At 39.4% G+C, this 71,272-nt stretch overlaps 7 protein-coding genes and 1 pseudogene across 7 annotated transcripts; 4 read left to right on the forward strand and 4 right to left on the reverse strand.

Annotated features, from left to right (window-relative positions):
* The first annotated feature begins 5,438 nt into the window (after window positions 1–5,438).
* LOC121800688 lies at window positions 5,439–7,856 on the forward strand. The gene is made up of 3 exons (XM_042200205.1): window positions 5,439–5,820; window positions 6,197–7,324; window positions 7,540–7,856. Exons 1-2 carry the CDS (start codon window positions 5,439–5,441, stop codon window positions 6,961–6,963), a joined length of 1,149 nt encoding a protein of 382 aa, XP_042056139.1. The 3' UTR covers window positions 6,964–7,324; window positions 7,540–7,856.
* Window positions 7,857–11,668: 3,812 nt separating this feature from the next.
* On the forward strand, window positions 11,669–12,687 carry LOC121800229 (germin-like protein subfamily 1 member 11). Its single transcript, XM_042199809.1, has 2 exons — window positions 11,669–11,976; window positions 12,053–12,687. The coding sequence occupies exons 1-2, from the start codon at window positions 11,859–11,861 to the stop codon at window positions 12,574–12,576; spliced, it is 642 nt and encodes a 213-aa protein (XP_042055743.1). The 5' UTR covers window positions 11,669–11,858; the 3' UTR covers window positions 12,577–12,687.
* Window positions 12,688–13,268: 581 nt separating this feature from the next.
* LOC121800689 (putative germin-like protein 2-1) lies at window positions 13,269–13,769 on the reverse strand. The gene is made up of 2 exons (XM_042200206.1): window positions 13,643–13,769; window positions 13,269–13,555 (listed from the first exon to the last, which is right to left on the reverse strand). The coding sequence occupies exons 1-2, from the start codon at window positions 13,767–13,769 to the stop codon at window positions 13,269–13,271; spliced, it is 414 nt and encodes a 137-aa protein (XP_042056140.1).
* Window positions 13,770–19,894: 6,125 nt separating this feature from the next.
* LOC121800271 lies at window positions 19,895–20,690 on the forward strand (annotated as a pseudogene).
* Window positions 20,691–34,040: 13,350 nt separating this feature from the next.
* LOC121801210 (probable protein phosphatase 2C 43) lies at window positions 34,041–36,903 on the forward strand. The gene is made up of 5 exons (XM_042200662.1): window positions 34,041–34,361; window positions 34,863–35,197; window positions 35,657–36,021; window positions 36,124–36,360; window positions 36,451–36,903. The coding sequence occupies exons 2-5, from the start codon at window positions 34,894–34,896 to the stop codon at window positions 36,688–36,690; spliced, it is 1,146 nt and encodes a 381-aa protein (XP_042056596.1). The 5' UTR covers window positions 34,041–34,361; window positions 34,863–34,893; the 3' UTR covers window positions 36,691–36,903.
* A 365-nt stretch (window positions 36,904–37,268) lies between these two features.
* On the reverse strand, window positions 37,269–40,030 carry LOC121798702 (actin-7-like). The gene is made up of 5 exons (XM_042197833.1): window positions 39,879–40,030; window positions 39,089–39,161; window positions 38,594–38,987; window positions 37,728–38,341; window positions 37,269–37,615 (listed from the first exon to the last, which is right to left on the reverse strand). Exons 2-5 carry the CDS (start codon window positions 39,146–39,148, stop codon window positions 37,550–37,552), a joined length of 1,134 nt encoding a protein of 377 aa, XP_042053767.1. The 5' UTR covers window positions 39,149–39,161; window positions 39,879–40,030; the 3' UTR covers window positions 37,269–37,549.
* Window positions 40,031–54,147: 14,117 nt separating this feature from the next.
* On the reverse strand, window positions 54,148–57,758 carry LOC121800690 (protein FAR1-RELATED SEQUENCE 5-like). The gene is made up of 5 exons (XM_042200208.1): window positions 57,749–57,758; window positions 56,309–56,533; window positions 55,897–56,197; window positions 55,164–55,602; window positions 54,148–55,017 (listed from the first exon to the last, which is right to left on the reverse strand). The coding sequence occupies exons 1-5, from the start codon at window positions 57,756–57,758 to the stop codon at window positions 54,148–54,150; spliced, it is 1,845 nt and encodes a 614-aa protein (XP_042056142.1).
* A 1,725-nt stretch (window positions 57,759–59,483) lies between these two features.
* LOC121798703 (delta(12)-fatty-acid desaturase FAD2-like) lies at window positions 59,484–63,422 on the reverse strand. Its single transcript, XM_042197835.1, has 2 exons — window positions 63,273–63,422; window positions 59,484–60,884 (listed from the first exon to the last, which is right to left on the reverse strand). The coding sequence occupies exon 2, from the start codon at window positions 60,871–60,873 to the stop codon at window positions 59,722–59,724; it is 1,152 nt and encodes a 383-aa protein (XP_042053769.1). The 5' UTR covers window positions 60,874–60,884; window positions 63,273–63,422; the 3' UTR covers window positions 59,484–59,721.
* Between the last annotated feature and the right edge of the window lie 7,850 nt (window positions 63,423–71,272).

Consider the following 71,272-nt stretch of genomic DNA (forward strand, 5'->3'; position numbering starts at 1 on the left):
CGCGACCCGAATTGCGACGGTTCCGGTTCGAGGAAATCGCCACGGTTCCGGTTCGAAACCGGAACCGGTGGGCATCTCTAGTCCCCACCGTGGTTGATCGGCAAAATAGTCTTCAATGGTGAGCTGCTGCGTGGTCGCGTCGGACAGACGTCCGATGTCGAATAGGCTTGCGGATCTGCTCCGCCGCCTCCTCGCGCTGCAGTTAGAGTAAGCATTCCACCATGGCCTCTTCAACGGCTGCATCTAAGGCTGCCGAGATCTCCGAGTGCGAACTACCCGACTCCGAGGAGCTAGAAATAGTGGTGTCATCGTCGTGGTTCATTTTGGTATGTGAGATAGGTAGAAATGTGAGAGAGGAATGAAACGAGAGAGACGAGATGTTCGTATGAACAAGTAAATGAGAAACGAGGTTTAAATAGAAAAAAAAAATAAAAAACGCGTGGCATCGTCCGCCGATCCCGCAATGGGGCGCCCGATGGCGTGGACGATAGGCTATCGTCCGCGCCCATCGTCCGCCGAGCCCACAATGACGCGGACAATGGCGCGGACGATAGGCCATCGTCCGCGCTTCAACCGCGGACGATGCATCGGGCGTGGGCGTAGGGCGCGGACGATGGCGGGCACCCACAATGGGGCGGACGATGGCGCCCGCGGACGATGGCACACATCGGGCGTCCCATTGTGGATGCCCTAATTGAGTCCACACCTAGTTGTGAATTTTTTTTATAATTCCAACTCAATAAATGCATACTCAATTTATCATTTCAAAAATATGAAGTTTCTTTAACATGAATTAAAGATATTTATTAAAATTCTCATGTTCGGTCCTCCGTGGCGCAGTTTTTAAATTTAAATTTATGTACCCATAAAAAAATATATTTTATTATTATAGTCTCATTCTTGTTCACATAGCTAATAGTTATAATAGTACCTTTGTTCTTTCGTTGAGAAATCTAGAGACACATCAACCTCTATGGAATATAATCTTTCTCCAACTTCATCTGGAGTAATATTTTAAGTGTGGTTTCAGTCGCACATACATTTACCAATTTATTCTGAATTGGTGCAGATATTATTTGAATATTTTTTTAGCGTATTCAATACAACTTGACCGATTTCATCATTGCTAAAACCATACCAATTTAGCATCTCCAGAAAGTTGCCTTAGATTGTGGAAGTTGAGGACCCAACATGTGTTTTAAAAGTGAAACATTAATTCAAAAGGAAACAAATAACTTGAATTGTTGCGGTCAAACATATTTGATAATCTTATCTTGTCACACTATCCCTACTAACAACATAAATTACACTGTCCTATTGACTTATAAGTACTCCATTCGTTCAATAAAAATATTTATATTTAAAGTAATATAGTAAATAGTAGGACCCACATTATTATTATAATAAGTTGTAATGGACGTTTATTAGTAGTGGTATAATTTGTAAATAAATTAATGTTTATGAGTAATGAGTTAGGGACAACTTTTCTTAAATGGAAATGCTCATATTTTTATGTAACGGACGAAAATGAAAAGTGCGCATGTTTTTATGAGACGGAGTGAGTATATTTTGCATATTCAAATCTAGCTTTATGGTGTGAACTACACCGTTTGTCCACGAAATAATGTTCACATTTGTTTGTCATTTCAGATTGTCCATGTCTCATTTACTTTTTTTCATTTTGGATAAGTGGGTTTCACATTCCATTAAATCATTACACTCACATTGCAGAATAATATTAATATTCCTCCGTCCCAAGAAAGTTGAATCACTTCTTTTTTATATGTGTTTTTAGAAAAATAATATACATTATACTAACTTTTTCCATTCAATTTCATTTACATTTCTTATAATATGCACGGGCAAAGTGGTAGTGGTACTATAAATTATAGACGGAGGGAAACAGTCAGTTCAGTATATGAACTCTAAATCTTGTACTATCTATTTCCCATTACATAAACCACCAATAAACATCTTTCGATATTAAATAACCATTTTTGAAAAGAAACATTAAAAGCTATATATAACATCTTTTGATATTATATAGTCCTACATACTCAACTACTCAAGTCAACTATAGTCATCAAACCAAACATTAAAATCATTTTCTTTTTTAATTTTCATTTGTTTCTAGAAAATCGAATCACCTAAGAGCATCCACAGTGGGACGGATGTCCCGACGAACTTCCCAAAAACACCTCCTGCCACGTCATAAGGACATCCCACTGCACAAATCCCGACGAACTTCCCACAATAATAAAAATTCACAAATTCACCAAATTAAACAATTTACGGAATTAAAATTTCGACACAAATACGGAGAAAATGTAACAACTTTATTTAAAACAAAAAACATACATAATTATTAAAAAAAATACATAGTTAAAAAAAACAACCTACAACTTCGACAAATGCGGCCCCCGTCTCACTCCTCGTCGTCCCCGCCGCCAGTCCCGTCGTAATTCTTGGGCAGGGGTGGCATCCCCAAATCGCACCGCATACTGTCGATGACATCTTTCAGCATAATCTTGTATAAGGGATCAGTCGCTGAAAGCCACTTTTCCATGGTGATTAAAAGTAAATCATGCTGCAGTATGCGGGCGAGTGCGGGGAGCTCAGGATCAAGCTGCGGAAGGAGCTGCCGATTGGACCTCGGGTCCGGACCCGCTGTAGCTTCCCCTAGCCATCAGCATCGCAGACTTTTGCCAAATCGAGCGACGGCGGCGGGATTGAGGGGTCGAGAACTCTGCCTCGGCTTTAGAGAGTTCATGGGAATTGGCACTGCTGCTGTACTCCCCGAAGGGGTTGATCTTCGTCCGCTTCGGCCAGCCAGCTTCAACACCCGAACTAAACTTGGCGGAAGTCTGCACCACAAGATAGACCTCCCAATATTTGAAATCCTCGAAACCCAATTCACTATCGGGGTAGTGCTGGTGAGACAGAAGCTTCACATCATCGGCGGAAACATGCCGCTGGTTGCCGTGCGCAGGTTGTTTTGGTAGATGCCGGTAAATCGGCTGAGCTGTCTCCTCAGCCGCTCCCACTGTTTCGGGCATTGCTCTCCACCGTGAGGCTTCCCACCTAGCGGTTTGAATTGGAGGTAGCTTAGGCTAATGCGCCACCACATTATGTCGATATGCTAGTTAGCCCCGACGTAGGGATCCTCGACTACACTGATCCAGGCCTTCGTCAGGGCGACACACTCCTCTATGCTCCAGATGGTCCTCTTTCTCCTGCCGGCTTCCTCCTCCTCCTCCTCCCCCTCCCCCTCGGCCCCCTCCCCACCCTCGTTCCCCGCACGCACAGACGAGGTAGTGGCCTTGCCCTTCCCTCTCCCTTGCCTCCACGTCCTCCCTGCCGCCGATGGCATCTCAGTGGAAGAATCCCTGACCAGAGATAGCCCCAACTCCTAAAAAGAGAAAGTCTCGATGCCGGTGAACTGAGTCTCCAGAGGAGTACTCTGGGGGGGAATCACCCGACAATAGATCCATGTAGGGGCGATAGACATTGTCCCCAGGTGATTGGGGGACCCCCTGCATGCTCCCCCCGCAGAGGCAGGCATGCCCTGCATCATCTCGGGCATTTGGGGCATCATCCCGGGCATCGCGACACTCATCTCGGGCATTTGGGGCATCATCCCACACCAAAGGGGTACATATTGTAGTACCCGGGCATCATCCCAGCCATATGGGGTTGGGGCATCATCGGCGCCATTCTGGGCATCACCCCGGATATCGTTGCACTTCCGCCGGCATTTTCCCCGACTATAACTGGAAAAGTCGACGTTTGTGACTAGCTCGTGGCGGGGGAATCACTATCGAAGTGCTCCATTTATCTTCAAAAGAAATGAAAGTAGAGAGAGAGAAACTCGTTAAAACAAGTGGTGTGAATGAAATGAAGTTCAACGAGCCGTATATATAGAGTTTAAAAAAAATAAAAAATCGGGACGTCTGCCGGGACGTCCGTCATGTCACCGCAATGGCGGACGTCAAGATGGACGTCCCCGGAATGCCGTGGAACTCCGGTGTCCGCATCGCACGTCCTCGTCCGCGTCCGCCTCCCTGCTGCCTAATGGCGGACGTCCACCGGGACGGCCGCCGTTGTGGATGCTCTAATCACCTTGGACTGAGAACCACCTTTAGTTACATATTCCCTAGAAGTATGATCTTGAATATGAATATTCAGTGAAGAATTCTTTAACATGGGTTATATACAGTTAACTGCATTCTAATCAAATTCATTTTAACTCAAAATACAAATTATCAAGCCAAATTTAATTGATTGAATCCTAAATCAAGTTTTTTCCTTCTATAGTTCAATGATTATACTTTTGGTTTGCGTAATATTTTGTTTTATTGTTGTGGACGAGGGTTATAAATACTCTCATTATTCCTCCAACTCCACCAATAAATTCGACCTTAGAATCTTTTATATATTTAGCCTATCTATTATATTGCGGTAAGCTACTACTCTATTAAATTTAATAAACTAGAATTGAAATGAAAACCAACTAATTAAAGAGATAAAAGAAATAACAGAGAGAAGGTATCCTTTTCTGTGTGGCATCAGCAAAAGAAACGTATCCATTAACCTTACAAATAAATAAAAATGACTATGAACTAACATTATAGCAAATCAGTAGCATAAATAACATCAAAACTACCTTATACCGATTCACCATTACGAAAATACCGTAAGATAGAATGAATTTACATGATCAGACTAAAACTAGACATTCACATTTCACAAATACAATAAAAATTCAGCATCCTGAAAATAGGAATATAAGTACATCAGTAACATAAGTAATCAATTAATCGGGTTATAAACCCATTGAAATAGCATAAATTCAAATACTCAATTTGAGAGAGGGATGGTGATTGGTGAACATGTTAAGGTCACGACTTTGGCCGCTAGAGTTCGACTTGACGACCACTGCTGATCACGACTTTGTCTACTCGTTTTGCTATGCTTTTCTGAATAAATTTGAGAACCTTTTTTCCCAAATAAACATCAATTTGGATGCTCGACGCAATATGTTGGTTCATTCATACGTCATTATTTTATTTATTGCAAAATTGAAAACATTATAATATAATAAATTTCATTCAATTATAAGCACTGATGATGTTATTTCAAACATCCAATCATGCCCATTATTAAGCACTAAGATAAAGCGAACTTAGTGGTTGAAATTACCATCATACATACTATCAATTAGTGCTTAATTGAAGAAAAATTAATTGTAGTATTAATATTTTCTTAGCGTCTTGAAACTAGGATATTCATTCGATATATCATCCCTTACAAGTATTAATTATTTTTATTTAGGCATTTCCCTTAAAATACACTTTTTTTTAGAAAATGGTCTTGCAATCCACTGACACTATTTACACTATTTTCTCTCTGTTAGAAGTAAGATCTTGATCAAGCCATCGATGCATGAGAAGGAGATTAGCTTGATCAAGTCATCGATCAAGCCATCAATGCATGAGAAGAAGATTTGCTTGATCAACCAAGAAGGAGATGGCTTGATCAAGCCATCGATTAAGTGTGTTGAACGAGATGGTTTGATCACGCCATCGATCAAACGTGTTGATCGTGGTCGTAATGGCGGCCAACTTGATCAAGCCATGAATCATGGTCCTAATGGCCAAGTTGATCAAGCTGTGGACCAAGGTGTCAAGCCACTGGACCTCACTGTACGTTGCTTCGATGCGAATGCGACAAAGAAGATTGAAGCACGTGCTGTGCAAGGAGAGCCACGAGCTGAAGCCAAGGACAAGCCAAGCAAGACAGCTAAGATAGAGGACCACACTTGTAATTGGAGAGACGTGTTGATACGTGGATTAAAGAAGAATGAATCGTTGCAGAGTTAGTTTTGATTAACGTTGTTAAAGTATGATTTGCCTTGTACTATGGAGATTAAGGAGAGTTTCTAGATCATTCCAATATGCAGTATATGTAATAGGATCTGGCTGTAAGTTAATCAATCAATGAAACCATAGCAGAGGCTCTTCACCATCTATTTTGAGTTATGTCCATTTACATTTTTCTTAGCATGGTTTTGTTTAGTTCTTTACATGGTATCAGTGCATGATCTTCTTGATCTTGTCACTATACCCCCTTTCTCTACGTTTTTGTTTTCTTTCCACAAATGGCAAGCTCCAGCTCTACATCTGGAGGCATTGCTCAGGGTCAAAACAATCCGTCTCTCTATGCACAGCAGCTGCCCCCATATCAGTGGAGCTGACTGATGCAAACTTCTTAATGTGGCAACAACAAGTTGATGTCACTGCCTATGGATATGGGCTTGAAGGATTTATGAATAGAGAAAAGAAATCTCCACCCCAGACAATTGTTATTGTAGAGGGAGAAGGGGGATCTGTCATTAATGATGAGTTTATTTCATGGCAGAGGCAAGATAGGAGAGTTGCAGCATGGCTGCTCTCTTCACTCTCAGAAGGAGCTCTGGGCTTGGTGGTTGGCCTGAGGTCTGCAAGGGATATCTGTAGTGCCCTTGAGACCAATTTTGCAAGCAGATCTACAGCTAAAATAATGCAATATCGGCAGCAAATGCAGAATCTCAAGAAGGACTCTCTGACCATGAGTGAGTACATTGGAAAGATGAGAAACTGCTTTGATCTTCTTGGATCAGTAGGCTGCAGAGTATCTGAAGATGAGCAAGTGATGCACATTCTTGGAGGCCTGGGACAAGAATATGATCCGGCTGTGTGTGCAATCAGCTCAAGGTCAGACTCATGGAGTTTAGGTGATGATGCTGCTTTTCTACTCACTTTTGAGTCAAGGATGGAGACTATGAGATCTCATTCCTCCAGCACAGAGGGGTCACAACCTCTTCTGAATCTGATGCAACCATCAAATCAAAAGAAAGATTTCACTCCATACAACACCAGGTTTGATTCTGGAAGTGGCAGATGTGGAGCAAGAAATCAGAGATGAGGAAGAGGTAGAAGAGGCTATAGCAGGGGAAACAACAAGGTGGTGTGTCAACTTTGTGACAAACCTGGGCATACTGTAGCAAAATGCTGGCACAGATTTGAGCAAAATTATGCCCCTCTACAGCCGCAGCAACCTTAGTTCAGAGGGAATGCTCAAAATCAGCAACATGGCTTCTTTCGTCCATCAACACACCTGGTGCATTCTGTTGCAGCTAGGCCTCCTCCATATCTGAGCACTGGAGCACCACCTGAGTTTGGCTATGATTCAAATGCTTCAACTAGTTGGTACCCAGATTCTGGAGCCACTCGCCATGTCTCTGGTGATTTAAGCAACCTCAACACCGGTGCAGAATACACAGGAGGTAATGGTCTCTTGCTTGGAAATGGATCTTTTGTTGCTATCTCTAATATTGGTGAATCTATTTTAAAACCTCACTCTTCTAGTTTCAATAGGAAGCTTACCTTAAAGAATCTCCTACATGTTCCTAGCATAACCAAGAATCTCCTCAGTGTGTCAAAATTTGCTAGGGATAACTTTGTCTTCTTTGAGTTTCATCCCGACTTTTGTTTTGTCAAGGATCTGGGAACCCGGGAAATCGTGCTCAAGGGAACTTTTGACAAGGGGTTGTACCATTTTCTAGTAGACCATTCACCAATCAAGAGAAGCTCTAGCTCCACCACTTCCCTGTCCACTCCTTTCAATCAAGGCAGTCCAGCCATACACAGTGTCAGATCCATTATACCAGCACCTAGTGCTACTTCAAATCAAGTTGCTGACCCTGCTTTAGCTTTGTGGTACAATAGACTAGGACACCCTACTCTAGATATTGTCAAAAGTGTTCTCAATAGTTGTAATGTCTCGTTTGATTCAATGAATGAAACCCAGTTATGTCACTCTTGTTGCATCTCTAAAGCACACAGACTTCCTTACAATTTTTCTGAATCAATAGCTTATTCTCCCCTTGAACTCACCCTAGTAATTTCAAGAAATGGTTATAAATATTATGTCTCATTATTCAAGATTCACTTGGATTTATCTTTTGAAAAACAAGAGTGATGTCTCTGATGTGTTCAAGTTGTTCAAGGCTTTGACAGAAAATCTTTTTCAAACAAAAATCAAGAGTTTTCAATCTGATTGGGGAGGAGAATTCCAAAGCTTAACTTCATTTCTTAAGGAAAATGGAATATCTCACAGGATTTCTTGCCCATATACTCCTCAACAAAATGGATTAGCTGAGAGGAAGCATAGACATGTTGTGGAAACTGGTCTCACTCTTTTGGCTTAGTCGTCACTTCCTATTAAATTCTGGGATGATGCTTTTATATCTGCTATGTTTCTGATAAATAGAATGCCTTCCAAGATCATTGGAAATGTCTCTCCGTTCCAGAAATTGTATTCAAAGGAGCCTGACTATTCTGCTTTAAGAGTATTTGGTTGTCTATGTTTTCCTCTTCTCTGGCCCTATAACAAGCAAAAGCTTAACAGCAGATCGATGAATTCTATATTTCTGGGATACAGTGGTTCTCACAAAGGCTATAAGGTTCTTCTCCCTGATGGAAGGGTGATCATTTCTACAGATGTTGTTTTTGATGAGAAAGTATTCCCATATTTTTCGATCTTCTCTTTTGGTGTTTCAGATTCTCACACACTGTCTCCACCAGTAAGCACATCACTGCCAGCTGATATCTATACTCCAATTGTCTCCTCTCCTACTTCACCTCCATCACCTCATGCTGATCTACCCAGTGATGACTCACCTCAGTCATCTCCACTTCATCATTTCTCAAATTCTTCTCATCTCACTTCATCATTTCTCAAATTCTTCTCATCATACTGACTCTCATCATTCAGTCACTGACACACTCAGTCTCAGGCAATCAACACTCTCTTGTTGTTTTGAGTGATCATCCTGTTGCTGATCCAGTTCCTGCCAAACATCACATGACTACTAGGTCCAAGTCTGGGATCTTCAAGCCTAAAGTATATACTCTGCTCATTTCTCCATATTACACTCCCAGATCAGCTCAAGAGGCCTTACTCTTGCCTGCATGGAAGGTTGCCATGCATGCTGAGTTCACTGCTCTTCTCAAGAATAAAACATGGATCTTGACTGCTCTGCCTCTTGGGAAGAACTTTGTAGGATGTATATGGATATTCAAGCTAAAATTGCACCTTTCTGGAGAAATTGCTAGGCACAAGGCCAGACTTGTAGCTCAAGGCTTTTCACAACAACCTGGCTTTGACTTCACCGAGACTTTTAGTCCAGTGGTCAAGCCGGCCACTATCAGGCTAATTCTTACAATTGCTGTGACTTTTGGTTGGGATATTACACATTTGGATGTAAATAATTTCTTTCTCAAGGTGAGTTAAAAGAAGACATCTACATGAAGCAGCCATTTGGTTTTGAGCAGGGAGGTTTTCATCTAGTTTCCAAGTTGAATAAAGCTATCTATGACCTTAAACAAGCTTCCAGAGCTTGGTTCTTCACCATTCACTCAGTACTTATCACACTTGGCTTCATTCAATCCAAAGCTGATGCTTTAATGTTCATCAGGAAATCAGGTTCTGAGTCTATCTATCTCCTAATCTATGTTGATGACATGCTAGTTACTGGAAACTGTCCTGCAGCCATTGAGAAAGTAATTGATCAGTTAAATGCTCATTTCTCTCTTAAGAATCTTAGTGATGTCAATCAATTTCTTGGAGTAGAAATTGTTAAAACTCAGCATGGACTTCACTTATGTCAATCTGCATACATCAAAGATTTGTTGAAGAAGGTCAACATGACTGGTGCAAAAGGTTGTCATACACCCATGGTTTCTAGTTGTGAGCTAAGCAAGAATGTTGGTGAACCAGTCTCTGATGCTAAACTGTACAGAAGCATTGTAGGAGCTCTTCAATATGCAGCCATCACTAGGCCAGATATCAACTATGCTTTTAACAAGGTGAGTCAATACATGGCCTCACTTCTTGATACTCATTGGAGAGTTGTCAAACGTATCTTGAGATACTTTTCAGGGATTTCAGATTTTGGAATTCAAATTCACAAGTCCAATGGTTTCTTGTCTGCCTTTTCTGATTCTGACTGGGCAGCAGACTTGGATGATAAAAGATCAACTACTGATTTCTGCACTTACTTTGGAAGCAGCCTCATTTCTTGGTGTGTGAAGAAGCAAACTGTTGTGGCTAGGTCTAGTACTGAGGCTGAGTATAGGAGCTTGGCTCATGCTGCAGCTGAGGTCACTTGGCTTAGTTCTGTTCTTGGTGAGTTGAAAATTCAACTAAGTCAGAACTTGTGATCTGGGTGGATAACTTAAGTGCCATTGCACTAGTCTCAAATCCTATCTTGCATGCCCGTACTAAACATATTGAGCTTGATATTCACTTTGTCAGGGACAAAGTTCTAAACAAAGATATTGAACTAATGCATGTTCCTACTCAAGACCAAGTGGCAGATATATTCACTAAGCCACTTGGACAGCAACCTTTCTTGAAGCTGAGAAACAAGCTCGGTATAGTTGTCTAGCCTCACTCAGGTTGAGGGGGGATGTTAGAAGTAAGATCTTGATCAAGCCATCGATGCATGAGAAGGAGATTAGCTTGATCAAGTCATCGATCAAGCCATCGATGCATGAGAAGAAGATTGGCTTGATCACCCAAGAAGGAGATGGCTTGATCACGCCATCGATCAAACGTGTTGATCGTGGTCGTAATGGCGGCCAACTTGATCAAGCCATGAATCATGGTCCTAATGGCCAAGTTGATCAAGTTGTGGACCAAGGTGTCAAGCCACTGGACCTCACTGTACGTTGCATCGATGCGAATGCGACAAAGAAGATTGAAGCACGTGCTGTGCAAGGAGAGCTACGAGCTGAAGCCAAGGACAAGCCAAGCAAGACAGCTAAGATGGAGGACAACACTTGTACTTGGAGAGACGTGTTGATACGTGGATTAAAGAAGAAGGAATCGTTGCAGAGTTAGCTTTGATTAACATAGTTAGTTTTGATTAACGTTGTTAAAGTATGATTTGTCTTGTACTATGAAGATTAAGGAGAGATTCTAGATCATTCCAATATGCAGTATATGTAATAGGATCTGGCTGTAAGTTAATCAATCAATGAAACCGTAGCCGAGGCTCTTCACCATCTATTTTGAGTTATGTCCATTTACATTTTTCTTCCCATGGTTTTGCTTAGTTCTTTACACTCTCTACTTCTTTTTTACTTTACCCATTAATCTATTCCCCTATCTTACTTTATTCATTTTTTAAATAGTTTCAAAAGTTTTTTTAGTTTTTATGGACGAGGTAGTTAAATTACTACTCCCTCCGTCCCCCAAATTTTGGCATAGTTTGACCAGGCACGGGTTTTAAGAAATGTAATAAAAAGTGGGTTGAAAAAGTTGGTAAAACGTGTGTCCTACTTTTAAAGTATTAATTTTATAATAAAATATGAGTGAGAATAAGTTAGTGGAATGTGAGGTCCATTGTCAAAAAATGGTAAAAAGTGAAATGTGACTAGTTTTGTGGGATGGACGGAAATGGAAAAATGTGACAAAATTTCAAGGACGGAGGGAGTACATATAATAATTAATTTTGACTTGAGTCAGAATTAATCATACAAATTGAGAGGCAAACCCATTCTCAATAAGAACAATTTCCTTAGTATTAAATCTATTTAATTAGCTAACCTTCTTTTATAAAATTAATTTGATAGGCAATATACCACTTTACATTCGAGAAGAACCAAATTAAGGCAGTAGTTCGTACAGTAGTCAGTAGCATTGCATGATTGCAATCATATTCTCTATAAAATCAATCTTCTCCATCTCTACACTACAACATAAACTAAGCTTTGTTGATCAGTAATAAATTAAAGAATCATCACGAATTCAGAATGGCTTCTAAAGCTATTTTGGTGATCACATTAGCCCTCATCAATTTCATCTACACCTCCTCCGCCTTCGACACTCGTCCCCTCCTAGACTTCTGCGTTGCACGTTCAAATGGCAAAGGTAACTATACCTCCTCATCATTACATTTTATACGAAACTTGAATTTAAATAAATATATACTCCATATTTGTGACAGCATGCAAGGACCCGAAAGCAGTCACTGCAAACGACTTCTTCCTCAGCGGTCCACAGAAGGCCGGAAACACCTCTAATCCAAACGGCGTGTCCATCAACTACGCGTCGGCAGCCACGGTGCCAGGGTTCAACACTCTGGGGATGGCACTTGCGCGTGCAGAGTTTGCGGAGAATGGGTACTTCCCGCCACACACACACCCTAGGGCGTCGGAGGTCATCTACGTAGTGGAAGGCGCGGTGGAGGCCGGATTCATGAGCTCGACCCCGCAAAACAAGTATTACAGCAAGATTCTGAAAAGGGGCGATGTGTTCATCATTCCGATGGGGCTGGTTCATCACGTGCGAAATGTGGCGAAAGGAATGAGTGTTTTAACGGCTACCTTCAACAGCCAGAATCCCGGCTTCATTAATCTCCCCAACAATATATTGGCGGCCAAGCCTGCCGTCGACACCGCTTTTCTGGCCCAAGTGTTTAAGCTGGACCAGAAAACCGTCAAAGATTTGCAGAACAAGTCGTGGAATTAATCCTAATTATGGTAATAGTAACTTCTTAGTCGTCTTTTACTTTAATTAAGCCGCTTGTTTGTGTAACGTTATTCCAGTTTTATTTTCGAATGTTAATATATTTCATACTAATTGCCTATGTTATATTTTACTGCTAAAAAACAACGGTCAAATTAAATTTAAGATCACTTTAGATTTTAGTGTACCTTATTTACTTTAGAATTTTTTCAATCAAATCATTAAGTATTTTACTACTAGTTCCTTCTAGAATTTAGATTTTCTATGTAAAGATGATCTGTAGACGAAATCATTAAGCAAAAGTAATTATTCTGATTATTTTATTCGTCATTTAATTCGCTTCCGTTTTCGTTTGCCCTTTTGCAGAACAATTATTCATTCTCTAATATCTTCACAACTCACACCTTATTCCCTCTTTGAATAGGAGTTTTGTTTTTATGATTCTAGTTAAAATTATAATTTGCTAAGGAACAAGACAAAAGAATCGAATTTCATTTAGTCTCACTCATGTTTGTATACAAAATCAAGAAATAAATTGCTATTCGAGCAACAAAACTGAAAGAATACAGAAGCCACAAAAAGAAAAAGAAAAAAAAATACAAGAAGAAAAGCACACAAAATAATATTGGGACGAAATAAGAGAATTCGGATTCCTAGAATTTGGCGTGGAGCCAATCTACAACAGTCTTGTCCACCTATGGCGAGAATATCAGTAGTAATATCGATCCCTCAATCACAGTCAACATCTCAGTGGCTCTCGGGTGGGTGTGTGATGGATTGATTCCCCATGGCGCGTAGTCAACACGCGCCATTGAGATTCCCAGGGTGTTGAGCCCTGGCAACTGGGTTGCAGTCACCGGGGTCACCCTCGACCCATTAGGATTGGAGGTGTTCCCGGGCATATGCAGCCCACTGAAGGAGAAATCGTTTGCTATTACTGAAGCAGGGCTTTTGCATGCTTGCCCATTCACTCTTGCTGAAACTCAAAGTCAAAACGATCCAACATTAATTATTAGTAGGATTACTACATTTTTAACCTAAAATTTAACATTATCATTTCTATATACACATGCCATTATGCCAATGAAATGGAAGGGATGATCACAGAAATCCTGCAACGGGCTTGGCTCGAAGGCGAGAGCAACATAGGCCAAAGATAGGGCTATCGAGCTAAACAAGAGGATGTTAATCGCCATGATCAGTCAAACTCAAGATCAAATTTAACTTCAAATTTTAGAAGGGGATGTGTTTAGTTGTGAAAGCTAATTACAGAAGCTCTGAATTTATAGAATTCCCATGCAAATTATATGCAATATTCAATTCGATTATACACTTGTCTTTACTGCTGAACAATACTTGAGAAAGCCGACTTCTTACTCATACATGGGAAATGATACTAAAATTATACTTAGCTTGTGTTTAGAATAAATGTTTGTATATGGTGAAAAATAATAATTATATGTGCAATTGTATATAGTAATTACCATGATGGCCTAATCCATATTTTTATATGCTCCCCGGCCCGTTCATCAGTTGAATCATTCAAAATTGTGCTTAATATTACATACTGCTAATTCCTGAATGAGAGCCATGTGTCAAGATTAAGATTTTGCTCAATGACTCTCAAGATCTCGGTAGCTCAGAGGGAATATATATTTATTTAGTTATTTATATCGTGAGTTTTAATCGGCATCACGATCTTATTGTTAAGCTCAATTTGATTTTATTTTTTGTGTATCGAAATTTATGCTATAATTTGTAAATAATTAAGATCAATTTATAATCAATTAGTTATAACTTAATTATAAGGTCTTTTGAATCCTAAACAAATTCAGCTTGTATCATTAATTTCGGAATATATTATGTGTTTGACAAGTCAAACTTCGCTTGATTCCCTTCGGTCCAAGAACTAAGAATTAGGAAATTAGACAACAATTTGTCCACAGTTCTGAGATTAATAATCTAACGATGTCTTAATGTTTGAACCTTTCTTCAATCATGATCATTTCAAATCCTTATCCATCCTCATATATTACATCAATAACGTAGAAAATATTAATATTTCTGAAGACGGCAACGAAGTGGTTTAGAAACACCAAATTTAGTACATGAAGAATGCCTATATATACGGTGAAAGATGATGAAATCAATGTTAGTTTTCTCCCATGCAAGATGATGAAATCAATGTTAGTTTTCTCCCATGCAACAATGTATGCGTCGTCTCTGTCATCAACATGAAAACCTCCGGCTGTCCATGTCATCATGTAATATTTTGGTGATGAGTTGGTTCAGAAGTTAGTAAGGGAATAAGTTTGTTATAAGAGTTAGTTATAGAGTTAGTTAAAAGATATTTTTCACTTGGAATCTTAGTTCAAATCCTTTGTATAAATAGAGTAGTATTCTCATTTGTAACTCTTGAATTTCCAATCAATAAGATTGATTCCCTTTCATTCTCTCAGATCATATGGATCCAAATTATACATTTTCTACATGGTATCAGATGTAAATTGATTCTCTTCCGCTTCATTCAATCATTTTATCTCCTTCTTCATCTTCATTTTCTTTCTTTTCACCATGGCGCGTGGTAGCACTTCAAACTCCAATGCTAATGTGATTAAATCCTCACCTATGGAGGATTCTTCTAGTCTATATTATCTTCATCCCAGCGATAATCCTAGTCTACAGCTTGTTCCTCATGTGCTCACCGGTTCTAACTATATTCATTGGAGCCGCTCAGTTAACACTGCGCTTGTAGTAAAGAACAAGATCGCCTTCATCAATGGAGCTCTTCGCCGGCCACATGATGATGATTTGCTCTTTCCAGCATGGTTGCGGTGCAATAGCATGGTGGTTTCATGGCTCAGGAATTCTATTTCTCCTCAAATTTGCTCTAGCATTATGTATCTCGATGATGCTCATGAGATCTGGTCAGATCTTCGCCTTCAATTCTCTCAACTTGACTCTGCTCGGGCCTATCAATTGAAGCAACAGATCATGTCTCTGCAGCAAGGAAAAGATGATGTTAATGCCTACTTCACCAATCTTCGCATCGTTTGGGATGATTATAAACACTCTCAACCTGTTGCTTGGTGCGTTTGTGCTACTTGCAGATGCAATAGCGCCTTGAAATGGCATGAGCATCAAGAGCAAGAGTGCACAATGCAGTTTCTGATAGGCTTAAATCCTATCTTCTCGCAGATTCGATCTAATATCCTTTCTATGGTTCCAACTCTTCCTCTATCAAAAGTGTTTTCACTTGTTTTGCAGGAGGAAAGGCAACAAACTATAGATGGCTATTCTTCAACTATATCATCTTCTATGAGTGAGCAGCCATATCTAGCTAATGCTGCAACAACTCAATCTTATAACAAAGAAAGAATTTGCTCACACTATGGCAAAACTAATCACACCGTGGATAAATGCTTTGTTCTCCATGGTTTTTCTCCTAGTTTTAACAAAGGCAAGAGCAAATTTGGTACTGCTAGCAAGGAACTCAAATCTGTAAATTTTGTGCAGGATTGCATTGAAGATTCATGTGATAGATCTGCCTTTTCTTCATCCATGAATATGCCTTCTCAGGAGCAGTGTCAGCAACTTATAAGCTTGCTTCAGTCTCAACTTGCTGCCACTGCCACTCTCACTCCATCCACTCCTATTCACTCCCCTTCTGCCGCACCAAATATGACTCAACCTTCTCAAAATACCCCTTTCACAAGTACTACTCTTTTCACTAATCCATTCATCAATTATGTATCTAAATCTCCATCAGTTTGGCTTCTAGATACTGGAGCCACACATCATGTTTGTTATGACCTATCCATGTTTAAATCTTCATCTCTCATTCATAATTCCTCTGTGAATCTACCTAATGGTGCTACAACTTCTGTCACACATATTGGAACTGTGCACTTAACTCCTTCAATCACCCTCTACTCTGTCCTATATGTGCCTACCTTTTCTTTCAATCTCATCTATGTTAGCTCATTAACCTCATCATTATCATGTACTGTGACATTCACTCATGAATCCCTTGAAATTCAGGAAGCTTCTCAAGGAATTGTGATTGGGAAGGGTAGCAGACTGGGAAACTTATACAAACTTGATGTTTCTTATGATTCCAAAACTATGAAAAATTCTGTAAACACTTGTAACCTTTCTTCATCTACTGATGTTTAGGGTTCATTATGTAAATTCAGTTGCTAGCATAGACATTTGACATAAGAGGCTAGGACATGTATCATTTGGCAAGCTGAAAACAATGTCTAATATTCTCAACTTTCCAAATAAAATCCCTTCATTGTGTGATATTTGTCCCCTTGCCAAACAAAAACATCTTCATTTCCCCAAATCTGATTCAAATGTTGTCAACTGCTTTGATCTCATCCATTGTGACATCTGGGGACCTTTCAATCCCCCAACCATCAGGGATACAAGTATTTCCTCACCATTGTAGATGATTGCTCCAGATTTGTCTGGACTTTTCCGATGCATTCAAAATATGACGTTGGAGCCATACTTCCACAGTTCTTCAACATTGTTCTTACCCAATTTTCCAAAAAGATAAAAGCCATTCGATGTGATAATGCCCCAGAACTTAACATTCCTTCACTATTCTCATCTTTTGGAACCATTATCCAACACTCTTGTGTTGAAACTCCCCAACAAAATGCCAGGGTTGAAAGAAAATACCAACATTTATTAAATGTTGCTAGAAGTATGATGTTTCAATCTTTTCTTCCTATCCACTTTTAGGGGGATTGTGTTCTCACAGCTTCTTATCTCATAAATAGAGTCCCATCATCTGTTTTACCAGATAATATGACACCCTTTCAAGCTTTATTTCAAAAACCACCCTCCTATTCCCACCTGAAAGTGATTGGGTGTCTCTGCTATGCTTCAACTCTAGAACGAGGCAGAGACAAATTTTCACCCATAGCTACAAAATGTGCCTTATTAGGATATCCCTTTGATTATAAGGGATACAAACTTATTGATTTAGACTCTATGCAAGAGATAATCACCAGAAATGTCACATTCCATGAAGATGTTTTCCCATTCTCACATCTTTCTCCTTTTGTTTTCCCATCCTCTCCTCAAACTCCACTCAATCCTCACACCTCATATACTGATCTCATGATCCCTACTCCACAGAAAATCACCACATCCAGTCATGGTAGAACACTGAAACCCCCTTCTCATCTCACTGACTTCATCTGCAACTCAGTTGCATCAGTCACTCCATATCCCATCTCTTCTTACTTCACCCTCTCTAAACTCTCTCCTGAGTATCTCAGATATGTGATACTTATGTCTTCCATTTTTGAACCCACCACATATAACCAAGCCTCACAACATAAAGAGTGGCAGCAGGCTATGCAAGATGAACTGGCTGCTTTTTCCAAAACTGACACATGGTTTGTTACCATTCTCCCTCCTGGAAAAGTTCCCATCGATTTCAAATGGATATACAAAGTTAAGTTTAATCCAGATGTTGCAGTAGAAAGATATAAAGCAAAACTAGTTGCTAAAGGATTTACTCAACTTGAAGGAATAGATTTTCTAGATACCTTTTCTCTAGTGGCAAAACTCACCACTGTCAAAATGTTTCTTGCTCTAGATGCAATAAAAGGATGGTCTTTATCACATCTTGATGTCAACAATGCCTTCATATATGGTGATTTAGAAGAGGATATTTATATGACACTGCCTCCAGGGTATGATGTTGATTGGCAGTCTGTTGAGGGGGCAAACTCAGAATCGACTCTTGTATGCAAATTGAAGAAATCACTCTATGGCTTAAAACAAGCTTCAAGACAATGGTACTTGAAATTATCTGAAGTACTAAAGGGCTTTGGCTTGCAACAGTCTGCCTCTGATCACTCATTTTTCTTCAAGAATGATAACAACTGCTTCTTTGGGATTGTAGTCTATGTTGATGATATCTTAGTAGCTACTACACATCCAGAGATTACAGATGATATCAAGACATTTTTGTCACAGCAATTCAAGTTCAAACACCTTGGAACTCCCAAATATTTTCTTGGATTAGAAATTGCAAGAAATAAGAAAGGCATACTGATATCTCAAAGAAAGTATGCAATGGATTTGTTAAGGGATGCAGGAATGCTTGGTTGTAAGCCATCTGTTGTACCTATGGATCCTTTAAAAAGGTTAAAGCTGGATTCGGGCACACCCTTGAAAGATGCATCCAAGTATAGAAGACTCATTGGTAGATTGCTATACATCTGCATCACCAGACCAGATGTGACCTTTGCAGTGCATAAGTTGAGTCAATACGTTTCTAATCCAAGTGATGAGCATTGGGAAGCAGCTGAAAGAGTTCTCAGATATTTGAAGAGTTCACCTGGACATGGATTATTCTATCCAAGCAACAACAAAGCAAGTTTGAGTATATTCTCTGATGCAGATTGAGCAGCCTGCCCAGATACAAGGAAATCTATGACAGGATACTGCTTATTTCTTGGTTCTTCAATGATTTCATGGAAAGCAAAGAAGCAAACTACCATTTCTCGTTCATCGGCAGAAGCTGAGTACAGAGCAATGGCTCAAGCAACTTGTGAAGTAGTATGGGAAGTAGCTCTTCTCAAAGACTTTGGAGTAAAGGTTAATAAAGTTGTCCCATTGTACTGTGATAATCAGTCAGCTATTCATATCTGCTCAAATCCAGTCTTCCATGAAAGAACTAAACACATCGAGATTGATTGTCACACAGTGAGGGAAAGGTTTCTGGAAAATGTGATAAAGCCATTACACATTAGGAATAATCTTCAATTGGTTGACATCTTCACAAAACCCTTAGGAACAATGGCATTTCGTTCTATACTGAGCAAGATGAATTTTGAGAGCTTATACAATCCATCTTGAGGGGGCATGTGAAAGATGATGAAATCAATGTTAGTTTTCTCCCATGCAACCATGTATGCGTCGCCTCTATCATCAACATGAAGACCTCCGACTGTCCATGTCATCATGTGATATTTTGGTGATGAGTTGGTTAAGAAGTTAGTTAGGGAATAAGTTTGTTAAGAGTTAGTTATAGAGTTAGTTAAAAGATATTTTTCACTTAGTATCTTAGTTCAAATCCTTTGTATAAATAGAGTAGTATTCTCATTTGTAACTCTTGAATTTCCGATCAATAAGATTGATTCCCTTTCATTCCCTCGGATCATATGGATCCAAATTATACATTTTCTACATATACTTTAGTTATATATCAACTCTATATTCAATAACAAGCAATAGCTCCGTAATTAATTTTCCTACTTTCAATATTGTCATTTCTTCCAAATTATAATTCAGCATGTCGACTAGGTTTCTCTTGTTGAGCACCATTGCTCATTGTATCATCTGCGCCGTTTTCGCCTTCGAGCCAAGTCCGCTACAAGATTTCTGTATCGCTGATTCCACAAGCTCGAGTAATTTGATGATATTTCGACTTAATATATGATTTCAATAAGCAAAGAGGAAATTGTCTTATGGTTACTAACTATATATGATTAAATTAGTAGTTATTGATCATATATATGTTCATCAATTACTTGTATGATCCTAAACTTTTAGCAAGAGTGAATGGGCAAGCATGCAAGAGCCCATCATCAGTTGGAGCTGCGGACTTCTCCTTCAGTGGGCTCCATATTCCCGGAAACACCTCAAACCCTAACGGCTCGAGAGTGAGCCCAGTCAATGTGGCCCAATTGCATAGGCTCAACACCCTCAGCATCTCCATGGTGCGTATTGACTACGCACCATGGGGAATAAACCCTCCCCACACTCACCCAAGAGCTACCGAGATCTTGACAGTCATTGAGGGTTCGCTTCAAGTGGGGTTTGTGACCTCGAATCCCGAGAATAGGCTCATCATGAAGACCCTCCAGAAAGGGGATGTTTTTGTTTTTCCTATTAGACTGATTCACTTCCAGCGTAATGTGGGGACTAAAAATGCAGTTGCTATAGCTGCATTGAGCAGCCAGAACCCCGGGGTGATCACCATTGCTAATGCGGTTTTCGGGTCCAAGCCTGACATTAGTAGCGATATTCTCACCAAGGCCTTCCAGATTGAGCCCAGCCTTGTGCACAACTTGCAAGCTAAATTTTAGATATAGTAGTAATTGATTTCATGTGTTTCTCAGTTTTCCTTTTGTTTTTATTTACTACTTTTGTTTGCTACTTCCTTCACATTCATAGTTTTATGTAATCTACACCTTATTTTTGGAATTCATGCTGATGATGACACTATTTTCATTATATGTGGGCTAATTATGTTAACATGTTAAAATTTTAGTACACCCTCCGTCCTATAAGAATATGCGTTCTTGGTTGGGCACGTGTTTTATATAATCAAACTGCACAAACTTCCAAATATATAGTTGTATAATATACGCATACCTGGTGTGCTAGTGTAAATTAAATTCAAGTTTTAGCAAATTTGATGGTACAATATACTCCTTCTGTCCCTGAAAGTTTATCTCATTTTACCATTTCCGTCCATCCCACAAAATTTGTTTCATTTAACTTTTTAACATTTTTGACAGTGGACCTCATATTCCACTAATTCATTCCTACTCACTTTTTTATTATAAAACTAATATATAAAAGTATGACTCACGTTCCACTAACCTTTTCAACTCAATTTTCATTACATTTCTTAAAATCTGTGTTGGGTCAAAGTGGGACAATATTTGGGGGATGGAGGGAGTACTATATAATACTCCCTCCGTCCCAGTTTAAGAGTCACATTTTGCCATTTAAGTCCGTCCCAGTTTAAGAGTCACATTTAGAATCTACCATATTTGGCCATAAAAATTTAACCTCATTATTCTTCAAATTTACACTCAAATGCCATTACTTTTATAAAAATAAAATAAAACATAATTCTAAACATACAAAAAGTCAAAAGGGTCACACTTTTGCATTACCTCACTTCAATTATTACACACTCCAAAAACACTACCTCACTTCATTTATTACACACTCCACCAATTTCTTAAAACTCGTGCCATAACTAAATCTTACTCTTAAACTGAGACGGGGGGAGTATAATTTGATTGAAAAGATGTGTGGAAATAGAAAGACATAAATTATGGATAAGTCATAAGGCCATCTGCAACGCTGTCTCTTATCCGTACCTTAACCGTCTCTTAAATTACTATTCATGGGTCCCACTGTACTTTTTTACTTCATCTCTTAACTAAGGGACATAACCTGCAACCCTCCATCTCTTATCCGTCCCTTAACCGTCTCTTAAATTACTATTCATTCAATTTTATTTTTTATTTTTATTTCCAACAAATTCAATTAATAAAAACATACTTCATTAAATAAAATAAAATTAAAACACAAAATTCGTAAAATCCTAAAAAAATTAAAAATACATAATTTAATAATTTCCTCTGCCAAATTTTGTCCAAATGTGCTCCATTAGATCATCTTGGAGTTGGGCGTGGGCGGTAGAGTCACGTGTCTTTGCCCGAATAGACAACCGTTCTTGTATAAACGGATGCACTCCATTGCGAGGCGGACTACTTGCGGTAGAGCTTTCGGGGGCTTCAGGGTCGAACCAATTTCCCGCCTCAGGTCCTTCGTCTTGGACAATCATGTTGTGCATGATTATGCACGTATACATGATGTCGACCATACTCTCCATGAACCACGTACGAGTCGGAGCTTTCATTATGTTGAAGCGCGCTTGGAGAACCCCGAACGCCCTCTCCACATCCTTGCGAACAGCCTCCTACTTCTGTGCAAAAATAGTCTGTTTTGCGTTCACATGCCTGTTGCACGTCTTCACGAAGGTTGGCCACTTCGGGTAGATGCCGTCGGCAAGATAGTACCCCATTTTATACCGCCGGTTGTTAGCGATGAAGTTGATGGCCGGTGCTTTACCATCCAAAACTTCGGCGAAGAGATCGGATTGGTGGAGCACGTTTATGTCGTTGTTCGATCTGGGGACCCCGAAGTACTCATGTCAGATCCATAGCCGGTAGTCGGAAACGGCCTCGAGTATAACGGTGGGGTGGGTGCCTTTGTGGCTGCTAGTGTACGACCCCCTCCACGCCACAGGGCAATTCTTCCATTGCCAGTGCATGCAATCGACGCTGCCAAGCATCCCGGGGAATACGTGCACTTCTTTGTGAAGGTGGAGCAGAAACTGACAATCTGTCGTGCTTGGCCTCCGGAGAAATTCGTCGGTGAAGGCTGCCCGGACGCCTTTGCAGAATTGGATCAAGCACATTCTCCCAGTGCTTTCTCCAATGTGGAGGTATTCATCGAACACATCCGCCGTTTCTCCAGTCGCAAGTTGACGGATTGCTGCAGTACATTTCTGCAGCGTCGTGTGGCTGGGATGGCCGACGATGTCGAACCTTTCTTGGAAGAACTCTTCCCGGGCTGCCAATGTATTTGCGATGTGGAGAAATAGCGGTTTCCGCATTCGAAAATGTCGACGGAAGTAGGTATCTCCCCAAACCGGGTTATCACAGAAGTAGTCGCGGACTAACCTTGCGGCGGCTTCCTCCCGGTTACGATGGATGTAAGTCCGGGAGCGTCTTTGGGGCGGCGCGGCTTCCTCCGCCTCCCGGCGTCGATCTTCTTCAAGTGATTCTTCCATTATTCGACGCATTTGCTCATATGGATCCATTAGATCGATTAACTTTGGGGGAAGAATAAAAGAGTTGATTTGAGATGAAAATTGGAGTTGAAAGAGAGATGATTTGAGAAGAATAGATGTGTGTTTGTGTGTGAAATGAGGATGAAATATGAGTATTTATAGAGTAAAAAAATAAAAAATAAATAAATAAATAGGAAAACGGTCGAAAAATGGTAATATTACCGTTTTTCGTATTTTATTAAATTCGAATTTTAAAAAAATGATTTATTGCGTCAACGTGACGAAACCCACTCACTGGGCGATGAGTGGGCGTCACGCATGGCGCCGGAGCGCGCCACGTCACGCGCGCACGTGGCGAGACGTCTCGCGGGCCGTCTCGGAGAGACAAGTGTCTCGGTGGGCTGGGGACGCGACGGGATACTGCAACGCGTCCCGCGCGCGTCTCGTCACGGAGGAACGGGCTTCGAGCCACCCGCGTAACGCGTTGCGGGTGGCCTAAAACACTTGAGTTACGCGGGTGGCCTAAAACACTTGAGTAACGGCTATATTCCAAAGGGTTCGCCCAATATTCTCTGTCTCGATTCCGCCCATTATTTGTAAATGATTAAATGGTAAATGATTTTGGTGTAGACATGGCGTAGAACCGTTGCCGACATCAATTACCACTTCAATTATCTATTTCCGCACCTACTTACCAAATTTCCTCTTTTTTCGTTTAAATTATGTTGTAAAGTAATGTTTTTTTTAAAAAAAAATCGCTCTCTTGTCGGTTGTCACCCATTCTCCTATAGTCCTATTGGTTGGAAGAACAATATAGATTATAGTACCACATTCAATTCATATTTAGAGATCACCAATTATGGCGTCAAAACCGCGACGCCGATTTTTCGCCGACGCCGGTTCTGATGCCGAACCATTGCGACCGGCGTCGGCGAAATCGGCGTCAACTTCGGCGTGGCCATGCCGATTCTTGTGATGACGCCGGTTCTAACGCCGATCCTCACGGCGCCATTGTAGACCCCGGATCGGCGTCAGACCGGCGTCAGATTTTAATTTTTAAATTTTTTTTTCGAAAACACTATATATACGCGCTTTGAACGTCATTTTCATTCGCACCACTTGTTTTAACGAGTACTCTCTCTATCTTTCTTTCTGTACAAGATCAATAACGAGCAATGGAGAACAACTACGAAGGTACTCCAGTGACTCCCGGGGGATGGTCTCAGACTCCCCCAACTCCCGGGGTAGGGTCTCATACTCCCCCGACTCCCGGGGTAGGGTCCCAGACTTCCCCGGCTCCTGGGGGAGGTGGTTGGCCTCCGATGACCGGGTACTACAACATGTACCCGTGGCAGCAGATGATGCCGGGGTGGGCACCCGGCATGCAGCCCCCTATGCAGATGATGCCGGGGTGGGCACCCGGGATGCAGCCACCGGCGCAGCAGATGATTCCACCGCCGTAGGGGACGCCCGGGTGGACAACGCCTATCGGCCGACTTTTGATTTTTCCACCGGTTCTTCGCACACATCGACCCCAACGGATGCACAGTATACAGAGACCTTCTCCTTAGCGGACTTGGGTTTTGATATTAACGAGGTTCCGAAAACTCTCATTCAAAGCCAGGGAGTAGGGCGGGGTAAGAAGAAGGGCAAGGCCAAGAAGGTCGGCGAGTCGTCGCAGCCGGAGGAGGATAGCCGGGTCCGGAGGAAGTGGACGGACTCGGAGAACGTTGCGGTTGCCAAGGCGTGGGTGAGTGTCTGCGACGATCCTCTCGTTTCGAACAACCAGATGATCGTCAACTTGTGGGCCAAGATAGCCGCAGCCTACAGGGCATTTTGCCCTGAAGGGAGACCGCGCACCAGGGAGGAGTGCCGGAAGTGCTGGGACCGAATCAGGTCTGGCGTCTCTCGATTTTTGGGTTTGTGCGCCAACGCCCTCCGCATGCAGACCAGTGGCCAAACAGAGGAAGACTGCAGGAGGATTGCGGAGAGAGCCTACCCCGATCCGCAGAAGAAGTACTATGAGTTCACCTACTGGAACTGCTACGTTATGCTCAACGAGTCGGAGAAATTCCGGGCAAGTGTCGACGCTGGCTGGCCGAAGAAGCAGAAACTGAACTATACCGGAGATTATAGCGGCAGCAGCGGTGGTTCGACAGACCTCCCCGAGACGGCCCAGGAGGTCCCGGCCCCTCGTTCGTTCGGTCGCCGACCTCGCCCGGTTGGCCAAAGGCGGGCGCAACAGGTTGCGAGGGCGGGCACCCCGAGTTCCCAGGGGGTCCATTCGGCGTCCCCCTCGGCAGGTCTACCGAGGAGCTCAAATTCTTCGCGCGCCAACAAACGCGCACTCAAATGGTGAAGACCTTAGCCGACTTCCAATCGGCGGTGGATCCCGAGGTGAAGGATTATCTTCGTGTATTGCTCCAAAGCCAGCGTGAAGAATTGGAGGCGATGAGGAGGGAGACCGGCGGGAATAGCCGCGGCGTAGGTGGCGACAGAGGCGGCCGCGACGACGGTGAAGAAGGGCTGGGCGACGACGGAGACGAGGACGGCGGCGAGGAGTGATTTTTTTTACTTTTTTAATTGTACTTTTTAATTTTTGTACTTTTTTTAAAACTATTGTATTTTTTTTTAAAATTAATGTTTTAAATTTTAATAGTATTATTCGAATTTCCCGTATTTGTCTCGTAAATTAAATTTCGTATGTTGATACGATTGTAAATTAAATTATATAATTGTTATTAGTGATGTGGATAGGTAGTGGGAAGGCTATGTGAGGGCTATTTGATGTCCAGTTGATGTGGCAAGCTGATGTGGCAGGAGAATTTTAGTGCTGATGATGTGGCAGTGTGAAGGCTATGTGAGGGCTATGTGAAGTCCAGTCTCATTGTGGATGCTCTTACGGTGGTTTAGATTTCTACTGTGTGGGCTCTGGGCTATGAAGTGTTCCAGAGGGAAGCCCATGGCTACAATGGGCCTGAATTGGACCTAAGACATTTTCAGCATCATATATTCTTGTCATCTAAAGATTATACCACCAAAAACATTAACAAAAAATAGGTGTGGTTGTGTACTAAAGAAACCAAGAATTTGCAGTAATTATGAAAGGGACGTTAGTGTTAGATTATCATAATATGAGGCATGAAAAAATTGAACTATATTTCACGTTTTGTGTTGCTTTTGCACTTTTTCCTATCCCTTTTAAATCAGGCTGTCATTACTATATTAGTCTTCACACATGTGACCCAAGTTCACTTTTTCATGTTGAATTTTGTAACTTCTTATATATTCGTGTTATTTATTTGCAAAAAACAATAGCTTATCTTCCTCATTTCCATTGTCTTGATATGTACTTTGTATGTTCATAGTGAGCTCCCTATCAATATCGTAGTATAGGAACAAATTATATTTATTTATATTGAGAGAACGATAGTATTTAATTATTATTGAGCTTTGGAGTATTTGATTTGAGTATGGGATGAGATTGTGCAGGTGGTGTTGCATAACAAAGGATAGGATAGGATAGGATTTGGTCACGAGTTGTATGTGTTTAGAAAACTACACTGCCCTCCGCAAATTAGTTCGTACAAAACTACAGTTGTATATTGACATACTTCATTTTCAAACTCTTTTTAAAGTTCCGGAAAAATGAAAAAGCGTGCGGGAAAAAAGCATGCGAAATTGGATTACTGAATTTGGAAAGTCAACTTGGATTAAATACCTAAATATTAAAAGTAATTTAGCAAACTATTTTGTGGAATATTGAATCAAGTTTTTTTGTACGAAGCTATGTGCGGGAACTCATCTTTTCTGGAGTTATATTATAAAATGACATAAAATTAATCTTATTACTATCATATTTTATTTATTTATCATAATAAGATAGTATTAATTAAGGTGATTAAATATAATTAAGCTCTTAAAATGCACGTCTTCTGTGCATCCTTTGCTCCGTCGACACTAGAGACGTGCTCCTTTTTTTTGGAAAATAGAGTGCATGACTATATTACTGTATATCTTATAATTATTCAATTCAAATGGTATAAATTTGATGGATTGTATATAATGTACACGCTAAGTAACTTGGTTCTTTTTTGAGCATCTTTATAACTTATTAGTGTAATTTTGATGTGGAATATCCCAAAATGCAAATATTTGAATTCAATATATTTAACTAGTAGTTGCTCTATCATTATAAGTAATATGCATACTCGGCTTCATCCTTTAAAAATTGTAAGTATTTCTATTTTGGTGTTCCTTAAAATTATAGTACAATTCTAAATTGAACAATATATCATGCATACATATCATTTTATTTGCAACTATCATTAAAATTAACAATTTAATATTTATGACCACCCAATATTCACTATGCTACATAAATAAATTGTAATAATATGGACCACATAATCTACTGGCATTACTTCCTTTTACCTTTTTTTTAATTTCTCTTTATTTATTAATTACGTGTTAAAACTCGTACAGTTTCAAAACTGTTATTTTTAATGGACATACGGCTATTATTTAAATCTCAAAATGTCATAAGTTTCTTGCCAACACAACAAAAAAAAGCACCTGTATTTACATGGATAAGCGACTTTCTTACCATATTTACCTCCGACAAAATAATAAGATATGAAAATTTGAATTTGTCTTTTCTTTTCTTTTCTTTTCTTCCACTACAATTTGTTCACCATTCTGATAATATGAACATTTGTATTTGTAAGGGCATCCACAATGGGGCGCTCTATAGTCCGCCCTATAGGGCGCCCTATGCTCCGCCATATCAACATTTCATCCTTCTACCCTTCCAGCTACAGTGGGATGCCCTATAGGCTGCCCCTATAGTCCGCCCTAAGCATTTTATTTATTTGAATATTTAAAACACTACAAAAATTGAAAAAAAAAATCATTTCATTAAAAATTCAAACATTACAGTACGAAATAAAAAAAACTACAAATTCTCAACGGCGGTTACGGTCTCAAACTTCTTCAATCATGTCGTTCATGAGCTGAGCATGGTCTTGTTGGTTGCGCATTGAGGCATGTCTAGATAGAACCTCATTGAAGCCCATCGGTAATCCTCGAACGTGGGGCGGGGCAGCCGTGCTGGAGCTAGATCCACCTTCATCATCACCCCAATCGGTGACTCTTCCACCTTCGTGTTCGACTATCATGTTATGCAAGATGATGCACGCATACATGATATCGGCGATGACGTCCTTGTACCAGAACCGCGTCGGACCCTTCACTATTTCCCACCGCGCTTGGAGCATACCAAATGCCCGCTCCACATCTTTCCAAAAAGCCTCATGCTTTTGCGCGAATAAAACTCTCTTCTCACCCACTGGGCAGCTGATCGTCTTCAAAAAAATAGGCCACCCCGGGTATATACCATCGGCCAAGTAGTATCCCATATGATATTGGCGTCCGTTGGTAGTGAAGTCGATGGCCGGGCCGTTGCCATTGCATTGCTCGGTGAAGAGGTTAGATAAGTTGAGGACGTTTATGTCGTTGTTCGACCCCGCTACTCCGAAGTAAGCATGCCAGATCCAGAGACTATGGTCAGCGACGGCTTCGAGGATCATCGTCGGGTGGCTTCCCTTGTATCCACTGGTAAATTGGCATCTCCACTCCCAGTGCATACAATCGATGCTCCCTAGAATTCCAGGAAAGTCGTGCGTCGTCTCGTGCCTCTTCATCAGGGTCTGGCAATCCTCAGCAGTCGGCTTCGCAAATATATGTTACTATAAGCCTCCACAACTCCCCTACAAAAATTCTTCAGGCACTCGCGGCCAGTTGTCTCCCCGACGTGAATGTACTCGTCGAACATGTCTGCCGTGGTGCCGTAGGCCAACTGCCGGAGCGCAACCGTGCACTTCTGCAACGGCGTATGTCCGAGTATACCGATGTCATCTTCCCGATACTGGAAGTATTCATCACGTGCCTCCAACGTTTGGACAATACTGAGAAAAAGATCTCGTCGCATTCTAAAACGGCAGTGAAAAACCGTCGGGCCCCACCGTGGTTGCTCGTAAAAATAGTCTGCGAACAGACGTTGGTGAGCTACGTTGTGCTCGCGGCGGACAAACGTCCGACGTCGAATCGGACGCGGGATCTGCACCGCCTGGACCTGCTCCGCCGCTTCGCGCTCCATTTCGGCCAAGCATTCCGCCGTAGCCTCATGAACGCAATCAAATAGTCAAGGCCTTAGTAATGCCCTCAGAGGTACTCCAGTCGTCGCCGGGTCTCATTTTTTTTAGTGAGAAAGATTGTGAGTGAAATATTGGTGTGTGGGGAAAGTGAAAGATGGGAGAGAATTATTGGTGTGAGAAATGGAAGAGAAATGGGAGTTTAAATAAATAAAAATTTCAAAAAAAAAATTTCAAAAAAAGGAAAACGCGTTGCATCGTCCGCGGTATCGTCCGCGTGACCCGCAGTGGGGCGGACGATACCGCGACGATGCGTGTTCCGACGCCATCGTCCGCGGACGATGTATACGGCGACGACGATGCATCGGGCATCGTCCGCATGACTACAGTGGCGGACGATAGCCCGTCCGATGCATCGGGCGGACTATCGTCAGCCCCATTATGGATGCTCTAATCAGGCAAAAATGGGTAAAAATGTCAAAATAGTCGTGCGGCCGTGGTCCGTGGATCTTTGTCAGCATTGACTTTAAAGATAAACTGAAAATGTTAATGACCCACTTTCAACCAACAAACTGTAATATTTTTATTTTATTTTTCATATCAAATGTAAAATATAAACTATCGATCCAAGTTTAATACTCCAGACAAAAGTTGACTTTAAGGGAGAATTAATTTTTTTGTTCCACATGTGTTTTTTCTAAATTTCAAGATATACCGGCAGTTTTTATTTTCCTTCTTTTGTATTGTAAGATCGGGATGGAAATGTAGTTTGATTTGATCAAATGTGTTCGGTCTTAATGGAATTGGTTTTATAAATATTGTTTGATTTGATGGTTTTATCCATTATTTAATTTCAGATTAACGTACGTTTAGTCTTAATTTACGTCTTCCTTATGGTTTAATCCATTATTTAATTTCAGAATAATGCATGATTAGTCTTAATTTACAAGTCATGATCTTCCTCCGAAGATTAAAAAAATCGATTTCAATCTAATTTTGAATTAATATAATTTTGAGTAATCGAACACTTCCTAGGAAGACTTGTGAATCCAATCAAATTATCAAAGTATATATGTAATCGGATTGTGCAAGGGTATTTGATTTGATATATGAGATAGAGTATGTAAATCTCTCAGTAAGTAAGGGGGTGATTACATAATCAATCTAATTTTGTGATGACAAATAATTATTAAATCAAAACCATCAGCATGTGGTACCAAATTATTCATCGAATCAATATTTTCAAACAACTCATATCAAACGCTTCCACATATAGGTATTCCATATAACTCTTCGATGAAATTATAAATTTCACTTTAGTATATAGAGTAAAATTAGAATTACTAAAACAATTAGCTATTGATTGAATTTTCTAGATTACTAATATTGTTCTTGAAAATCACACAAGAACATATTTGTAAGTGATTGCATGTAAAATAATGTTAAATATGATGCTAATATACAATTAACAAGCTCCAAAATAAGGTCAATGAAGCCTATTCAAAGTGATCAAGCTGGAGTATCGAAATGTCTTCACAGTAAAGACGTTAAGGTTCGGTTAATTGGATACTGCAAGTTTTTTTATCATTGCATTGTGAAAATTCTTTGCAATATGTGTTCATATATAACACAAAATATATATATATATATATATATATATATATATATATATATAGGGGAGCGTTATTCTCCTATTCATCCCTTAGATCCTTTATTCTTCTTAACATGGGACGTTAGATCTCATTCATCAACGGTCCAGATGATCTGCATTACTACACTATAATGGTGCATTATTAGTCGGTGTGCATTATTCAACTGAAAATCTGCATTATTACACAATAATGGTGCATTATTAGTCGGTGTGCATTATTCAACTGAAAATCTGCATTATGAAATGACACGTGGCACCAATCTAACCGTCGGATGATAAAATCGTGGGGCTGAGATTAAAAAGAACAGCCCCACGATTTTGTCATCCGACGGTTAGATTGGTGCCACGTGTCATTTCATAATATATAGGGATGTATTCATTTCCTTTTTGTATTTTTTGTTCTTTGTTCTTTTTAATCTCAGCCCCACGATTTTGTCATCCGACGATTAGATTGCTGCCACGTGTCATTTCATAATGCAGATTTTCAGTTGAATAATGTACACCGACTAATAATGCACCATTATTGTGTAATAATGCAGATTTTCAGTTGAATAATGCACACCGACTAATAATGCACCATTATAGTGTAGTAATGCAGATCATCCGGACCGTTGATGAATGAGATCTAACGGCCCATATTAAGAAAAATAAAGGATCTAAGGGATGAATAGGAGAATAACGCTCACCTATATATATATATATATATATAGTAGTGATCTAGGGAAACCACTACTTAAATGCATAACTAGAGAACACGAATTTAGTTCACTATAAGAGTGATTTAGTTCAATATAGGAAGGAGTGACCCAAAACGCCTTTACAGTGAACTAAATCCTTCACGAAGTAAATACTTTCGTGAATACTTCACTATAATGGTGTTTTTGTTCACTCCTTCCTGTATTGAACTAAATTATTCTTATAGTGAATTAAATCGTCTAAATAATTAACTAGATCATTTTGATCTAATGACTAAGATTTGTTTTCTAGTTATACACTTAATATTAATTATACTTTGATCATCTATACATTTATATATATCATGAAGAACAATATCTTTGCAATATATGTGTATTTTTGTAATATTTGTTCTTTTCATCACATAATATATCTTGTTTTCTTTGTATAATGTACTCCTTAGTAAGAAGATGGTAATATGACACTATTAATAATTTCAAAAGAAAAGGTTACCTTAAACAAGCTACGGAGTAATAAATATCAGGTTACCTTAAACAAGCTACGGAGTAATAAATATACAATCATCAAATATGCTACATAGTTTATCTTTCAGGTTCGGCGTACCTCTCGATGTGATAGACCAGATCAGAGCCACATCGATCGAGTTGGGGGCAAAGGATGTGAGGTGGTGGAGTCTGACGAGCCATGGCGAGTTCTCTGTGACCTCAGCCTGGGAGAGCATCCGGACTAGATTGCCGAATAGAGAGATTTTTAGTCTTATTTGGAACCAGGGGTTGACTCCTACCATGTCGGTGTTCATTTGGAGGTTACTTTTTAGTAGGCTGTCGGTGGATGAGAAGTTGCAGAGGAGGGGAATTGAGTTACCGTCTAGGTGTCAGTGTTGTAGGTCTCCTTCGGTAGAATCTCTCAGTCATGTTTTCTTCTCGAGTTAGTCGGCGATTTCTGCATGGGAGTATTTCGATGCCTGGTTTCCTTCCTCGCACACACCGATTCACACGAGCACCGATATTGCACTTACACTAGGTCACTGGCGGAGGTCCTCTTTCCAGAGGGCTCCCGCCATGCACGTTAGTTTTCTTGTTCCTTGTTTGATTGCTTGGTTTCTTTGGACGGAGAGGAACGGTTGTAAGCATGGCGGTCGCCCTTTTCGTCATTCACATGTTATTTGGCAGGTCACTCATCATCTGCATGTTCTAGTTCTGGCCGGCAGGATCACCTCGACTCATTGGAGGGGATGCTCGCCGTCGGTTGATTTCATGCCTTTCTCCCCCAGACAGCGTGTTCTGCGCTCGCTCATGGTCCTATAGCATCCCCCTGATGCACCTTGGGTGAAGCTGAATACAGACGGTGCCTTCTCTACATCTACACTGGCGGCGGGGGAGGGAGGATTGGTTCGTGGGTCTGATGGAGGCCTTCTGCGGGCTTTTTGTGCTCCGATAGCTGCATCATAGAGCTTTGAAGTGGAGCTTTTGGCTCTGATTCGGGGTTTGGAGATGGCTATGGAGCTTTCTACTCACATTTGGATAGAGCTGGACTCTGCGGCTCTGGTTAGTTTGTTGTCATCTAGACACTTTGGCTCCGCGGATTTTAGACACCATATGGCTTTGATCCGGAGCATGACAGCTCAGCGGCATGTTCGATTCTCACACATCTACAGAGAAGGAAACAAGGCCGCTGATTTCCTGGCAGGTAGGGGGTCCAGACCCCTGCCCTTACATATTTTCATCCAGTCTCTGTGCCTCGGTACCTGAAGGCGCTAGTTAGGATGGACCAGCTGGGATATCCTAACTTTCGGTTCCGACGTAGAGATGTGGGTTGATCTAGCTCTTCTGGTGGTTGGTTTTAGTCTGTTTTCGTTTCTCCCTTTAATGTATTTAGTCATCTTTTTTCCACTTGATAGAATGGAGGATCCCGATTTGTGGGACCTCTATTTTACACGTTCATGTTCTTGTTTAAATCTTAGTCACTTTTGGGCTAAGATCATGTTTTTGGAACATTACATTTTGATTTTATTTACGGGTTGGGGGTCTGCCTAAACCCCTGCCCACAAAGGGCGTTTCTGATTAAAAAATATATATATATATATACACAATCATCAAAATACTTTTAAATGGATATCAATTTATCTTTATACAGTAAAGAATTCCAGTAAAACAACTGTAATTACTAAAAATACTTTTAAATGGATATCAATTTATCTTTATACAGTAAAGAATTCCAGTAAAACAACTGTAATTACTAATTAGTAGTAGTATATTATTATTCGGAATGATGACGAAATTTACCGCCTGTATATATATCTGCAGTTCCACTTATCAACCATAATCTATTTGCCTCTCTCTCTACATATACAGCTCTTCCTCAATGTTTCCCTTTCCTACTTGAAAACAATCCTCTCTCTTTCTCTCCCTATCTCTCTCTTCTGTTTCCAATTTGTGAGGAAAAGTTTTAGCAGAAATTGACAGCCCTCATAAATTTTCATGAATTTGCAGTTCCATTCTCGAAAAGATATGTTTTTTCCGATATTACACTCACTCTAATCTAATTTCTCTTCGTCCCAGAAATAATTTTAGTGCTTGGATCGCTCGGCATTGGTGAATTCTTCTTGGGATCTTGATATATCGGCTACTCTCTCTTGGTTATAGTTATTGGACTAAATTTTGTGAGTGTTTCGTCTCAAATGTTTTTTTTTACTTTTCATTAATTTATTTAATCAGTACGTATTTTAGTGAAGTAGTAGCTCAGCCGTTTCGTATTTTGTGGATTCAATCTGATTATAACGTTCTTGAGTGATCATAAATTTTGATTTCTTGAGTCTTGGGGGGTTTCGTTTGGTTCTTCTTGGAAATTGACAATTTCATTATATTCTTTGGCTTTTATTGTTAGCTAAATCTATGTTGATCAGTTACTCACTTGCTCCAATTTGAAATTGTTTCTATTTTTGTTTACATTTTCTACCCTATTTTTAACCATACTGTTGAATTGTTCTTCCTGTTCGAACTTCGCACTCTTGATCTCACTGTTTTAACATCCTCTCGTTGTTTTGGGGCTAAATTGAGGGTTAATCTGAATAATTGAATATCATGCTGCTGTGTTTAAAAGGTATTGATGTGTTTAGCTTGTTGTTTTACTCAATCTAGCTTATATGTGTGTTCAACTGCAGAATCTCCTCTGCTTTAAAAAGGAAATGAGGGATGTTTTCTTGGTTGGGAAAAACAGCATCTTCATGTTTGAGTCCGATGAGTCGATATGCCCCTATGAGCAAGGATGATGACCAAGGCTCCGGAGGGGAGGACGACGCGCTTCTCTGGTCCAAAGATCTCGAGAAGCATTCACACGGTGAGTTCTCATTTGCTGTTGTCCAGGCAAATGCTGTCCTTGAGGATCAAAGCCAAGTCGAGACTGGTAGGCACGCCACTTTTGTCGGTGTCTATGATGGCCACGGTGGCCCTGAGGCCTCAAGATACATCGCCGACCACCTCTTCAATCATTTGATTAGTAAGTCTTTAACTGGGATAAGTCTCGGAATGTCTGAGTTCAATGTCAAGTAGGACTTGTTTGCTATTAGTAATGAGAAACAACGTATTTGCTGATCATGTTCATCATGTTTTAACTTCTCTGGATTATGTTCACTAGTCTACTTTGATGATTTCGTTGCTGAAATTTATGTGTTATGGCAATTTGGGAAACCAGTTCATCACGACGAACCACTCAATGTTCGTAAGCATCTCTTTCCACTCGACAAGCTGTTAAAAAAGATTCTGGTCACCTATAAGCTTTAGATGCTATGAGATTTGTTAGCTGTGGCCTCTATGTTGCTAAATTCGTGTTTTTTTCCCTTTTCAGTTATTTTCTCAATAGAAAAGTTCAGGTAAGGGACTAATGCATGAAATTATTCTAAGATGGAAAGAAAGGGGCTGATGTCAAAGTCCTAACATGAATGCCTCTTTTTCACAGGACTTGCTCAGGAAAATGGAGCAATGTCGGAGGATATACTCAGAAATGCGTTTTCTGAAACAGAAAATGGGTTTCTTACGCTAGTTAGAAGAGCTTATGCAATCAGACCAGTGCTTGCAGCAATCGGTTCCTGTTGTCTGGTCGGAGTTATCTGGAAGAGAATGCTATACGTTGCTAATTTGGGAGACTCCAGAGCAGTAATGGGATGTTCGGACCGATCAAATAGAATTGTAGCCGAGCAGCTGACTAGAGATCACAATGCTAGCATGGAAGAGGTCAGAAACGAGTTGACTAATCTGCACCCCGAAGATTCACAGATCGTTGTGATGAAGCAAGGAGTTTGGCGTATCAAGGGAATAATACAGGTCCGCTTCATTTTTGTCCCATGAAACTGTAACAACTGAGCTTCAATTGTAGCAATGGTTTGAATCTTGAACTTGGAATGCGTCTGTATTATCTATACATAGGTATCAAGATCCATTGGTGATGCCTACCTCAAGAGGCCAGAATTTGCCCTCGATCCATCTTTCCCACGGTTCCACCTTCCCCAGCCTCTGCAGAGACCGGTTCTTAGAGCTGATCCAAGCATAGTGACGCGACGGATATCAGGAAATGATAAGTTCCTCATCTTCGCCTCGGATGGCCTCTGGGAATTCTTGACCAATCAGGAGGCTGTGGAGATCGTCCACAACAATCCCAGAGCAGTCTGTTTTTAATCTCTCAGTTCATAACTCAAAACTATTTTATTTTCATATAGTAGTATTAATTTTACATCCTTGTTTTGTGCATCACAGGGAATAGCAAGGAGGCTACTTGTATCAGCTCTGCAGAGGGCTGGTAGAATAAGACAGATGCCATATGAGGAAATCAAGAAACTCGATAATGGGGTCAGGAGACATGTCCACGACGATATCTCCATAGTAGTCGTCTTCATCGACCACGAGATGCTTGACGGTGATGAAGCCGCCGTGCCTGAACAGTCAGTACGAGGTTTTGTTGATTCTGTCGGACCATCGAACTTCAACTTCTCCTAGACTGATGCAGAACTGTCTGCTATGCCTGTGGAACTTCTTTATTTGGCCTGAGCCACGGGCGCACGCCCTTGGGAAATCGCCTAGACGAAATCATGCGTTTGTACAATCTTTGCCTAATAACACTGACTTATAGTTGTCGATCTTGATCTCCGGTTTTGTATAAACAGATCTTGTCATTATTCTTGAATCGTGTTTACTTAGTTTGAAAACCAATACTTGTTCCCAGCTCGAATTTGTCAATATCTTTGAACTCGTAACCTTTTGTTAATGAGATCAAGCACTTCACTTGCAATTTTATCCATCTTCCATTTTCTTTATCTAACTAAAAATCACAACGCTACCACGACAACACATACTCGTAACATTACATCTTATAAAACCTTGATACATGATACTACTATTTTGTTGCAGTTTATATATTTGGTTGTAAACCCACAAACTAGTAGCAAATTCCTTTTTTTCTTTAATCTATAAAGTTAACAAGTAAATCAATAATCTTAGATATATTCTGAAATTCCCCGAAAACTGAAATAAAATATCCTTCACTCAGAAAACAAAAGATGAACCATAATCACAAAGAAAGCAAAGACTGAATCTTGACATTACGAATTCCATACTAAAATTACAGTTTGTGCTCTTCATCCAAAATTCAAACCCAATAGTACCATCCGGAAAGCACAAAGTCTGCTACAAAAAAATTAAAATATTTCCATGTCCAAACTTCAAATTCTCGAACAGTAGACGACGACTCGATAAACGAACAAAACCGGAAGAAAAGCGAATGAAACATAGAGAGCCTAGGCAAATCATATCATGTATAATCTCCTCAAGCAAAGCCAGCGAACCAAGAGTTCGATGTTTAGAAGCATTTTCTGTGAACGATCGAAGGGCCAGACTCGTCATATTCTGCTTTGGCGATCCACATCTACAATAGCAAAACCAAGCAAAAACAGTTCATTGAAGTTCTAGTTTATGATGCACAAGCATGAACGCACAAGCATGAACATGAGCGGAGAAATGTTAAGTTGTGACCGTACCTGCTGGAAGGTGCTGAGAGAAGCCAAGATAGACCCTCCAATCCAGACACTGTACTTCCTCTCCGGCGGAGCCACCACCTTGATCTTCATGCTGCTTGGGGCAAGAGCCGTGATCTCCTTGCTCATCCGGTCAGCAATACCCGGGAACATGGTGGAGCCACCACTGAGGACAATGTTTCCATACAAATCCTTCCTGATATCAACATCACACTTCATGATGGAGTTGTATGTAGTCTCGTGAATGCCAGCAGCTTCCATCCCGATCATCGAGGGCTGGAAGAGAACCTCAGGGCATCTAAACCGCTCAGCGCCAATAGTGATCACCTGTCCATCAGGCAGCTCATAGTTCTTCTCCACAGCAGAGCTCGTCTTTGCAGTCTCGAGCTCTTGTTCATAATCAAGTGCAATGTAAGCTAGCTTCTCCTTGATGTCCCTCACAATTTCCCGCTCAGCTGTAGTTGTGAACATGTAGCCACGTTCTGTGAGGATCTTCATGAGGCTATCAGTGAGATCACGGCCAGCAAGATCAAGACGGAGGATTGCATGGGGGAGAGCGTAACCCTCATAGATTGGAACTGTATGGCTGACACCATCTCCCGAGTCAAGAACAATACCTATCAAAGAACATGTCAAGCATATGCAAATGGACATATGTATGATAGTCAGATAGATATAAGTTTTTAGCTTCATTACAAGATACTATCATTGACCAATTTTAGCCACAAGGGTTTATGCTAATGGCTTTTTAATCATATAACAGTAGGCAATAAGAATTGCTCGATAATAGGAAACTGATTATATCAATCAACAAAGTCACATTTTGCACGAAGCATGAAATACAGATTGAGTTATAATTTCTTCCTTACCAGTTGTACGACCACTGGCATAAAGGGAGAGAACAGCCTGAATTGCGACATACATGGCAGGGGTGTTGAAGGTCTCAAACATGATCTGAGTCATTTTCTCACGATTCGCCTTTGGGTTGAGAGGGGCCTCTGTCAAGAGGATGGGGTGCTCTTCTGGGGCCACACGAAGTTCGTTGTAGAAGGTATGATGCCAGATCTTCTCCATATCATCCCAGTTGCTGACGATACCATGCTCAATCGGATACTTGAGGGTCAAAATACCTCTCTTGGATTGAGCCTCGTCACCAACATAAGCATCTTTCTGGCCCATACCAACCATGACTCCAGTGTGGCGAGGGCGCCCCACTATACTCGGGAAGACAGCTCTCGGAGCATCATCCCCAGCAAATCCAGCCTGAAAGTCAACAATGTAATAAGTTAAGGTTATTAAATCAACAAAAATCCGAACTGATAATCAAAAAACGAGGTTTGTTAGGTCAAGGAAAGCAAGATTACCTTGACCATTCCAGTTCCATTGTCGCAAACAAGGGGCTGGATATCCTCTGCATCTGCCATCGCTTAATGTTATCTGAAGACAGTAAAACAATCCTTAGATCGTCAACATAGACACACATCATGCATCTGAAATCAAGAAAACCAAAACCCTAACAATGACAATGCAATGTGCCATTTAAGAAATCACAAAATTTCAAAGGACAGACTAGAATCTGATTGACATCACTTGCCAATACAAGATCCATAAACATAAGCAAATTTCGACATTGAAAATTATTAATTGCACATAATCCTCGATTTGATAAAGACTAAAAGTGAATCTAATTGACTTGGATTTTGACTCAAGAGCAGACTCAAAGATTAAGCAGCCAATTGCTAATTACAGTATTGCGAACAAAAAGGATCTAATCAAATAATGAATTGGATCATTCACGTTTCTATCCAAACTTCAGCTATAAATAGGAAATTTCCGATTATAGCAACTTCAAACTAGATCCTAATCGAACACAAGCAATCAAATACAGAACTTCACACAAGAAGTATCACTGGAAACTTTGAATTTCACTTATCAAAAGTCACGCAGGCACAAGCCACAATTCGAAACACCCATCGTCAGATCCACAAATAAGAAGCTCTATAGAAACATAAATAACTAGATCTCATACAAGAACAACAAATCGAGACCACCAAAAATCGTATAAGATGAAATAACTAAACTAGATTTAAAAAAAATTAAAACAAATCGAGTCATCGTAACGAAGATTTGAAATAATGAAGACAAAGATTGGACCTTTGAGGAGTTGCGGAAGATGATTGTCAAATTCTTTGCTGATTCTGTGCAAGCGACTCCGAGAGAAAATGTGGACTGTGCGAGACTGTGAGTGCTTTTCTTTCGTCTTGGTTTAAAAAGAAATGCCGGCCCTTTCCTTTAAATGAAACCTCATCCTCACATTAAATTCAGATCAAATTAACCTCAAATTCAAGATTATAAGATCTGAGCCGTTGGATTGGATTCGTGAGTTGTGGCACCCACGACAGCATTGTGAACGTAGCTGGCGACCCTTTTGTCTATTTTAATAGGGATGAACAAAATGCAGAAAATCTTAAAATATAGTAATTCGAATTAAATTGAGATTTATATTTTGATTTTGAATTTTTTAGATTTACAGTTCGAATATAAATGGATTTTTAAAAGATACTTTGATATTTTAAATTTTGAAGTAATTTGAAATCTAAAATATATTTATATACTATTTCATATACGGAGTATATTATACAATGATGTCTTCATCCTTTAAAAATACTAGAACTATTAACTTTTAAAGAGATATGAGTTTTATTCATTAATTTAATTTTGATTTAAGGTTTGTCAGTATTAGTTAAAAAAAAGAAAGACACATGAGTTTTAATACATTAATCAAAATAAGAGAAAGATAAATAAAAATTGAAATATTGATAATGCATAATGATTCTCACTTCACTAAAAAGAAAAAGGATTTCTAAAATGTAAAGGACAAAACTTATAAGAGGGATACTAAAAGTTCTATATCATCAATATTCATCCAATTAAATCATATATTGTTTGATGATTTATCATAACAACCCATTCATCCAATTAAATCATATATTGTTTGATGATTTATCATAACAACCCAACTACGTTATTATATATTTGTTTACATTTTTCTAAATAATGATAATAATTATTACTCCTATTATATTATCAAAAAAATTATAAAATTTTTAAAAATGATAAAATAAAATATAGCAAATAAAAAAATCATGAATTGCAACAATTAAAATACAAATAATCTTGGGAAGGATTAAATTTTAAGAATTAAAAAATGAGAAATTATAGAGTATAAGAAAAATTATACTACAATTTAGAGAAAATTAGAAAAAAAAATTTGGAATAAAACTATAGCAAATGTGATCTCTATTCATAGAGGATGAAAAAATATGAATTTTAATATACAAGATATTTGAATAATAATAAAATATTTATTAACTAATGAAATTGTAACTAATGGCATAACCTCATTAGTCAATAAAATAGACTGAGGGAAGATCATTAAGTGTTATTTTACCCAATGGTCATAGAAAGTGAGTGATCTTCTCTACTAAATTTAGGAGTATAGCATTTAAGAGTATTTTCAATGCATCCATTAGTCACTGTAAGTATGATTTGATTGATCTGACAACTCTTTATGATATATACTTTCATATTCCATTACAAATGAAATATTTGCTTTTTGCAGGAGATTTATATAGTGTTAGTTTTGTGAATTAGTGTGAAAAAAAATAAAATAAGAGAGATGAAAAAAAAGAGATGATGTTTCCATTTTAAGAAACATTTCATTTTTAATATCACAATCTAAAAAAACACTTTATTTTTAATGGGACAGAGAGAGTATTATATCCACATTAGTCATGTGTTAATATAATAGTATTATATAATGCTCATACAAATCATACAATACAGTGAACAATTTTATGAAACTGGCGAGAAACTGGAATCTTCGGGGCGTAGGCTTTTATATGTGTGTGCATTGATGCATAGATTAGTCCATTTATTGACCGAATTTGGTTAGAATGACTAAGATTTGTTGGATTTTAATGTGTTATTCAATTTATTAAAATAATCAAAGAAATATCATATCAATTGTCAAACAAGAGCAAAAGTTAAACCAAAGGCCAACTCGTCGGATTTGAGGCCTATTTAAATTGCAAGCTAATGAGATTGCAAGTGTATTAAATTATAAATTTCTACCATATCTCTCTTAATCTAGCGACTATTCCGATCAGCATGGAGTTTCAACTTTCAAGTGACATTGATATCATTTCCAAGTTAGATATCCGTCCGCCATTAAATTTTATTATTTTTCTTTTTTCTTTCATTCATCAATAAATATCTCTTTTCACTTTTATTATAATTGGTAAGTAGATCTTATATTTCAATAACTTATTACACTCTTATTTTAAACTAATATGTAAAAATAGGGTTCACATCCCACTAACTTTTTCTACCAATTTATTTTTACAAAGTCAAACAATTTATTAAAATTTGTGTCGGTCAAATATGAGACCTTTAATAATGGACGGAGGGAGTATAAATGTATAAGTAATATACAAATTTAAATCTTTAATACTCCCTCAATTCTATAGTAAGAATCACATTTTACTTTTTTTTATCATAAATAATAAGTAGGTTCAACATTCCACTAATTCGTTTTACTCACATCTTATTAAAAAACCAATATAAAAAAGTGTATCTCATATTCTACTAACTTTTCAATCCACTATTCTTTATTTTGCTTAAAACTCGTGCCTACAACAAGAGTGACTCCTATTGTAGGACGGATGAAGTATTTCATTTCTTTGAAAAAAATTAGTATGTACTTCCTCCGTCCCTGAAAAGTATGAACTCATTTCTTTTTAGCATATACCTAAAAAGTATGAACTTTTTAATTTTGAAAACTCATTTCTATCTACTGAACTGAGACCCGTTCTCCATTAATAATACTTTTAAAACTTTTTCTTTCTATCTCTCTTATTTTACCAATTATGCATTAAAACTCGTGTCAAACTCAACGTTCATACTTTTCAGAGACAGAGAGAATACCTCATTTGTCATTTTGAATTATGCCACATAATAATGCACATTAGAACTTTTATTTAGAGGATACATGTACATTTACCGTTATTTTACACACTAATATTTATTTAAATACGTGTATTTACTTACAAAATTCATTTTTTTCTAAAAATTTTATTTAAATTTGTATCACATCACAATGCGTATATATTTTTGGGAGGTGGAAAATATAAGTTACTCCCAAACTAAAAGTATTATAGAAGGTATAAATAAACCGAATAGCATATCCTCTCTACAGATTAATGAGGACGCAATATTTTGTTGTAAAAGTGGGAGAAGAATATGAATAAAAAGGCGCCATGCGGGGCACCGCACACCTATTGTACAATCAGGGGTAGACTCGTCTAATCACAAAAAAGTCTTCCAACACCTTTTTCTCTCTCATGGAAATTTAGTGAGGGTGGGTAGAGAGAGAAAGCAATGATAGACAGCCACATTGAAAAGCTCGTGCAGATTCCAACTCAGCATTCCGTTTCTGAGAGCATGTCGTCCACGTGCGACCTTTATGTCGACTCGTGTCCGTTTCCGCCGACCCTAGTTTGGCATTCCGACCGGTAACTGACCGATGTAACGTGCAGTGCACATCACTACGACTGTGATATCATTTTGTCACACATTTTCCATAGCGTTAAGCTTACCCATTCACTCACTATTCAGCTTTAAGGTTACACAATAACATTTGTTGCTAGAGATTAAGCAAAGCAGTAATTCTATTGTTACCAGATTTTGTAAAAATAAAATACTGATTTACTTGAAAAAATCTAAGCAAATATAATATATCCCTCTGTTCACTTATATTTCACCGGCACGAATTTCAAGTTGTTTGACTTTATAAGGTAAAGTGGGTAGAAAAAGTTAATAAAATTTGAAATGTACTTTTATATACTGGTTCTGTAATAAAATGTGAATGAGTTAGTGGAATTTAGGTTCGACTTGCCCAATCTAGTGTTTAAATTGACATATAAATATTCTGTGTGGCCCGTTCATAGGGCAATGGCCCATTGTAATAGGGCAAGAAAAGGGTGTATTACTATCAACAAAAATTCAGTGATAATAATAAAATGTCAATCTTAAATTAACTGAAATTACTAATATAGCCTTCAGATTCAATACACCATAAAAAGTCAGAGGATAGTTTTGGAATTTCACACTATAATCTGGTAGTATATAGCATATCAAACATATATTATTAAAGACTATAGATAATATGTCGTCAATTCAAACACCGTAAATAGAATTAGAAAACCAAGAAAAAGCATTGTAAATGATTGTGCTCTTATCTAAATGAAATATAAATTCCAATTTAAACACACCCTTGTAAAATGAGATATTTATTGGCATTGATTTTATTGATTATGTCCATCTTAAATTGATATGTCCAAAGCGATTGGAATGCATGATGCGATTAAAAAAATGACTTCCAAGGTAGATGAATAATGGGTAAAGTTATTATTCCTAATTTGATTATAGTATATCCTGAAGCAGGGACAGAGCTAATTCAGGGCTAGAATGGGCTTAAGCTTAAGCCCAGCCCCATTTTGTTCATTTTCTTGCATCAAATTGATTACCGACTTTAATATATATTTCAATACTACTAGGGGTCGTTTGGTTACCGTGTTATCTCAAGTTCCAGCCGTTAATCACACTTTAACCAGGTGTTCGGTTTCCATGTTAGTTTTCGTTGGGCCCGTTGCCGGCCCGGCAGGCCCGCACTGTAGATACTCTTCACATAAGATATCTAACTCAGTGATGGGGTCCGTTTATAAACATGCGTTGCTATTTGTGTGTGATAAGTCCCCTCTTGTCCTTTTTGCCCTTGTTACAATCCCAATTTTTCGGGACATGAACCATTCTCTGAAGTAATGGGCGAGGTCGGATTGCTACGGCCCCGCGACGGATCGATTTGTGCTGGAAAAGGAGGGAATAGGAATGGGAGGGTGAATTAGGGATCTGGGTTAAATTAATCGAGCAATTAGTGGTGAAATTGACGGGGTAGTGAAATTGGGGGAGGGAATGAATGATAAGCTTTGCCTCGTCGGAGAATGGAGGCGGCGGATTTTGTAGGGGTAAACGGAGAAGAGGTGTGGAGGTTTAAGGATAAACGTTATATTCTTTTCTTTTCCTCCTTTTCTTTTTTTTTTCCATGAAATTGATGACTCCCCTGAAATTGAGATCGGAGACGCGGAGGTCGTGGGAGATGAAATTGAAGACGGGAGCGAGGTCGGATTTGATGTCGGAGGTGAGGACGGTGGGGCACATGCCGAAGATTCTGCCGAGGTCCTTGAGTTGGATGCCCTTGGACTGGAGGAAGGTGACGATATCTTGGATGGCGTGGAGGGCGGGGTTGACGGCGAGGGTTATAATAGTCAACTCCAATTTACTATTTCTATTTAACAAGGCTACCAAATAATGGACCCATGATGGGCCGTAAAAGTCTTTGAAGCAACCAAACAACTAGTTTGTGTAATAAACATAACCTCTGCCAACAGTGAAGCCCGAACATAGCGATAACCCATGTTGGGAACCAAATGACCCCCTAGTAAATTTTTCGTTTCATATATGAGTCACGATGTGAGAATACAACAACTCAGGCAAATTTCATGCTGCCCATGAATACTAAGGCACCATTTGGTAGCTAGATCATGTTTCGACTAGTCATGATATAACTATTGATAGTTATCATAGTTTCGATTAGTTAATTTATCTTAATTGGGTGTTTGGTAGCTAAAGATAATTGTGTTTTATCCTTTTTAGATGTTTGAAGATAAATGGAGCATACTTTTTTAGCTGTATTGCAGATAAATGGTGCCTACTCTTTTGGGTATTGCAGATAGATACCACCAAAATATGAATCAGTAGAAAGAGATGAAAGTAGATATATCAATAAAAAATCAGTCATCGTGGGTATTGAAGATAAATGGAGCATACTCTTTTAGGTCATTCACAATGGGCTCCCTAAGGCGCGCCCTGAATCCCGCCCTATGCATTGCCACGTCAGCGTTTTATCCTCTTGCTCTTCCACCTGCAGTGGGGCGCCCTAAGCATTTTCTTCCATTTGAATATTTAAATAACTACAAAAATTGGGAAAAACCTTCATTTCATTTACAAAATTAATACATTACAATACAGATTATAAAAAAATAGGCAAACTCAGCGACGGCGGTTACAGGCCCACACTTCTTCAATCATGTCGTTCATGAGCTGCGCATGGTCGTGTTGGTTGCGCATTGTGGCCTGTCTAGATAGAACCTCGTTGAAGCCCGTCGGTAATCCTCGAGCGGGGGGCGCGGTCGCCGTGCTGGAGGAGCTGGATGCAATTTCGTCATCGGTCCAATCGGTGATGCTCCCACCTTCATGTTCGACTATCATGTTGTGCAAGATTATGCACGCATACATGACATCGGCGAGGATTTCCTTGAACCAGAGACGCCCCGGCCCTTTCACTATTGCCCACCGTGATTGGAGCACACCAAATGCCCGTTCCACATCCTTGCGCGCCGCCTCCTGCTTTTGCGCAAAGAAAACTCTCTTATCACCAATTGGGCAGCTGATCATCTTCAGAAAAACAGGCCACCGTGGGTATATGCCATCGGCCAAGTAGTACCCCATGTGGTATTGGCGCATGTTGGCAGTGAACTCGATGGCCGGGTCGTTGCCGCTGCATTGCTCGATGAAGAGGGTGGATGAGTTGAGGACGTTGATGTCGTTGTTCGACCCGGCTACACCAAAGTAAGCATGCCAGATCCAGAGCCGATAGTCAGCGACGGCTTCGAGGATCATCGTCGGGTGGCTGCCCTTGTATCCACTAGTAAATTGGCCTCTCCACGCCGCCGGACAATTCTTCCACTCCCAGTGCATACAGTCGATGCTCCATAGCATCCCAGGAAAGCCGTGCGCCGTCTCGTGCATTCTCATTAGGCCCTGGCAATCTACAGCCGTCGGCTTTCGCAAATATGTGTCGTTGTAGGCCTCGACAACTCCCCTACAAAATCTCTTCAGGCACTCGCGGCCATTTGTATCCCCGACGTGGAGGTACTCGTCAAACATGTCAGCGATGGTGCCGTAGGCCAACTGCCGGAGTGCAACTGTGCACTTTTGCAACGGCGTAAGCCCGGGTCTACCGATGCCATCTTCCCGATACTGGAAGTATTCATTGCTTGACTGCAACGTCTGGACAATGCTGAGAAAAAGGTAACAAGGCATTCTAAACTGATGGCGGAAAACAGTCGGGCTCCATCGTGGTTGCTCGGCAAAATAGTCTGCATATAGACGTTCGTGAGCTGCGGCGTGATCGCGTCGGACAGACTTTCGACGTCAAATAGGCCTGGGGATCTGCTCCGCCTCCGCCGTCGCTGCCGCCGCCTCCTTGCGTTGAATTATGGCTAAGCATTCTGCCATTGCGTCGTGCACGGCTGCATTTAAGGCTTGAGTCAAGGTCGGACTACCGTCCACCGAGGAACTCCGGTCGTCGTCGTGGTTCATTTTGGCTTGTGAGATTTGGAGAGATGTGGGAGATGAGAGAACTGACGCGTGAAATGTTCGTATGAAAAATGGAATGACAAACGAGGTTTAAATAGACAAATATCGAATTAAAAAAAAAAAAAACGCGTTGCGTCGTCCGCGGCTCCCACAGTGGGCGGATGATGACACCTTCGTCCGCGGACTAAGCGTCGGGCGCGGACGACGCATCGTCCATCGTCCGCGGAGCCACAGTGGCGGACGATAGCGCGCCCGATGCATCGCGCGCGCTATCATCCGCCCCATTGAGGATGGCCTTAGGACATCCTAATCGAGTATATGTTTGGAATAGCAATTACAAATTGTAGAACATCCTAATCTTGTCAAAGATTCAGAAATGGAATCGCCGGAAAAAAAATCAGAAATAGAGTCACCGGAAATCACCATCGGCAGGCAGATTGAGAGAAGAACGAAGAGGTCTCTATCGCAAGTTTGAGAGGAAGAAGAGAAATCTAATTACGTATTGAGGTATTCATGTTCTGATTATGTTAGAAAAATTGAAGGGTAAAAATGTATTTTCCTAAAATTAACTTGGTAGATCAGAGTTGTAACTTAGCAAATAGATAAGTAACATTAATGGTTGAAACATAGGCTTTTGAGAGGGCTTCATGCGGGCTGGATATAAAACACGAGCTACACAGATATATAACATGGCTACCAAACACATGCATTAACATGGATAAACCCCATTATCTAGTTGTAACATAGCTACCAAACGGAGCCTAATACTAATCGACATAATTGAATTTTCAATTATATCGTGTTATTATATTTTTGTATCATGGCTTGTCACTCAATCTGGCACTGATTCAGATATGATAAATAAGCAAAAGATTTGCCTGAAATTTGGCAAGAAACTAGAAATTGGTGACCCTCGAAATTAGTTAAAGGCCCAAATTGCCCAATTAACATTTCAATATGACACACATAAAAAAGAGAATATCCATAATCCACAAAGAAAGTTTGCAACGCACAGGTACAACTAGATGAGTTGCGCAATTTTGCACAAACAAACAAATCACGTGAAGAAAGCAAATTCCCAAATTTATCATCAATGATAATATTATAATCCTATCCTATATTGGTGTAAAAATCAAATTAGTACTCCATTTTTTTTAAATCTTGCTATACTGCACAACTCTTTTCTCACGTTTATTTAAAGGCATCGCATTGTATACCGCGCACGGTGCACCATATAAGCCATAGGATGTACGTTACTCCATAAAATAGAGTTGTTGCATGAATGACTATATCCTCATTCATTCCATCGATTGGCCGATTTTATTCAACAATTTTTTCTTACCATTCATTCATTCATCATCTTCAAGGAGATTGAAAGCATCAAAATTAGACTTGATGATATTATTTTTGGAGAGCATACTCTATAATTGTGTGAGAGAGATTTACTTGTAGTTTTGATGATACATATGTATATAATAATATATAGGGGAGGTTTGTGAGCATAATATACCATTACTTGTGTAAGAATCACTTGTAATCTTGTGAGCGCAATATACCATTAGTACATGGAATGCTGTGAATGCGAGCATAGGGTGGCACTCCTTGTATTAGAATCACTTGTCATATGATTCTGTTAAGAATCATTTAAGAGGTTTGTGAGCATAATATACCTTGTAAGAATAATTTAAGCATATGAGATACTTGTGAGCATATATATATATATATGATTCTGTTAAGAATCAGTTGTGAGCTTTTTAATTGCGTGACACATAGGATAGGATGTGTATGTGAGTACTAGTATTAAACAACAAAAATCGGAAGTTACTTCAAAATGAAAATAAAAATTAAAAGTTACTCCAAAAACTCATTACTTGTTTCAGAAATGATTTAAATGGCGACCTCAATTTCAAGTCAGAATGCGTAGTACTGATCGTACGTCCTCGCATCCTTTTTCTGCCGCAGTAATTTTGTTGTTGATGGTGGATGCGGATTTGCGAGAGCCGAGAGGGCAAAGTAAATTAAGCAAAAAATGCAGGAAACTGTACAAGGTCCTTCGGCTACTTGTGGTCAATAAAATTGGTGTGTATTCTATCGATTTCTCTACTTCTGAAGGAAAATAAGTTGCAATCGACATGATTTAGTTTTGTTATAATCGGTGGGTATCTGTAATCGCGAGGCTGAAATCGATCGAGAGAGTTTCGTGCGAAGAGAGAAAATTGAATTTTATTGATTGAAGAAGTCGAGCTAAAGTGAAAAGAAAACTGAATTGAAACAAACTTAACTACTATTTAAGCTGACTCATCTAACGGCTAGTTAGATCTAACGGCTACGACTTAATCTCTAAACTAACAACACATCGGACGGCTGCTGAACATTTGAAGCTCGAGAGCAGCTTCAATGACTTCCACCTTCCTTTTAACTTTGATTTCTCAAGCCCGAAGCTCTAGTGTAGTTGAGTGATCACCATCCTCACAAATCTCCACCTTGATTACTCAACTCGCTACTACTCCATTCTGCATAAACCAATGAGTTTCATGCACAACTCTAGTTTGCTTTTAGGCAACGGCTTTGTTAGCATATCAGCCGGATTTTCGGTTGTGTCCACTTTGAACACCCTCACTTCACCTTCTTCTATCTTCTCTCTGATGAAGTGTAGACGCACATCAATGTGCTTACTTCTCTCGTGATATACTTGATGTTTAGCCAACTGGATTGCACTTGTATTGTCACAACCAATAGCTACAACCTCCTGATTCACTCCAAAATCTGCCAGTATACCTCTGAGCCAAAAACTTTCTTTAACCGCAGCTGCTAAGGCCATGAACTCAGCTTCAGTTGTGGATAACGCAACAACTGCTTGAAGGCTACTTTTCCAGCTTATAGCAGATCCATAGAGCGTAAATACATAGCCAGATTGAGATCTTCGAGTGTCTAAGTTGCCAGCATAGTCTGAATCAGACCATCCCATTAAAGCCTCATCTGTTGACTCTCTACCTCCATCAAACAGAATCCCAATGTTGCTGGCTCCTTTCAAATACTTCATTAACCATCTCAAAGCCGACCAATGTTCCTTGCCATGGCCAGACATGTATCTGGAAGTTGCAGAGACAGCTTGTGCTATATCAGGCCTAGTGTTGATCATAGCATACATTGCACTTCCTATTATGCTTGCATATGGAATTCTCTGCATCTCAGACTCTTCTTCATTTGTCTTTGGCTTTTGTTCCATCGAGAGCTTGTAGTGTTGACCCATAGGAATGGACACCTGCTTTGTATTATCAAGTCCAAAATTTCTGAGTACTCTCACAACATAGTCTGACTAAGTTAACCATATCCTCTTCATTCTTCTATCTCTGATAATGGTCATCCCCAGAATTCTTTTTGCTGAACCTAAGTCCTTCATTTCAAACGCTGACTTCAGAACTTCTTTAACCTTCTGGATTTCACTCTTACATGCTCCAACCAGTAGCATGTCATCAAAATAATACCTGTTGAGTTGCTTGACGATGAGTGCTTCCGAGTAGGAAGTTAAATTGGAAAGAAATTGTTGGGAGTAGAAGAGGAGAATGTGGTGGAAGATGATGAAATTGTGACTAAACTGACGCAGGCAAGGGATGACGAGGAAGAGTACATTCCGGAATGGATTGAAGAGATGGAGAAGATGATGGCGGGAAATGACAAGAAGAAAACGCTTAACAGCAACTTCGCTATGCCATCGTTTGTGTTGGGTGGGGTCGATTGTCCTGACCCCTTTACTACACAGCAAACACATAGGGCAGAGGGTAGTGGTTTTGGAGAGGAAAACAACAGTGATGAGAGAGTGCATGATGCCCCAGTTGTTGATCAACTGGTAGTTGATGATCAACCAGGAGACATGCCAATGCACGAGCCAAGAGGTGATGATGTCCCCGATACCATATCAAAGGATGATGGTGTTGCCGGACTTGAAGTCCCATCTAAAATGCATACTTCAGTCGGTGCAACTGGGACATCATCAGATATGGCGGCTGGTGGGGGAGTGCTGAGCAAGACTGAGGTATCAATTAACAAACTAAACCCTTTGGTGCTCTTACTTTTGTACATAATTAAAATGTTTTCAATTTTGGTGAAATTGTGTACATGCGTCTGAGACAAGAGTTGAAGATGGAGGTGGTGCAATTGTGGTGAGGAAAGATGGAGCTGGTACCGGCTCTAAGAGGAAAACCCAAACAGAGAAAGCCACCAAAAAGAGTGCAGCTGTAGAGGAGAGTGTGAAGGTATTTTCCTCTTAAACATTACTTGCATTATATACTATTTTTGGTACATTATTGCCATTGCATTTATTATTACATTATATGTCTGTCTGGCTATGTTATATAGGTTGTCTCCTAAATTAATTGGTTTTTCAACTCAGATACATGACTCGGCCAAGGGGAAACGCGCTGCGATTCAGGCGGACAAAACAACACAGCCTATTAAGGAGAGAGCTCCTAAGGGAGGGAAGGGAAAGCAGCTGACCATTCTAAAGGTGGTTGCTTAACTACATTATATGCTTGTATTGGTACATTATTTTGGTGGTTACCTGCATTATTTGGTTTTTGTTTTTTTCAATCAGAAACCTACTTCAGCTAAGGGGAAGGGCATTGAGATTGGTGTTGTGAAAACAACACAGCCATCTAAAGATATAGCTGGAAAGGGTGAGAGTGGAAAAGAGTTGGCCATTCCAACTGTGGTTGCTCAGGGAAAAGGGAAAGGCAAATAGATCCAACAGGATGAGGCTGGAGATGTGGTATGGAATAACTTATGTCATTCAAACATTAAAGTAATGGATATGTCAATTTTACCATGTATGGATGTTGCTCACTTGTGTTAACCATATCTTCAATTCGTGCAGGAAGCTACGAATCTTGCAACATCTCGATTGAAGAAAGCCAGTCTGGCTGCCCGGTCTCCATTCAACGAGCGGGCGGTTAGACTAACAGCCAAGCCCAACAATGTTGACAAGGAGGTCTACTACTGGGTTCTTATCACAGCTGAAACAAATAAGCAAGTTTTGTAATTTTGTTGTCGTTATTGTTGGCACATCAGTTAGTTTTGTTTAATTGTTTAATGGTATTCAGGGATTCTGTTGTCTACCAAGACAGCTTTAGGAAAACTGTGCAGATTGAGTTCCAGTGTTTAGCGCCTTTCAAGGATACTTGGAGCTCGTACCTGAATAATATGGAAAAGCTCAAGGCATCGGAGACTGTTTCCAGGCTATTCTTCTCAACAAATCCATGCGTGAGTGAAAAATGTTATACTGTCATTTACAAATTACTGTTATAATTACAAATAATTAACTAGTTTGCCAAATAAACTGTAGAAACACACCGTGGTGGACACACCTCCTGAATGGACAGAACAACGGCAGTTCGAGTCGTTCTGGACTCTACTATTCGAGGAAGTGCTTGGAATGGGTAGCTTTCAATGGGAGAAATATGACATGGTGAGCGATATTATAATAATGTGTCTGATATTCATTAATAATGTACACAATAATGTGTCATGTAATGTGCCTTTCATTTTGCAGTTCTTCTACCCAATTTGGGGTACGAGCCATCAGTACGTGGTCTGTTTCGATCTACCTGATGGCAAAATGAACATCATCGACCATAGTTTGGCTGAACCCCATGGCTCCTTCAGCGCAAAGTATGGCAAGACACCCTCCATTCTGGTACGTAATGTGGGTCTTCAGTTACGTTGCATTATATTAAACAAAATGTACATTATTTTGAGTTCTTACACAATTTTTCTATTTGATGTAAAAAAGTTCATGGCAGATGCACTTACGAAGTGTAAGGTTCCAAAAATGGCAGCGCAGGTCCGAAAATGTAGTACCCATGTCGTGACCATGCCCTAGAGGAACAATATCTGCACCATGGAGACGGGGGTCTATGTCATGCGGCATATGGAGACCTACTTTGGCGAGAGGGAGAAGGATTGGGAGTGCGGATTCAACGCCAAGGGGACAAAGAGCTTGGAGATGTTACGAATAAAGTTTGCAAAGACCCTCCTAACTTGTGCACATAACTCCAGAGGTGGCGGCATATACCAAACTCAAGCCACCAGGCATTGGAGAGAGAGGCCGCCCAAGTTCAACTTTGATAAGTAGGTAGACAATTATGGGCTGGAGTGATGGTATCGATGATGATTAGATACGCTATTTGCATGTGTTTGAATTGTATGGTTTTTCTGAAAACTCCTGTTGGAATGGAAACTAGCCGACTTGTGGCTTGGTATGTTTTGAACAATATGTAGTGTGCTTCTTGCAAACAGAATCATATTTTGGTATTAGTGTATGATGTCATCAACTCAAACTCTACAATTGATGTAAATTACCGAATAATGACACCTCATTCCTTAATAATGTAAAATAGGAAGGAAATAATGTAGAACAAGTTAACTAGATTATAATAATAATGTACAACAAACTGAATAGATATTGTATATAGAGTTATGCGGTCATAAACTCTCAAAAATATAATGGATGTAATAAACCGAATAATGTACAGAATGTGCTTATTAATGAAGAGTACTGGAGTAATAATGTACAATAAGTTAAGTGCTTGTGAATAATAATGTACAACTTCATGAATAATAATGTACATTAACAGTTTAATAATGCAATGTATAAAATATAGAATGTGTCTAATAATGAATTGTACTCGAATAATTTTATATAGTAAGTTAAGTGCTTGTAAACAATAATGTATAACTTCATTAATAATAATGTATAAACAATAATGTATAACTTCATTAATAATAATGTCCATAAACAGATTAAAAACGTAAAATTATTATGCATAAAATGTTGACAGTGGTAAGACTAATAAGACAAAGACAACGAATTGGATACTAAGACTAAACCGAAAAACATAACCAATAATGTTGTAAGGTACAAAATAATTCAACATTTCCTCTTACCCTTACGAAGCTCTTTCTCCTTCGCCATCTCTGTAAGCATTGGACAATTTCTAGAGTCGTGATGGCTCATCTCATCGCACGCTTTACACAGTCTAAGAGGCCTAGTAGCCTCCTTTATAGCCTTTTCTCTCTTAGAAATCAGACGGCTCGCTGAGCTGCTTGCGTGACCCTTGGTCTTGACAACATCCGGAGGATGAACCTCAACTACATCAGGCCTTACCATTCCATAAAACTCTTCAATCATTCGCCTCTTTTCCGAGGTGGACGTTGTAGGAGTTCCAGCTTGAAGAGAATTACCAAGTTCTTCCACACCACCTACGAATGCACGAAGCACATCAATGTTCGTCTCAAATCGTCGAAGAAAACCATAGAACATCGAAATCCCTTGATTTGAAACAGTTTGCCTATCGTCAACAATGGACCTGGTAGGTAGGGCGTCATCAAACTCCTCATGCACAGCCATGGCTAACGAAGTCTTCATCCATCTGTTTTCGCAGTATTTATCTGGAATTTTTTTCATTTCATTGTTTCTGAATAAAAAAAAGATATGGCTGCACAAATATCCCTGCCTACCGAAAAGTTTGCATTCGCACGAGTATGAGTCAGCAGTCTTATCGTGACTCACAAAATACGAATTGCGATTGATGTCCCCAAGCTTGTAGGTGTCAACCATATCCGTAGATGAAAATCCAAGCACGCGGCATCTGTCATTACCCTCAACAATTTCTTCTTGTATTTTCTTGAACATACTATCGGTGTACAACGTCGAAGCATGTTTCTCGAATGGCAAAGCAGTGGCCAATATGGGCAGGGCAATTGCATCGTGGTAGTCCAACTTTATTCTACTGTTCCGCTGAAATTCAACGGCATTGTTGAAATTCAAGTAGAATTCGGCAATGTAAGCTCGGGGCTTCAAAATTTTTTGTAGAAGCTGTTCTCCGATTCGGATATGGACGTAGTCCTAATCATCGAACCCAGTGGAAAATCTCTGAAGTATGCCGGTATCCAGAATTGCATATAGTCGTACAATGTGTTGAACCAGTCAAAGTCTTCCAGCCCACGACGTTCCACCACTCCATTCCACCCCTTTTCGAATTCGTCGGGTTCAAGCAAGTCCGACCAAACGCAAGCATTGAATTCCTTCTTGAAATCTTCGTCCCTCAACAACTTGTTTGGAACCCTGGTGGCCAACTTATGCATTATATGCCACATGCACCATCGGTGTCGAGTGCCAACAAGAACCTCTTCAATGGTTGATCTCATGCCCAAGTCTTGATTTGTTACAGTCATTTTGGGTGCTACACCCATACATTCAACGAAATGTTTGAACAACCAAGCAAATGCCCCTGTTTTCTCGTTGCACACCACTTCGGCGGCGAAGGTTACAGGTCTTCTATGATTGTCCTTTCCCGTGAAAGGTGTGAAGATCATACAATACCTACATATCACAGAGCAATGCATCATCAGCATCATTACCAACGAATAATGTATCATTAGCTACGTGATAATGTATAGGACAAGCGTTGTAATGCAGAGAGTAATGTACAATACATGTGTTGTAATGTACAATACAATTCATTGTAATGTATACATGTTTGTGTTGTACATGGAGTCAAACGCCACAATATCACCAAACATATGGTAATTCACATTCATCAAATCGTCACACCAAAAGAGAGCAACCAACTAGTTAGTAGCATTAACTTCGTATTGATATGTGAACGCCTCGGACATTTCCCTCTTCTTAGCCATATCATCCAACACCATTTGCACGTCAAATCCATGTGTGTATGCTTTGATGTCTCGAGAAGCGTTCCTGATATCTCCGACAGTGCAACCGATAAGTTTAAACCCACAGAGAATTTCCTTCAACACCTTAAAGGTAAGTGTGGGGCCTATATTAGCCTTGGAACAGTCAAGAATGAATTTGTGATGTACATCATCCAACATTCGATTAAGTGCCATAAAATACTGATGCCTTGACTCAACCATATAATGGTTATGAACCTCGTTGAAGTCCTGAATAATATAACCTGGAAGTCCTCATTCGGAGAAGAACTTGAACGATATACTCGCTTTATAACCACAACGCTTGGATAACCGTCCTCGTTCGACTTCTTCTTGCCTTCAATGCTTGGATATACGTGCATTCAATTGGTCATCCTCGTTCGACTTCTTCTTGCCTTCTCTATTACATACAACATAATACCGAGTTGTAACATCGTCCGTCTTCCTTATTCCTTGTTTGCGCGTATCAAAACCAACAGCGTCGGCATATACATCGTAAAATGCAAAAGCGAAATCTAGTGATAGGAACTTTTGACCAACGACGGGCTTCAATTCTGGAGAACATTCAGGAACAACCACCACTGTATAAAATCACATAAAAAACGGCTCAGCAAACATATACTCCATCCGTCCCGGACTACTCACACATTTCCTTTTCGGCACGGAGATTAAGGAATGAGTGTATAACAAAGTGAACAATTGCGGCTGTAGGTGATAATTTTTACTAAAAATGGAAAGAGTGCAAATAACTTGGGACGCCCAGAAAGGAAATAAGTGCAAGTAGTCCGGGACGGAGGGAGTACATTACAGATCATAAATCGTCCATTATTGAGTGAATAAAAACCATTACAAAGTAATATATGTACATTATGTTTATTAGTTAAAACTACTCCCTAGCCGAGATGATATCTAAACCCTAGATGAATGATTGAAACTCGTGGACTTTGACGCTGGTTTTGATACTTACTACATACTACACCCTAGCCCCAAGGATTGCTAAACCCTTGGCGAATACATGAAACGTGCGTCGAACAATCAAACACGACCAATCTTAAACTCGACCCTGAAATTGTATAACACATAAAAAACGGCTCAGCAAGCATATACATTACAGATCATAAATCGTCCATTACTGAGTCAATAAAAACCATTACACAATAATATATGTACATTATGTTTATCAATTAAAACTACTCCTTAGCCGAGATGATATCTAAACCCTAGATGAATGACTGAAACTCGTGGACTTTGACGACGGTTTTGATACTTACTACATACTACACCCTAGTCTCAAGGATTGCTAAACCCTTGGGGAATACATGAAACGTGTGCCGAACAATCAAACACGGCCAATCTTAAACTAAACCCTGAAATTGTATAACACATAAAAAACGGCTCAGCAAGCATATTCATTACAGATCATAAATAGTCCAATACTGAGTCAATAAAAACCATTACACAGAAATATATGTACATTATGATTATCAGTTAAAACTACTCCCTAGCGGAGATGATATCTAAACCCTAGATGAATGACTGAAACTCGTGGACTTTGACGACGGTTTTGATACTTACTACATACTATACCATAGCCCCAAGGATTGCTAAACCCTTGGGGAATAAATGAAACGTGCTCCAAATAATCAAAAACTCACAATCTTATATTACTCATGAATTTGTGTAACACAACAAAACAATACATACAGTCAGATTCTACAACGATCGATTACTCCAACAAATCGGTATTTCAGTTAACAACTCGGATTAATAATCAATGAAGGCAAAAATTTGATTACCTTCTTCCATTGTTCAGTAAAAACGAAAGCAATGACCGAGACCTCCCACCAATCGGTATATTTAGAGAAGAAATAAAAACCATGTCTTCTTCGATTTAGAAAAACATACAACAATTTAGGACTGACAATATCTTCAATTTTTTTATATGTAATTGTATAAGCAAATAAATTGAGAAGAGTGAAAGAAAAAATTGAGATTATGCAAGTTAAATAACTTGATATTGCGTGATGAAAAAGTATATTGCATAACACAACGTATGAAAAACTGACTACAACGCGTATATGAATGGTTCTAAAGTGACTACAACGCGTATATGAATGTGGTGTTTCCTAATTTGGCTTTTGTTCTTGTTCAACTTCAAATATTTATCAATTCCGTCCTTTTAATTTAGCCGAAAATTAATGAAATAGACGGCCCACTTTTAGTTTATTGAAAATTAAACAAAAATGTTATTACTATTTACTAGTATCATAATGTTTTCTCTTAAAACTCTGTGTTTCGTTAAACAAAAATGTTATTTAGTAGTATTTCATAATGTTCTCTCTTAAAACTCAGTTTTATGAGATGGATATGAAATCTCACATGGTTTTCCTCTTATTTGGGGGAGGAAGGGAAGGAGTATGGAGATGGCTATAAAATTGAAGTCAACATCTCTAGTTACAACTACATATATACCTATGCACTTTTAAAATGTAGCATGATTGATTTTAAAAAAAATAAATTAGTGGAACAATTAATTGTACGTAACACATGTCTTGGGGGAGGAGGATCCGTTGTCAATAAATGACACAAAAATAGAGCCATAATTAGTTGTGGTGAAAAATTTTGAAAAATTATTTAGAATGCAAAAGAAAGTGTATATATGTAATTTAATAAACAATTAACTTAATCATTTGATTTTTCAGGGCGCTGTCATTTGCATCTCTTAATTTTAATTAGGACCTCAAGAATAAAAATGATTTTTAAAATTTCGTAGTATATTACAAATATAAGGTAGCATCCTTAATTGTATTAAAAAATGTTCTTAGCCAGCCATTATTTTAGTGTTTGAGATGATAAATTCAATATTTTTTCTATAAATATACATCCAAACTAAAATCTCAACAAAGAATGATGAATCAGTATTCACTAATTAATGAAGCGATTCCAAAATTGGGAAGTGGGTTGTTATTTCATGCATGAAGCCATCAAACTCTGAATTGGGACTCCTCCATATTTCCTCCTCCTATTCTCTAAAACCAAAACCAGGCTCTCATGGGCATAGCTATCTCCATTTTCTTACTTGTTCTTGCCTCTTTCTTTCTTGGTTGCGGGCTTGCCGGTGAGCCTTCCCTGAAGTTTGTTGCGTCGGTTTTGATGATTTCTGCTGCGAAAATGTGGATTATTCCAACTTTGGGCTTCGTTTTTTATATAGCTGGAAAAAGTCTTATTGTTGCTTCTTCCTTGGTACCACATTGATTAACAAAATCTTTTTAAAAAGATAATCAATCAGAGAGCCTAATGTTGCCGGCTGTGTTTCACTTCACCATGGCAGCATCAGCATTTGGTTCAATCGAGCGTACGGAATTGGAAATAAAATTGCTTCAAGCGAAATGATACAATAACACATCTCTCCATGGTATGAACTTAAGAGTTGTTAACCAAACAATTGAATGTGGGCTGAATAGCCACTTTTTCAGCTCAAGCAAACAGTATTTTACATTAACTTTGCTTTGACAAGTCGAGAGTTCGAACTTAGGACAAAAAAACATAAATAGTTATTCCACTCTTATTTCCATCCAACATAAACCATTGAACACAACAGTTCTAATGAGTCTGACTCAACCGACATGAAAACAAAGACCCTTTTTCGAACGCACAAGCAAACCAACACGACCTAACCTAGACTTTAAAGTCTAAACCGTAGACAAAGCAGAATCTCCTACAACAAACACAGCCCAGAAACTGCATTTCCTACATTGCTTCCACAACTCTAAAGCTTGTTGTTATACCAGAACACACCTTTGTTCTCCTCGCCTTCATCTGGCTCGACATAGATGCATTCCTTCACCTCTCTGAACATGGCCTTAAAAACTGGCGTCCCATCGAACTGGTAGTACTTTCCCAGGATTGGTTTGATCACCTTTGTTGCCTCCATTGCATGGTAGTGTGGCATGGTCGAGAACAGATGGTGTGCAACATGGGTATCCGTTATGTTGTGGAAGACAGTGTTCAGAATACCATAATCTCTGTCGACTGTGGATAGGGCGCCGCGTAGCCAGTCCCACTCTGATGAGTCGTAGTGAGGGAGGGAAGGGTGTGTGTGCTGCAAGAAAGTGATTAAGACAAGGAATCCATTAACCACGAGTAATGGACCACCATAGACACACAGAACCCAGGCAAGTCCTTTGGCCACAGACAGACGGTATAGCCCATAGGTGACGGCAAGAATGCCTGCATCAGACATGAATATCTGCGCACGTTCGCGATCAGAGTAGATAGGGCTGTTTGGGTCAAAGTGGCATGCAAACCGGTCGTAAGGCCTTCCAGAAACGTTGAACATAAGATACAGAGGCCAGCCTAGAGTGAGCTGGACAACAAGGGTCATGAGTCTGCCAGGTGGGTTGTTCATGTACTTGGCAGCCCAGCTGACCCCTGTCTTGACCTTGGGGACAAACACCTCATCCCGCTCGAGTGAGCCAGTGTTTGAGTGGTGGCGACGGTGGCTGTACTTCCAAGAGAAGAACGGCACTAGGAGGAAAGAGTGCAGGATTAGGCCGACGGTGTCGTCAAGCCATTGACAGTCACTAAAGGCATGGTGGCCACATTCATGGGCGATGACCCAAACACCAGTTAGGATGCAACCTTGACATATCCCATATAGAATCCAGGCAAAGTAGGAGAGTGGGTGGGGGAGCAGATGGATGTAGTTTGTGGCGACATAGTAAAACAGAGAGGCAATGACAAGGTCATATACGACGTAGGAAAATGAACGAGGAATGGATCGCTTGAAACAATGGGGTGGAATGGCTTTCTTGATATCACCGAGCGTAAATGGAGGCTTTGCGTGCGGAACTCGTTGGACAATGTCGGATTTTCCCTTCTTCTCTGCAGGGGGTACGGACATACGCCCTCCAGCACCCATTGTTAAGCGACCTGCAGAATTCAAGTGTTAGTCACTTTCAAAACACTGGCCGACTGAAACTTAATTATGTAACAACTATTTATAAGTTATATGACAAAATCAAAAGAATGTACTTTTAAAATCCAAATGCATCACGCCACTACATGAACAGTTCAATTGGCTTAAAATACCATTGGGCAATGGTAGTAATGTGCGTATTTATTATCATTCACTATGATTGAACAATGGTGACAAAAGGTAGTAATGTGCGTTTAACAACTATTTTATTAACATTGGGCAATGAAAATATTTTGGTAGTAGCTAATTCCATTGGATAATCACGTTTAAAAAAATAATGGTGAAAACATTCACGTTTCTAATTTTTGAGAGTGACGTTTAACAACTATTTTATTAACATTGGGCAATGAAAATATTTATAGCATGGAAGAGCAGGAAATTGAACTAATACTGTAACAAGTAGAAATAAAATAAAAAATGTACATGCTTGGCAACCAAGAAAATAAATCATTAATCCCTTAACTTAAGATATTAACTTCCAATACACCCTAAGGGAAGTATCCTAGAGACCTAGACAACTACAAGAAAGTATCCTGTCTAGATATCAACAAAGAAATCAAGCAAGATTCAATTAATATCATAACTTCTTAAACATCTAAGATACATCTAACACTCTTAATTCCACACGCTTACATTTATTTAAGTTAGCCTCACATAAGCATAGAGCAGAGTTTAAAGGATATCCACAGAACGATAAGCACAATATCCAATCAGAAGGGATCACCGGACCCAGTTTAATTATATGTAAATTTCTCTCATGCAAGATATTCTAGAAAGCACCCCTTAACATTTCTTTGACCGTGACTATTTAAAATAATTGATGTGACCATGGAAACTGCAGAGAAGGTGAATTTCAAAGATGTTGTGTTCATGCATTATAATTGGACAATCCAGCATGATTACAACACCACGCTCATTAAACAGTTGTTAAATTAGTATTTGTGGCCCCGGAGATAATTATTTGACTTAAAAAATAAGCAGCAGTTGTTAATACAGAGTGCAGCCTATATAGCATTGAATCCTTTATTGTCCGCCCATTTTCCATTGAAAACAATAGGAGCAATCACATCAAAAGGGTCGTTGGGCGATACTTGCTAGGGAAACAACAACTTTATGGACAAAGCAAGTCGGCTACAAAATAATAGTATCACATAAAAGGGAATATTACAGAATATTTTACACAAAAATAGATTAAATAAAACAAACCCAATTTTGAAAATCTCCCAGTAAACTGCAGATAGAATTTTAACTAAAAAACAAAAAAAAAATACTGAAAGCTGAAAGCAGACATGGCCACCAAGCAGTTTGTCCTGTCTGCCCATGTGAAAAGTTGAGGCTCTAATAAAATCCTTCCAACTATCAAACAATACATGTAAACGAAAGATGCACAAACAACTGAACAAGCTAAGTAATGAATATTGGAAATGAGACAATTGCTTAGAATGCACATATTTTATCTCATTAAGAAATCAAGTGAACAAGACAATAGATGAATTGCACTACCACATACATACTCTACAATGTTATTTTAAGATTTTGGAGCCGACTAAATTAAATTAACTTTTATTAGAGACTAGGAAAAGGCGACCCTAGCAAATGGTGGCCCAAAAATGAGAAGGCAGCATGCATTAGTGTCTTTTTTAACATAACATAAATCTTAGCACCAACCGAAACTAATAATGGATCCATATTTGATTTACTTTGCATCTACAAAGTAGGATTTTGTGGTAAAATACTAGAAATACACCTGCAAGAGAATCTGGATCTGCCAGCAGATCCCAGTCAAGGTGGATTAAAAATATAGTACTTCAGATTGTGCATGTACGTAATAACATTTGCAGTGCCTAATTGCATATACATTTTATGTCTGGGACTCAGAAAATTATTAGGAAGTAAGAACAGAAAAAAGTTATTTTTTCCTTTTTAATTTCCCACAGCTACGGGAAAGTGCAGACATGAAGGAGCTGTCGGAAACCTGAAAATCAGCCATCCAGACCCAAACTCATAGTCTGTAGATTCACAAATCAAACCACATTAACAGTATTTCAAAATGTGATTGCTAAATTCATGGACAGGGAAAAAGCAAACCAACACCCCCAATCCAATCCATTATTCCAGATTCAGCATCACTCAATAAATTCTCAAAAATCTCAGACAATCACATCCACAGCTAATCCAGATCTATCCGGTTAAATAAAATCGCCAAAATCCCCAATCGATTAGGAGCCAAACAACACCAATCACAAGAAATGTAGGCACATTTCCCCAATCCACCAAAAAAACCAGAGACAATCAACATTAGGAAACATCGAAACGCATTAAGCAAAAAAACGGAAACGAACCTAGAGAGGGAGGCGAGGTTTGTCAGTCCTGTTTGGGAGGAGGTGTATTGTATTGGGAAGGGGAGAGGTGCGGTGCGGTGCGGAGTGGCCGGCAGTGCACCACAGGATTATAAATAGAGGCGAGCTCACGTGAGTGACAAAACAATGGGCAACACCTCACTACTTAAATTGCCTTTTTCCCTCTCCCCAAATTGACGGGGCCCACTCCACACCAATGGGCCCCACCGAACCTAAATGCTGCTACTTGTTTTTGTTCCTTTTCTATAAAATTGCCGCAATTTTCACCACTCATTTATTTAGACTGACTTATAAAAATCTTTATATTCTAAGATTTCATTTATGCGGTATGCATTTGAATTTGTTGATATTTGTAAGGTTGCAAGACTCTTTACATTTCCTGTGGTATGCATTTGAATTTGTTGATATTGTAAGGTTGCAAGACTCTGTACATTTCCTAATCCAGGATAGTTTCACTTTCGAATATTACTTTTATAATAACATTTTTATCAGGGGCGGAGGGAGGGTGGGGCCAGGGGGCCCATGGTCCCCCACTAATTCTTAAAAAATTTAGGGGTATTTTAGTAATTTCATAATAATTATAATTTATAATAATTATAATATTAGAGATAGGTTTCAGCAAAATATATATGAATCGTGCCTATTAATTTAGCGTATTCATTATGTCGTTCCAATCCAAGTCTGAATTTAGCGTATTCATTCTGCCGTTCCAAGTCTGAAATCTGGTAAACTAGAACTAGGTATATTCAAAACTCAAATATAATTCAATTAATTTTTCTACATAGGTTGTTTTTTTGTTTGACTGCAATAATAATTCAAAGGGGGAGAAAGAAGATAGTTTATGTAATTCAATGGCTACGGACTACGGTGGTTCTGTAGTTGAAATTTTATAACTCCAATTCTTTATTAGATGTGTGTGTTAATAGTTTTGCATACAGAAAATATCAAATATTTTGAACTTAATCAGTGTTGACTATTTTTGTAGGTATATGGATCGTTATTTCAAGAAACTTTCTTCCGTTGATTCTTCATCAGTTGAACCTCCACTTCTTCAACCTCAAGAATTATCGAATGAAGATAAAAGTAAGGTTGATTTAGAGAATCTTCCAAGTGATCCAGGAGAACGACCTGATATAATGAGTTATCCACCAAATTTAATAGAACAAGTTCGCAGAGCTTACTTACTTAAAGGTCCGTGTCAACCACGTAATCATGATTTTCGTCCTACAGTAGATGGAAATCGAAAACGTAAATTTGTCTCACATTGGTTTGATGAATTTAAGGATTGGTTGGAGAAGCTGTTTCGTCTTGCACGGTATTATCCTTCTGAATTTTCTGAAGTTGCTTTGTCCGAGCTTAAAAGTCAACTTGAAAACTTTATTTTCGATGTGCGCATAGATGAAAAGTTTTCACAAATATCAGGAATCAATGGTCTTGCTCAAAAGATGGTTTCCACAAGGAAACATGAAGTTTCCAATGGTTTATTCATTAGTTAAGTTGTCATTGATCTTACCAGTTGCCACTGCATCAGTAGAAAGAGTCTTTTCAGCAATGAAGATCATCAAGACTTCTCTACGTAATAGCATGGGAGACCAACTATTGAATGATTGCTTAGTTCCTTACATCGAAAAGGATGTGTTTGTTAAAATTACCAATGAAACTATTATGCAGCGGTTTCAGAAGATGAAGAATAGAAGACAAATGTTATGATGTGATTGCATTTGACTTTTACATTTTGAACCTTATAATTTAATTTTTGTAATTTTTTTGAAGTTTAATTTTGGACCCCCCATTATGAAATCTCTGGCTCCGCCACTGATTTTTATACTCCCTGCATTTCATAATAGAAGTCCACAATTCAATGCAGGTTTTAAAAAATGTGAATAAAATTGAGTTGAAAAGGTTAATAGTTAATAGAGTTTGATTCCCACTTTTATATACTCATAACTCCCTACATTCTATTGTAGTTGAATTATTTTTCATTTTTTGACATTCAGTGAGAGCTGAGTCATTTCTTCTATTAGTAAAAAGTAATCTATTTTCTCACTCTTACTCTATCCTCTCCACTTTTTCCTCTATTTTACTTTATTATATCTATTTTTTCTCCCAGACTTTATTATTTATTTATCTGATAGGAGTACACTATACATCTCTTTCTTAATTTCCGTGTCGAAAAGAAATGACTCTATTATCGCATAACGGAGAAAGAAGTTTTATAATGCGATGTGAGTTAAATGAGTTAGTAGAATATTAAGTTTGTAAAAGTGAAACTAGATTATTATTGTAGGATGGATTAAAATGGCAAAAATGAACTCGTATTATGTGATGAAAGGAGTAATTATGGGATGAAAGGAGTAATATTGTTAGGATAACAATGCATTTCTTTTAATCTTTCTATATTCTTTTATTGATTTAGACCATACATAGTGGGATAGAAAAAAAAAATGGTGCAAATTGCAATAGGAGGGGCGTGGTTCAACCCGGGGCTGTTGTGGGGGAGCAGGGTGCAGAGTGGGTGGGGAATCTGGGGTTCCTAGAGTGGTGTAGAGTGGGGCAAGGTCTGGACAACAAACCAATTGTTTATTAGTACCTGAAATTTTTTTATTAATTAACAATTTTTTCATATGTAAATACATAATAATAAGATCACAATTTCTACTATAAAATTTCTCGCAAGTAAAATTTCATTTGGCTATTATTGTATATATAAAAATGAAGCTATGCAGCCAACTCACGCAAGGACTTATTAATTGATAATTTTAATTAAAATAATTTATTGATATTTTAGAATCTAAATTTTAAATTTAATTTTATAAAATTAAATATGATATTTTAAAAATAAAATAAAATGAAAGATGACAAAGGGAAGAAGAAGATAATTTTAAAATAATATCAGATTTAGTACATCATTGAAATAATATCAGATTGAAAAAGTTAAAAATGTAAAAAGATGAAATTGCTCAACAACCCAAAATGGCATTGTCGGGTGGAAAATGTCAATATGACCGCTTTTGAAATAAACCCTTAGTCCAAAGACTACTGTAGATATTTTTAAAATCTAAAGACTATTGGTGAAATAAACCTATAATTCATTGACCATTTTCGTAGTTTACTCTATTTTTAAAGTTCAAGAACTATTGGCATATATAACACAAAATTTAAAGACCAATTGTATACTTCACTCTCTTCTTCTATAAGTTTTTTCATTTATATATTTCACTAGTTTAAAGACCAATTATATACTTCACTCTCTTCTTCAATAAGTTTTTTCATTTATATATTTCACTAGTAACTTTTTTCTTCTATAACTATAGTAGTATTTGTCAAAAATATTTAGCGATAAAAAACTTCATAGTCCTCTCGCCGTCCATAATTAATACTCTTGTTTTTTATTTTGATCCATCTGAATTAATTTCATTTCGTTTTTGGTAGCATAGCTCATCTCGTTTTCTTAGAGCATCCGCAGCGGTGCTCGCTGGGACGGACGGCGTCCGTGCCGCTGACACGGCGCTGCTCGATGCATCGAGCTCGTCCATGCCGCTGAGCAGGTGACGTGACGCGTTTCTATTCGCCAACGGATTATCCGTTGGTTTTTTTTGTAAAAAATTTTGAAAATAATACCAAAAATTAAAAAATATATATTTTTAGATTCCCAAAAATATAGCCGTTTTATTACCGTTTTTTTAGATTTTTTTTTTATTTTTTATAGTTTTTTAAAACCCCAAAAACTTCAATAAATACACACATTCATCATCCATTTTTCACATCAAATTATCTCTCATTCATCTTTTTTCATACAACTCATCTACATCTTCATCTGCATCTTCCTCTCTCACTCAAACCCTCTCTAAAAATAGATTTCACCTAGGGGTGTCGAAACGGGTAGCGGGTATTGGGTACCCGCACACCCAACCCGTTACCCGTCGGGTTTCGGGTACCCGCTACCCGACATAAGCGGGAACGGGTTCGGGTACGGGTATTGAGTTTCAAGTTTTTGCGGGTATCGGGTATACCCGATACCCGCTTATATATCCGTTTAAATATAAATATTGTATTAAAATTTTTAATTAATATCCGTTTAAGTCTTTTTAGGTATATTTTTCTCAACATATCTAAATATGGTCACACAATCTGAATAATATTCATCAAGTTGGCTTTATATAATAATCTACTAAATAATATTATATCTGAATATGGTCAATCTATTCATCACTATTGAGCATTCTCAAGATTTATTCAATGTCCATTGTGTGACCATATTATAACCCTCTACAGAGACATCATTAGGACAATATTATTGTCATATTTAATCTATAGTAAGGCTGGTGGAGTTTTTGTTGTTTGTTGTGTGAATGAATATTATTCAAATATGTTGCGCCGAGAAGGATTGTAGCTGTCGGCGCCGGCCAAACAACTAGTTGAGTAAAATATACCTATTATTCAGATTGTGTGACCAACTGACCATATTCAGATATAAAAGCCAACGTGATGAATATATTTTAAACGGGTCGGGTACCCGTCACTGTGCGGGTCGGGTATCGGGACAAAGATTTTGGCTACAAACGGGTACGGGTACCCGGTTCTCCGGGTACGGGTACCCGCGGGTACCCGTTTCGACACCCCTAATTTCACCGATATCTTGGCTGAAGAGGAGCGTGAAGAACAAGAATACTATGAACAATATCGTGCCGCCTATGTAACCTATGTCGCCGCCACCACCCCGCCCCTCCTCCTCGACCAACTAGATCAATTCACCGCTACATACCTCGTGACCGGGAGGGAGCCAACGAAAGGCTCGTTGCCGACTATTTTTCCGACCAGCAGCGGTTTCCGGAAGATTACTTCCGGCGCCGTTTTCGCATGTCAAAACGGTTGTTTATGTGTATTGTCAACACATTGTCCGCCCGTATTGAATACTTTCAATCAAGTAGAGACGCAACCGGTCGGTAAAGTCTCTCAGCGTTGCAGAAGTGAACTTGTGCCATCTGACCTCTTCGACGAGTACTTGCATGTGGATGAGTCAACTAGAATCCTATGCCTCAAAAAATTCTGCGACGGCATTCGTTCTACTTTCGGTGAGGAATTCCTTCGGGCACCCACCACCGAAGATTGTCAACGGCTGCTTCATCTTCACGAAACAGTCCACGGTTTTCCCGGTATGCTTGACAGCATTGACTGCATGCATTGAAAGTGGAAGAATTGCCCGACTGCTTGGAGGGGGCAATACTTAAGCGGCCACAAATGCGGAGGCCCAACGCTTATCCTTGAAGCGGTCGCCGACTACCGCATATGAATTTGGCATGCATATTTCAGTGTTGCCGGATCCAACAACGACTTGAACATGCTCTATTCTTCACCACTCTTCAATGATATTTTGAATGGTGTAGCACCGACGATCGACTTCACCGTCAACGGAAATGCATACCACATGGGTTACTATCTCGCCGATGATATCTACCCAAGGTGGTCTACTTTCGTGAAGACGTTCAGCAATCCGCAAGACCCGAGACGGGTTCTTTATGCGCAACGTCAAGAGACTGCTCGGAAAGACGTCGAAAGAGCTTTTGGGGTCCTTCAATCCCGATTCAACATTGTGAAGGCCTTGTCTCGACTGTGGTACGTTAAGAATATCGCCGACATCATGTACACGTATATTATCTTGCACAACATGATTATAGCTGACGAAGGACCGAGGGCGGCTAACTTTTACGATGAGGATGAAGCCGGAAGCTCAACCGCGAGGTCTCCCCCACGCCGAGATGTGCATACGACGGTGGGTGAGAGGATCGAAACAAGACACACAATGCGCGATATCAGAACCCACACTGAGCTACAAGAAGACCTAATCAAACACATTTGGGCGAAATTCGGCCACGAGTAGTGGGATATTTTAATTTTATGAATTTAATTATGTAATTTTTAATTTTTAGGATTTTAATTATGTAATTTTTAATTTTTAGGATTTTAATTATGTAATTTTTAATTTTTTAGTAATTTGTAATGGTATCAGATTTTTTAATGCATTTTAATATTGTGGAAATGTTTTTAGTAATTGAAATATTTAAATTAAATAATGGAATAGTGGGACCCTTGAGCATGTCCTTACGGAAGAGCATGAATGTGGGTGTTGTGTTCTTAGGGAAGAGCAGGGAGTAAAAAACTAATAAAAATGGGTCTGAGCCCACATCCATGCTCTTTAGCAAGAGCACGGATGTGGACGCTCTTACTTTCTCTCCCTCCAATTTTCCCATTCTCTCACAGTATTCATTCACCTTCAATTAATAATATTATACCCATTTTTGTTCTTTTTACTTTATCAATTTACGTCAAAACACGTTCGGAGGGAGAACCACATTTTTTTCACAATTTACATAAATTGTGTTTTTACACTGCACGTTTTTCTCAATTAAATGATTATTGCAATTTTGATATAGATTTGATTGCTTTCTCATCTACTTCTCCTTGACTCGCTTCACATGATTGGAAATTCACAAACTACAATAAATCTCTCTGATGGGGTACGAACTAAACAAGCCCAACAGCAGTGACGGCCCATCAGCCCAAAGCCCAAGGAAGAGTATGAGTTCGGCATTACCAAAGAGTTCGGAGGAGTTCGGCATTACCAAAGAGTTCGGCCTCAGCCTACAGCTCGGTAAAAGCCAATCAATCAAGCTCTGCTCTCAGGTCGGCATCAAGCTCTACTCTCAGATCGGCAACCAAAGCAGTTCGGTCTCAGTATTCGACCGAACAAGGAGTTAGTGGACCCAGGCAGGATTTCCACAACTTCCAACACACCCACTACCACGTGGCGTCAACTCAGGCCACGATCTTAGGCCATGACCTACACGACATCCACGACTTAGGGTGGTGATGCAAGCCACGATCTTAGTTCAATATATAAATAGGACTTAGATCTGATAGAGAGGGGTTAGAATCTCTCTAGAGAAATAATCATATAGCAAGTCTGTGTTGTAAGCTGTAATTCGCAGATCAAGCAATACAAACCTGCCCCCGTTTCTCCCCGTGGACGTAGATTTACCTCAGTAAATCGAACCACGTAAAATTCTCTGTGTCGTAATTTATTTTTACGAGCATTCATCATCATCGAAAGCATTCATCATCATCGAAAATTCGCCGATTCATCACTGGCGCCGTCTGTGGGAAACAGAGAACCAAATTTGTGATAAAGCGAATTTTTGACCATTTTTTCAACCCAAAAAATGCATACCAGATCGCAGAGTACCCGTATTCCTGCCCGTGAGAACCAGGAGGAAGCCAATCCATCCCATAGGTCTGGAAAACAGCCTAGGGATAAATCCACCACCAGTTCTCATGGCGGAGGAACAAGCCGCTCCAAAAGCCGTCACACCGAGTCTTCCCAGCAGCCCGATTTGAACGAGGCTGTCAAGCTGTTTTTGGCTGAAAAGCAGGAGGAATTCTTAACCTTCCTGCAGAGAAGCCAAAAGCAGCCGGAGGCGAAAACGGCGGATTCTCCCTCTCCCTCCATACGAGACAGTCACTACCGCAGTAGTATCATGTCTTCCAGAAGAAAGAATCCTCGGTACCGGAATCACAGGAGAACTCCATCTCCTCCATACCGAAGAAATGTCGGGTTCGCCATGTACGGAGCATTGAGGACTCCGTTCTCGGACGATATTACCCGAACTCCCCTTCCACAGAACTACCGAACTCCGTCGATGACTTATGACGGGTTGGTGAATCCTCATGACTTCCTGGGACGCTATCAGTATAACATGGCGAACCAGGGTCTCAATGAGGTCCACATGTGCAAGCTGTTTCCCGAGCTGCTAATCGGGAACGCAAGAAGGTGGTTCGATAGCCTCCCTCAAGGCAGCATTAGATCCTACCGAGATCTAATGGATGCTTTCCACAGGAGGTTCTTTCAGAAAGCGGAAGCCAGAAGCACTTCGGCTCAGCTGCTTTCTATACGTCAAGGTCGCGACGAAAAGATCAGCGATTTT

This window comes from Salvia splendens, chromosome 4 (assembly GCF_004379255.2).
Source record: "Salvia splendens isolate huo1 chromosome 4, SspV2, whole genome shotgun sequence".
NCBI classification, from domain to species: domain Eukaryota; kingdom Viridiplantae; phylum Streptophyta; class Magnoliopsida; order Lamiales; family Lamiaceae; genus Salvia; species Salvia splendens.

What these genes read in the sequence shown, in the direction of transcription:
- LOC121800688 (XM_042200205.1), top strand. Translation starts at nt 5,439, where the DNA reads ATGCATGAGAAGGAGATTAGCTTGATCAAGTCATCGATCAAGCCATCA. An exon ending in TAAGATAGAGGACCACACTT is followed by an intron (nt 5,821 to 6,196) that starts GTAATTGGAGAG and finishes GGCATTGCTCAG; the next exon opens with GGTCAAAACAATCCGTCTCT.
- LOC121800229 (XM_042199809.1), top strand. Translation starts at nt 11,859, where the DNA reads ATGGCTTCTAAAGCTATTTTGGTGATCACATTAGCCCTCATCAATTTC. An exon ending in TGCACGTTCAAATGGCAAAG is followed by an intron (nt 11,977 to 12,052) that starts GTAACTATACCT and finishes TATTTGTGACAG; the next exon opens with CATGCAAGGACCCGAAAGCA.
- LOC121800689 (XM_042200206.1), bottom strand. Translation starts at nt 13,769, where the DNA reads ATGGCGATTAACATCCTCTTGTTTAGCTCGATAGCCCTATCTTTGGCC. An exon ending in TTTCATTGGCATAATGGCAT is followed by an intron (nt 13,556 to 13,642) that starts GTGTATATAGAA and finishes TTTGACTTTGAG; the next exon opens with TTTCAGCAAGAGTGAATGGG.
- LOC121801210 (XM_042200662.1), top strand. Translation starts at nt 34,894, where the DNA reads ATGTTTTCTTGGTTGGGAAAAACAGCATCTTCATGTTTGAGTCCGATG. An exon ending in CCTCTTCAATCATTTGATTA is followed by an intron (nt 35,198 to 35,656) that starts GTAAGTCTTTAA and finishes TCTTTTTCACAG; the next exon opens with GACTTGCTCAGGAAAATGGA. An exon ending in GTATCAAGGGAATAATACAG is followed by an intron (nt 36,022 to 36,123) that starts GTCCGCTTCATT and finishes ATCTATACATAG; the next exon opens with GTATCAAGATCCATTGGTGA.
- LOC121798702 (XM_042197833.1), bottom strand. Translation starts at nt 39,148, where the DNA reads ATGGCAGATGCAGAGGATATCCAGCCCCTTGTTTGCGACAATGGAACT. An exon ending in ATGGAACTGGAATGGTCAAG is followed by an intron (nt 38,988 to 39,088) that starts GTAATCTTGCTT and finishes GTTGACTTTCAG; the next exon opens with GCTGGATTTGCTGGGGATGA. An exon ending in CTCTCAGCACCTTCCAGCAG is followed by an intron (nt 37,616 to 37,727) that starts GTACGGTCACAA and finishes TTGCTATTGTAG; the next exon opens with ATGTGGATCGCCAAAGCAGA.
- LOC121800690 (XM_042200208.1), bottom strand. An exon ending in GGATGACCAATTGAATGCAC is followed by an intron (nt 56,198 to 56,308) that starts GTATATCCAAGC and finishes GAGGACTTCCAG; the next exon opens with GTTATATTATTCAGGACTTC. An exon ending in ATATGCAATTCTGGATACCG is followed by an intron (nt 55,018 to 55,163) that starts GCATACTTCAGA and finishes GTTGAATTTCAG; the next exon opens with CGGAACAGTAGAATAAAGTT.
- LOC121798703 (XM_042197835.1), bottom strand. Translation starts at nt 60,873, where the DNA reads ATGGGTGCTGGAGGGCGTATGTCCGTACCCCCTGCAGAGAAGAAGGGA.